Source organism: Salmo salar, chromosome 20 (assembly GCF_965601325.2).
Source record: "Salmo salar chromosome 20, fSalSal1, whole genome shotgun sequence".
NCBI lineage: Eukaryota > Metazoa > Chordata > Actinopteri > Salmoniformes > Salmonidae > Salmo > Salmo salar.
In genome coordinates, this window is record NC_138310.1 from 57805640 (window position 1) to 57877728 (window position 72089).

General features: G+C 41.1%; 2 protein-coding genes, 2 long non-coding RNA genes and 1 pseudogene across 6 annotated transcripts; 2 read left to right on the plus strand and 3 right to left on the minus strand.

Annotated features, from left to right (window-relative positions):
* The first annotated feature begins 4860 nt into the window (after positions 1–4860).
* LOC106580954 (POU domain class 2-associating factor 2) lies at positions 4861–24971 on the plus strand. The gene is made up of 5 exons (XM_014162544.3): positions 4861–5004; positions 8346–8446; positions 19889–19928; positions 22583–22878; positions 23682–24971. The coding sequence occupies exons 1-5, from the start codon at positions 4995–4997 to the stop codon at positions 24075–24077; spliced, it is 843 nt and encodes a 280-aa protein (XP_014018019.1). The 5' UTR covers positions 4861–4994; the 3' UTR covers positions 24078–24971.
* On the minus strand, positions 24965–29029 carry LOC123729273 (uncharacterized). Its single transcript, XR_006760983.2, has 2 exons — positions 28174–29029; positions 24965–27007 (listed from the first exon to the last, which is right to left on the minus strand). It is a non-coding gene; the product is annotated as an uncharacterized LOC123729273 (long non-coding RNA).
* LOC106580933 (POU class 2 homeobox associating factor 3) lies at positions 26729–32753 on the plus strand. 3 transcript variants are annotated; one of them, XM_045703675.2, is made up of 5 exons: positions 26729–26955; positions 28946–29046; positions 30193–30244; positions 30908–31137; positions 31317–32753. In XM_045703675.2, exons 1-5 carry the CDS (start codon positions 26949–26951, stop codon positions 31602–31604), a joined length of 678 nt encoding a protein of 225 aa, XP_045559631.1. In that variant the 5' UTR covers positions 26729–26948; the 3' UTR covers positions 31605–32753. The 3 variants fall into 3 exon arrangements, 2 of the variants coding, with proteins under 2 accessions (XP_045559631.1, XP_045559632.1); XM_045703676.2 differs by having other exon boundaries at positions 28946–29037; XR_001322995.3 differs by lacking the exons at positions 26729–26955; positions 28946–29046 and adding an exon at positions 29664–30071.
* LOC106580934 (uncharacterized) lies at positions 32401–33324 on the minus strand. Its single transcript, XR_001322996.2, has 2 exons — positions 33066–33324; positions 32401–32683 (listed from the first exon to the last, which is right to left on the minus strand). It is a non-coding gene; the product is annotated as an uncharacterized LOC106580934 (long non-coding RNA).
* Positions 33325–45126: 11802 nt separating this feature from the next.
* LOC106580949 (POU domain class 2-associating factor 1-like) lies at positions 45127–57826 on the minus strand (annotated as a pseudogene).
* Positions 57827–72089: the final 14263 nt, after the last annotated feature.

Genomic DNA, 72089 nt, shown 5'->3' on the forward strand with positions numbered 1-72089 from the left:
TGAGAGGGTGAGGTCGAAAGAGGAGAGGAGTGGAAAGAAGGAGGCAGAGAGGAATGAGTCGAAGGTAGACGTGGGGAGGTTAAAGTCACCCAGAACTGTGAGAGGTGAGCCATCCTCAGGAAAGGAACTTATCAAGGCGTCAAGCTCATTGATGAACTCTCCAAGGGAACCTGGAGGGCGATAAATGATAAGGATGTTAAGCTTGAAAGGGCTGGTAACTGTGACAGCATGGAATTCAAATGAGGAGATAGACAGATGGGTCAGGGGAGAAAGAGAGAATGTCCACTTGGGAGAGATGAGGATTCCAGTGCCACCACCCCGCTGGCTCGATGCTCTAGGGGTATGCGAGAGGCTGACCCAAAACAACGCGGTCGCCGGAGGAGAGGAAGACGGAGCGGCCTACTGGTAAGACTCAAAAGGCCAGCACACCTTCCACCACTTGCGAGCATATTACTTGCCAATGTCCAATCTCTAGACAACAAGGTGGATGAAGTTAGGGCACGAGTTGCCTTCCAGAGAGACATCAGAGATTGTAACATTCTCTGTTTCACGGAAACATGGCTCCATTGGAATATGTTGTCAGAGTCGGTACAGCCACCCGGTTTCTTCACGCATTGCGCCGACAGAAACAAACATCTCTCTGGTAAGAAGAAAGGTGAGGGTGTATACCTTATGATTAACGACTCATGGTGTAATCATAACAACATACAGGAACCCAAGTCCTTTTGTTCACTTGACCTAGAATTCCTTACAATCAAATGCCGACCGCATTATCTACCAAGAGAATTCTCTTTGATTATAGTCACAGCTGTGTATATCCCCCCCCCCCCCCCCCCCCCAGATACCTTGACGGCCCTGAAAGACCCTCACTGGACTCTATGCAAACTGGAAACCATATATCCTGAGGCTACATTTATTGTAGAAGGGGATTTTAACAAAGCTAATCTGAGAACAAGGCTTCCTAAATTCTATCTTCATATTGAATGCGCGACATGAGCTGGTAGCATTCTGGACCATTGCTACTCTAACTGACTATTAAAACCTTCCATAACCAGAAACCGTGGATTGATGGCAGCATTTGTGCAAAACTGAAAGCGCAAACCACCGCTTTTAATCATGGCAAGTGTAACAAGTGTGCTGAGAGTCGGGAAGCAAGTTCACGGAGTGAGTGTTTTAATAAATAAAAGAAACAATGAACCGACATGAAAACAAAGTCAATAACACCTGAGGAAAGAACCAAGGGGAGTGACAGATATAGGGAAGATAATCAAGGAGGTGATTTAGTCCAGGTGAGTGTCATGAGGTGCAGGTGCGCAAGACGATGGTGACAGGTGTGCAGGATAATCAGCAGCCTGATGACCTAGAGGCCAGAGAGGGAGTATACGTGACAGCAAGGCGACTGGAAACATGACCGAATACAAACAGCGTAGCTATTCCCTCCGCAAGGCAATCAAACAAGCAAAGCGTCAGGATAGGGACAAAGTAGAGTCGCAATTCCACGACTCAAACATGAGACGTATATGACAGGGTCTACAGTCAATTACAGATTATAAAAAGAAAACCAGCCCCGTCACGGACATCGACGTCTTGCTCCCAGACAAATTAAACAACTTCTTTGCTCGCTTTGACGACAATACAGTGCCACTGACACGGCCCGCTACCAAAGCCTGTGGGCTCTCCTTCATCATGGCCAAAGTGAGTAAAGCATTTCAACATGTTAACCCTCGGAAGGCTGCCGGCCCAGACAGCATCTCTAGCCGTGTCCTCAGAGCATGCGCAGACCAGCTGGCCGGTGTGTTTACAGACATATTCAATCAATCCCTATCCCAGTCTGCTGTACCCACATGCTTCAAGATGGCCACCATTGTTCCTGTTCCTAAGAAAGCTAATGTAACTAAACTAAGTGACTTTCCCCCCTGTAGCACTCACTTCTGTCATCATGAAGTACTTTGAGAGACTAGTCAAGGATCTTATCACCTCCACCCTACCTGATACACTAGACCCCCTCCAATTTGCTTACCACCCCAATAGGTCCACAGACGACGCAATCGCCATCACACTGCACACTGCCCTATCCCATCTGGACAAGAGGAATAGCTATGTAAGAATGCTGTTCATTGACTACAGCTCAGCATTCAACACCACAGTACCCTCCAAACTCGTCATTAAGCTCGAGACCCTGGGTCTCGGCCCGCCATGTGTAACTGGGTCCTGGACTTTCTGACGGGCCGCCCCAGGTGGTGAGGGTAGGAAACAACATTTCCACCCCGCTGATCCTCAACACTGGGGCCCCACAAGTGTGCCTTCTCAGCTCTCTCCTGTACTCTTTGTTCACCCATGACTGTGTGGCCATGCACGCCTCCAACTCAATCATCAAGTTTGCAGACAACACTACAGTGGTAGGCTTGATTACCAACAATGACGAAACAGCCTACAAGGAGGAGGTGAGGACCCTCGGAGTGTGGTGTCAGGAAAAAAACCTCTCACTCAACGTCAACAAAACAAAGGAGATGATCGTGGACTTCAGAAAACTGCAGAGGGTGCATCCCCCCATCCACATCATTGGGACAGTAGTGGAGAAGGAGGAAAGTTTTAAGTTCCTCGGCATACACATCACAGACAAACTGAAATGGTCCACCCACACAGACAGCATGGTGAAGAAGGCACAACAGCACCTCTTCAACCTCAGGAGGCTGAAGAAATTTGGCATGTCACCTAAACACTCACAAACATTTACAGATGCACAATCGAGAGCATCCTGTCGGGCTGTATCACCGTTTGGTAAAGCAACTGCTCCACCCACAACCGCAAGGCTCTGCAGAGGGTAGTGCGGTCTGCACATCGCAACACCGGGGGCAAACTACCTGCCCTCCAGGACACCTACAGCACCCGATGTCGCAGGAAGGCCAAAAAGATCATCACGGACAACAACCACCCGAGCCACTGCCTGTTCACCCTGCTATCATCCAGAAGGCGAGGTCAGTACAGGTGCATCAAAGCTGGGACCGAGAGACTGAAAAACAGCTTCTATCTCAAGACCATCAGACTGTTAAACAGCAATCACTAACATAGAGTGACTGCTGCCAACATACAGACTCAAATCTCTGGCCAATTTAATACATTTTATAAATGGATTTAATAAAGGTATCACTAGTCACTAAATAACGGCACTTCAATAATGTCTACATATCCTACATTACTCATCTCATATGTATATACTGTATTCTATACCATCTACTGCATCTTGCCTATGCCGCATGGCCATCACTCATCCATATATTTATATGTACATATTCTAATTCATCCCTTTACATTTGTGTGTATAAGGTAGTCGTTGTGAATTTGTTAGATTACTTGTTAGATTTCTTGAAAGCAAGAAATAGACCTCTGAACCTTTCACCTATTACTACCAGTCAGGGCAAGGAGATTGAGTTTGTAACCTCATATAAATATCTTGGAATTTTGATTGATGATGGCCTCTCTTTTAAAATGCATATTCAACAACTTACAAAAAAATTGAAGCTGAAATGAGGATTTTATTTTAGGAATAAGGCTTGTTTTTCATTTTGAAGCCAGAAGGAGGCTAGTATCAGCTACATTTATGCCTTTACTAGACTATGGGGATATTTTATATATGAATGCTTCCGCTCAGTGTTTGAGATCAATTAACACCCTTTACCATGGCACTTTGAGATTTATTTTAAATTGCAAAACCCTTACGCACCACTGCACTTTGTATACCAGGGTTGGCTGGCCTTCTCTAGTCACTCGTAGGCTCAGTCACTGGTATACTTTTATTTACAAAGCCATTTTGGGTTTACTACCTTTTTATTTGGGCATTTTTATTGTTCAGAAATGTGGTGGGTACTCTCTTCGTTCGCTGGACTTTATCCTGCTATCTGTTCCAAATGTCCGAACTGAATTTGGTAAAAGGGCTTTTATGTACTCTGCACCATCGGCTTGGAACGCCTTACAAAATACTTTTAAACTGGAAGAACTTGTCCCGATTGGTATTTTTAAATCACTGATGAATGATCTTGAGACTGATTCCCTGACATGTCAATGTTTTTAATTTGCTGTTTTTGATTTTGTTATATTCTTTGTTAATTCTATGGTTTTTACTAGATTAATTGTAGTTTTTCATGTTGTTTGTCTGTAATTTTTGTAATGACTTGGCGCTGCCTATCTTGGCCAGGACGCTCTTGAAAAATAGATTTTAAATCTCCATGAGCCCTTCCTGGTTAAATAAAGGTTAAAAAAAAGAAAGAAAAAAGATATTACTGCACTGTCGGAACTAGAAGCACAAGCATTTTGCTACACTCGCATTAATTAATATCTGCTAACCATGTGTATGTGACCAATAAAATTTGATTTGATTAGACATTGTTTCTCCTCTGACTTTCTAGGTGATACTATCCTGCAAGTACAGACAAACCTGTAACACTTGACTTAAAGCTGACAGATATAATGTATTATTACATAACGTATTATTATGACACTTCATAAAGGCTCAAACATGCTCATAACAAAATAGGCTACTAAAGCATTACACCTGTTGCCTTTACTTAGTGTGACTGAAACTTTTTCGATATATAATTTCAAGCTTTTACGTTAATAGCTTGAGGGGAAATTTGACAGTGTAAAAAAATACTTGGAGCCCAAATGGGCCTAAAGAATTATGAAAATATGTTTCAATGTAACAAAATAGAATGCCTTCCGATGAGTCTCTTAGATGCTTGTGCTCTCCTCTAATCTAGACTGTAGATGCAAATAGTCTATAAACGTCCTACCAATCATTTGCATGGAAAAAGGGCATTTGAAAAGCTCGGTACACTCTCCATCAGTGGAGTGTGTGAAGGATTCCATAAAAGTTTCCAGAGGTGGAAAAGGCTTGTCTTTAGTATGATTTTGATCATAGGTACATATACACTTTCATTGGAATAGAGGACTGGCATCCTCAATCTTTGTAGTACCAGACCTGAAACTGCTGCATCATGGAACCCGGTAAGGCAAAATGCAACCATAACACTGATTCATAATAATTTATGAGATACTTCCATAGTATATAGTTTTGACAAAACTATCATCATCCATAAAAAGCGAATGCCATTTCCTTAAGGGGGTGATAATGACATACTTAACTAGCATAACAATCTGATTTATGCCATTGTCATTTTTGGAAATTACTAGTATCCTTCAATATTAAAAAGTTTATGAATTAAATTACCTGTAAAGCTAACATTGTGCTTTGTAAGGTATTGGATTGGTGTATTGGATTATATGTTTCATACTAAAACTGAAAGTATAGTACTGTAGAGTATTGCATTGGGAAATATGGTAACAGTTTGTCATTTGAACATACATATGATTGTTCATTAATTATATCTAAAGATGGCAATAGTTAGTTGCGACTAGTGCAAAGCATAAAGGACATGATGATGCTGAATAGAATGCAGATATTGTTTTGGTCTTGGGTGTCCGGTACCCAACCCTCTTTTCAATTAATAAATAATTCATTTGGATATCAAATATAGCAACACCTAGAAAACGATGTCATAGTCATCCGATTCCAACATCAATTTCTGAATTTCAAAACTGTTTTGCCATATGATGATCAACATGGCTATAGTAAAATAGGATCCTATCTTACGACTCCATTCATAATGCTTAGATCTTTTACATACTGTACTGTTTTTTTTGCATGTGATTTCCTTTTGCATGTTAAAGTGCAAATATAGTCTATAGTATGCTCACTAGGAATATGTTTGGGGGGGGGGGGGGGGGGGGGTTTGGAGACATATTTGCTGTTGAGATTTATGACGTATATAAGAATAAATATTGACACTTTTGATACTTCTATCACTTGGCCTATTTCAACTACTTAAAATGTGTGGGGGGCTATCCAGTCTATGAAAATGCCATCACTGTTAGACAATGATGCATGTTTGTACAAAATTACTTTTTTGAACAGGAAATTTGCAATGACAAAACCCAAAGACAATTTCCATTCCATTTACACATGTATCCCAAAAGGAAATTCAGCTATGCATAAAACTGTGAAAATTCAAATGAATACATGTTTGAAGGAATGAATGAGGACAGGCACTAAGCAGGAGCAGCAGATTATCTGTAAAATACATAACCAGCAATATATTGTACTTGTGTTATATTTGTATTTTACTTTGAGTAGGTACAATTTGAAAATACTTACTTCAAGCTAATTTCTAAAATACTTAAAATATAAGAGAGCAAAAACAGAATACAATAAGCGCATATTATGTTTAATGTAGGCCTCCTGAAAATAATAGTTTTTCATATACAGTTGAAGTTTACATACACATAGGTTGGAGTCATTAAAACTTGTTTTTCAACCACTCCACAAATGTCTTGTTAATAACTATAGTTTTGGCAAGTCAGTTAGGACATCTACTTTGTGCATGACACAAGTCATTTTTCCAACAATTGTTTACAGACAGATTATTTAACTTATAATTCACTGTATCACAATTCCAGTGCCTTTAAACAGCTTGGAAAATTCCAGAAAATGATATCACGGCTTTAGAAGCTTCTGATAGGCTAATTAACATAATTTGAGTCAATTGGAGGTGTACCTGTGGATGTATTTCAAGGTCTACCTTCAAACTCAATGCCTCCATGCTTGACATCATGGGAAAATCAAAAGAAATCAGCCAAGACCTCAGAAAAAAAATTGTAGACCTCCACAAGTCTGGTTCATCCTTGGGAGCAATTTCCAGATGCCTGAAGGTACCACGTTCATCTGTACAAACAATAGTACGCAAGTATAAACACCATGGGACCATGCAGCCATCATACCGCTCAGGAAGAAGACGCGCTCTGTCTCATAGAGATGAATGTACTTTGGTGTGAAAAGTGCAAATCAATCCCAGAACAACAGCAAAGGACCTTGTGAAGATGCTGGAGGAAACAGGTACAAAAGATCTATATCCACAGTAAAACGAGTCCTATATCGACATAACCTGAAAGGCCGCTCAGCAAGGAAGAAGCCACTGCTCCAAAACCGCCATAAAAAAGACAGATTACGGTTTGCAACTGCACATGGGGACAAAGATCGTACTTTTTGGAGAAATGTCCTCTGGTCTGATGAAACAAAAATAGAACTGTTTGGCCATAATGACCATCGTTATGTTTGGAGGAAAAAGGGGGAGTCTTGCAAGCCGAAGAACACCATCCCAACCGTGAAGCGCGGGGTTGGCAGCATCATGTTGTGGGGGTGCTTGCTGCAGGAGGGACCGGTGCACTTCACAAAATAGATGGCATCATCAGGAGGATGGAAAATTATGTGGATATATTGAAGCAACATCTCAAGACATCAGTCAGGAAGTTAAAGCTTGGTCGCAAATGGGTCTTCCAAATGGACAATGACCCCAAGCTTACTTCCAAAGTTGTGGCAAAGTAGCTTAAGGACAATAAAGTCAAGGTATTGGAGTGGCCATCACAAAGCCATGACCTCAATTTTATAAAAAATCTGTGGGCAGAACTGAAAAAGTGTGTGTGAGCAAGGAGGCCTACAAACCTGACTGTTACACCAGCTCTGTCAGGAGGAATGGACCAAAATTCATCCAACTTATTGTGGGACGCTTGTGGAAGGCTACCCGAAATGTTTGACCGAAGTGAACAATTTAAAGGCAATGCTACCAAATACTAATTTAGTGTATGTAAGCTTCTGACCCACTGGGAATGTGATGAAAGAAATAGAAGCTGAAATAAATAATTCTCTCTAGTATTATTCTGACATTTCACATTCTTAAAATAACGGGGTTATCCTAACTGACCTAAGACAGGGAATTGTTACTAGGATTAAATGTCAGGAATTGTGAAAAACTGAGTTTAAATGTATTTGGCTAAGGTGTATGTAAACTTCCAACTTCAACTGTACTTCAAGAGGTTCATAGAATTTGTTCTAGCAATGCACTTGAAGCATACAAAATGTTAAACCTTGTATCAAAATAACTACAATTTGAGGCTATCCTTGTGTTAGGTGTGTATGGAGATAATTTTCAATAACCACCGCAGAGTAATGAGTGTAGAATAATGTATTAACTTGTATTACTTCACACTCGAAATAAAGAGTAAATTATATCTCTGTGTGTGTGTGTGTGTATGTGTGCAAAATATTTATCTAGAAAATGATTTATCTTGAATAATGTGTAAATTCTATCTGTGTGTGTGCGTGTGTGTGTGTGGTGTGTGTGTGTGTGTGTGTGTGTGTGTGTGTGTGTGTGTGTGTGTGTGTGTGTGTGTGTGTGTGTGTGTGTGTGTGTGTGTGTATGTGTGCAAAATATTTCTCTCTTTTTCTCCTCCAGATTATTCTAAAAGGGCCTATCAAGGGGTTAGGGTCAAGCACACAGTGAAAGATTTACTGGCAGAGAAACGACAAAGACAAACAAATGGACCAAGATATAGTGTGAGTACTCAAAGTAAATCTTGTATGACTCGCTTTTGCATTATTATTATTTTTTTAAATGAATGATTTATTTCTTTTCATGACCATAATGCCTACCTATAAGTCCCTCGGCAGTGTGCCTTTATTTCTCCACTTCTCAGCCATGAGTGAAAGATAAGCCTATGGGTAAATAACAGAACACAGGGTTTAAGAGAGAAAAACAAAGCCAAGCAGACGCATGAAAACCCTACCATGAGCAGGACAACAATAAGAGACAATGGCTAATGGTCATGACCTCTAGAAGTTGTGAGGAGGATAGCTAACACAAACCCTTTTTGGTCTGCCAGGTTGGTCTATGCAAAGTCAGATTCTCGCACACCTGCCGACTGATAATGTTCTCCATGCAGGCCACAGACAAGCCCGTCATTGTTTCCTCAGACATAGCGAAATCGGCCTACGAGACATCTGCCTGAGCAAACAGGAAAAGCTTTTCATCTCCCAAGCTGCCTGTCAATGCCCTTTACAGGACTCCATTTGTTTTCTGTTACCATTGGCATGTCCACTCGCTAGACACTAACTACACTCTACATGGAGAGATCCTGATGAGGGATGAACAAACTATGAGGTAGATGCCATTAGTTTCAACATCGTAAACCATAAGACATGCTTTCACACTCTGTGACCAACCTCTTATGCCTGGACTGTATGGTACTTTTGAAACATCAATATCTATGCAGAAATATCAAACAGTTAAATTCATGTTGAATCTCCACAGACTAAAATTTGTTTTGAATATAAAGAAACAACCTTTGTGGCAGAACAAAACTAAATGTGATGTTGAATCGGAAGATTGGGTTATAAGTGATATTTCATTTGTGGCCAAAAAACACTTGAATGATAAATTCATAATAATGTTATGCAAAAATGTCAGAGGTTTGCCAAATTACTTCTCTCAGAGGTCAATGGGTCCAAAGCAAACAGCAGCAAAGATCACAACACCAGGAAGTACTGCTCTTATTGCTTAATACTGATTTGAGTCACTATTTTCCTAAACAAAACTAGATTGATGTTGTCAACGCCACCACCGAAACCTCTGCTTGAAAGCGAACATGTAATATACTTGGGCTCTGTCAGTATTTATATTAAGGGAATACTATTAACTCAGAGTTACAGATATCATATTGTGGATGGATTGGTAAGACCCCAGTTTTACCAAGCCATCAACAGTTTTTAACTTAACGCTAAATTAGATTGGATTATACTCAATATCCAATGATACTGTGTGTTTATGTTTTATTCTAGTTGTCACGGCTGTTCAAAGGATCGGACCAAAGTGCAGCGTGGTTGTAGTTCCACATTTTATTAAATCCGTGAAACTTTTGCAATACACAAAATAACTGAATTTACAAAAACAACAAACCGTGACGCAGAGAGAAACAAACACTACACAAAAGATAATCACCCACAAAAACAGGTGGGACAAACATCAGCTTAAATATAACCTCCAATTAGAGACAACGACAACCAGCTGCCTCTAATTGGAGATCATACCAAACAAAACCAACATAGAAATACAAAACTAGAAACTGAACATAGAAATACAAAACATAGACATTTACATTTACGTCATTTAGCAGACGCTCTTATCCAGAGCGACTTACAGTAGTGAATGCATACATTTCATACACTTTTCTCCGTACTGGTCCCCCGTGGGAATCGAACCCACAACCCTGGCATTGCAAACACCATGCTCTACCAACTGCGCCACACGGGACCGTGTGGCTCGTAGACCCCCCCCGTCACGCCCTGACCTACTCTACCATAGAAAAAAACAACTTACTATGGTCAGGACGTGACACTAGTAGATTCACTGTCTTCCTTTGTAAACATGAGAGGTGTGTTCCCAGGTTCATGGGGTGAACAATACAGACTAAAGACACATACAGATAACAGGGTAATGGGCCACACTATCTAAAGGTTGCCTAGACTTTCTCTGATGCTCTCTCTCTCTCATTCTAGTTTGCAGTCTTTTATCCTAGAAAGAAAGGCTATTGATAGACGTTGGCAAACTTTAGCCACAAAGTGATTTAATTCAAGTTGCAACATGGACCCATAGAAATCAAAGGGAAATGTATTTGACAACAGTCATGCTGCCTCAATGATAGGACATAGACCGTCTTACATAATCTCAAGTAATAACAAACTTCAAGTTTTATAAAGAAGAATATTAAAGAGATATAACCATAGATACTCTGCTCTATTCATTTGTGCATTATAAGACTCGTGACACAAGTAAGACCTCTGACTTTCAGCATCAAGGAATGCTGAGAGAGAAATGGCATTAGCCAGCTCTTCCTTACTCAATTACAGTAGCCTATACTATATGCAGAACTGACTGAGGTTTGGACATTATTAGGGCCAGCTGGCCATTCAGTGTATCTTCACTGTTGTGTTATTGTGGAGGAAAGAGTACTTTTCAAGGGTCTGTTTTTGTTTATTTGTAAACACTTGGGTATCCACACATACTTCAAATAATGAATCAGAGTAAATAGTCATGTAGAACTAAAATATGTGCACACTAGTATGCTCCCAAATGCTCGGTCATATATGGACAACATTTTGACTGGTAACTGGTTTTCCATTAGGACAGCCTTTTCACCAAATACGCCTGCATATAAAAACTTAAAGACAGCCAACATTATTTTCAGCATCCTTGTAGAGACCATCAACTTTTCTTTAACAACTGTCATACAACACATTGCAGCCCAACATTCTTCACAGATCAGCTCCTTATGAAGACCTGTGGCTGGTGATGTTGGCTGGTAGTTGCAGTACCGTTTCAAGGCATTAGCGACACCCCAATTGTATTTTTTTGCTAGTGCATCAGCAGTTTTCCTCTTATGTGGTGTCTAGCATAGAGCCCCCAAAATGCTAGAAACAGCCCTGGGTAGTTGTTAGCCTCCCCATGCAGCTTTATTGTGTCTCTCCATCAGGTGCTTTGCTGTGAACTGGGAGACCATGATGCTTTAACAACATGATTTCCATAGGCAGCCTTCAGAGAAGCACTGAGGCATAGACCTGGTCCACATAGGGAAGTCTTGGTATGGGCAAATTGCATTCAAATCCAACCCTCAAAATTTGCTTGCCTTCCAGCCAACACAGCTTATATGCAAACAAAAGAGAGCTTGTCCTCCTTTTTAACCCTCGCTGTGTGTGTATGTGTGTCTCTCTCTTTTTTTTTATCCCTGTAAGTGTACAGTATATCTCCCTTTCTAACCCACATACAAACATTTTCACTATACATTATAATAAGCTTGCTATAAATGTAATGCAAAAAGTGTCTTCAATAACCATAGACAGAATGGAGACTTGTCATTTCTATATTTTACTTCAGACTCCACGGCACCCAAGAGGATAATAAAGCCATTAAGAAGTGTATTAAACCCCATAATTAATCGTTTAACTGACTTCTGCATTATAAGCTCTTCGTAATGCTATCATAAATGTGACACCATGCCTGCTATAAAAGTTCATGGCGGTTAATGTTTTTCAGTCTATAATGATAATGATCATGACCTGATCTGTTTTTTTATTTCACAGAATGTCACTGTATGCTTTGTTACTGTCCATGTTATGTTCACATCAAACATGAAAAAAGGCCAGCACTCACTTGGGTCATACTTTTTTTGGATAGTCCATCTGTAGCTGCTCTATGCATTGCAATACTATCAACACACTATCTACTGATAAGCAACTGTGTGCTAAGGTTGCAGTTAGGTTTAGGTGTAAGGTTTAGAATAAGGCTAAGGGTTAAGGTTAGGGTTAAGGTTAGGGTTAAGGTAAGGTTTAAAATTATGGTAAGGGTTAGGGTTAGGTTAAGGGTAAGATTTAAAATAAGGGTAAGGGTTGAGGTTAGGGTAGGGGTTAAGGTTAGGGTTAGGGTTAGGGTAAGGTATAGAATAAGGGTAAGGGTTAAGGTTAGGGTTAGAGTAAGGTTTTGAATATGGGTAAGAGTTAAGATTAGGGTTAGGGGTTAGGGTAAGGGTAAGGGTTAAGGTTAAAGTTAGGCTTAGGTTTAGGGTTAGGGTAAGGTTTAGAATAAGGGTAGAGTTTAGAATAAGGTTAAGAGTTAAGGTTACCGTTAGGGTAAGGTTTAGAATAAGGGTAAGGGTTAAGGTTAGGGTTTAGGTTAGGGTAAAGTTTAGAATAAGGCTGGGGGTTAAGGTTAGGGTTAAGGTTAGGTTTAGGGTAAGGTTTAAAATAAGTGTTAAGGTTAGGGTTAGGGTAAGGGTGAGGGTTAAGGTTAGGGTTAGGTTAAGGGTAAAGGTTTAAAATAAGGGTAAGGGTTAAGGTTAGGGTTAGGGTAGGGTAAGGCTTAAGGTTAGGGTTAGGGTAAGGTATAGAATAAGGGTAAGGGTTAAGGTTAGGGTTAGGGTAAGGTTTAGAATAAGGGTAAGGGTTAAGGTTAGGGTTGGGGTTAGGATAAGGTTTCGAATAAGGGTAAGAGTTAAGATTAGGGTTAGGGTTAGGATAACGGTTAAGGTTAGGGTTAGGGTAAGGTTTAGAATAAGGGTTAGGGTTATGGTAAGGTTAAGGTTAGGGTTAGAGTTAGGGTAAGGTTAGAATAAGGGTATGGGTTAAAGTTAGGGTTAGGGTAAGGTTTAGAATCAGTGTAAGGGTTAAGGTTAGGGTTAGGGTAAGGTTTAGAATAAGGGTAAGGGTTAAGGTTAGGGTCGGGGTAAGGTTTAGAATAAGGGTAAGGGTTAAGGTTAGGGTCAGGGTAAGGTTTAGAATAAGGGTAAGGGTTAAGGTTAGGGTCAGGGTAAGGTTTAGAATACGGGTAAGGCTTAAGGTTAGGGTTAGGGTAAGGTTTAGAATACGAGTAAGGGTTAAGGTTAGGGTTAGGGTAAGGTTTAGAATAAGGGTAAGGGTTAAGGTTAGGGTTAGGGTTAGGGTTAAGGTAAGGCTTAGAATAAGGGTAAGAGTTAAGGTTAGGGTTAGGTTTAGGGTTAGGGTTAGGATAAGGGTTAGGGTTAGTAGATAGTTTATTGGTCACATACACATGGTTAGCAGATGTTAATGCAAGTGTTGCAAAAATGCTTGTGCTCCTAGTTCCGACCATGCAGTAATATCTAACAAGTAATCTAACAATTTCACAATAACTACCTTATACACTCAAGTGTAAAGGAATGAATAAGAATATGTACATAAAAATATATGGATGAGCGATGGCCGAACGGCATAGGCAAGATGCAGTAGATGATATAGAGTACAGTATATACATATGGGATGAGTAATGTAGGGTATGTAAACATTATATAAAGTGACATTGTTTAAAGTGACTAGTGATACATTTATTACATCCAATTTTTAATTATTAAAGTGGCTAGAGATGAGTCAGTATGTTGGCAGCAGCCACTCAATGTTAGTGATGGCTGTTTAACAGTCTGATGGCCTTGCGATAGAAATTGTTTTTCAGTCTCTCGGTCCCAGCTTTGATGCACCTGTACTGACCTCATATTCCTCTTGTCCAGATGGGTTAGGGCAGTGTGCAGTGTGATTGCGATTGCGTCGTCTGTGGACCTATTGGGGCGGTAAGCAAAGTGGGTCTAGGGTGTCAGGTAGGGTGGAGGTGATATGGTCCTTGACTAGTCTCTCAAAGCACTTCATGATGACGGAAGCGAGAGCTACTGGGCGATAGTCATTTAACTCCGTTACCTTAGCTTTCTTGGGAACAGGAACAATGGTGGCCCTCTTGAAGCATGTGGGAACAGCAGACTGGGATAAGGATTGATTGAATATGTTCGTCAACGCACCAGCCAGCTGGTCTGCGCATGCTCTGAGGACGCGGCTAGGGATGCTGTTTTGCGCTGTTTTCTTCGTTGCAAGCTGGTTTTTGGGGGCTAGCTTTTTGATATGGCCAGTTGTCCTCTGGAGTTGGTAATCCGCTGTCAGCAATGGCATTGCTGGGCAAGGGTGAGCTGTTGCTAGCATAAGAACTGGGCAGGTCTGTGTCTTAGCTCATGCTAGGCAGGGCTGGAATGGTGCTGGGGCCTGGCAGGTATTGATTGCGGAATTTGACACAGGGGAATATAAAATATGGAGGCATACTATTTCCTGTGGCTGAGACAGGACAAGCCAGCGTGACAAGGGTTCTCCTTTCAGCGGAGGTCAGTGACCCTACTTGTTTGAATCCATGTCTGCACACCACTTTGTCAGGTTTATGTACAGTGGTCAGCCCAGTTCCATCGACATTCCATGTGTCTCCTGGTCTAAATTGATATCTCTGTAGCACTTCTGCTACATTGTCAAAGAAATAATGAACATTTTCTCTGTTGAAGCTACTTGCCCTGGCAAGGCTAGTTGCCTCTGGCTTCCTCAGCGACAGCGTTGGGTACCGCTTTAAGAAGCCTGTAAACCACTCCGAGCTGGCCTTTTCTTTTTCTGCCCATATTGGCGCGAACTTCAGCTGGTGTGCCACAGCAAACTGGTAGGCAAGTCTTCTGACCTCATTTGGCGACATACCAAAACAAATGTCAGCTGACCTAGTAATATACTGAACAAGCTGCATCTCCAAATCAGGAGAAAAAACCTCCCGTGGCTTTGTATAGCCAACCACTGTTGTTGGTATGGCTGTCTGAATTTCAACTTCTTCTCTGGAAACCTTTTGACAATACCGAGTCAGAGTACGGTAATTTATGTCAAAATCCTTTGCTGTACTCATGATTGATTTGTTCTGCAACTTCACCTGCCTCACTGCCTTCAACATTATGGCAGGTGGTGTGCTGCCATTCTCTGTCTTTCTTTTATCATTTCTAACCATCTTTCTTTCTTTCTTCCTTCCTTCCTTTCTTCTTTCTTTCAAAAACAAATTTCCTCATTGCAATTACATATCCATTACAGGCTTATTATGCCCACCTCCCTGTCTACAATCCTAAATGCATGACACTGTATGAAGTAGTGTGTGTGTATGGATATACTGTCTCATACAGTAGACATGTAGTGTGTTAGTAGACACACACACACACATACAAGCCAGAGCCTGTCTTGTGTAGTCCAGGGATATGTCTGCTGCTTTAAACTATACATATATAATAATCCATTTACAGTAACATTTAATACTATTATCAGAGCTGATTACACAGTATCACAATGTTTTTTGAGCATGTTTCATGTGTCTATGTATACTGGGGAAAGTTGTCACATGTGAGACAACTTGCCCCAAACTGACATGTGTGCTAATGTTGGCTAAATCTCAAGGTTAGCTCAACATAGGACTGTAGCTAAAGTATCAAAAGACACATTATTGTCTCCTCTACTCAGTGCAAAATTATAATTTTGAACATTCATACCTAACAAAGTTTTATTGCATAAAATGTAAGGTGCCAATACATTTTTTTTGAAGTGGAAAAATAAGAAACTTGTGCTCACCTCAGATTAGAATGGCCTTGACCACATCTGAACAGGAAGTGGACCATAGAACATGTAGTCACACAAAGTAGCTATTTGATTTTTGAGATAGCGCCTCTAGTGTTGGAGGTATGAACAGTTTGACATCTTACCCGTGTGACAACTTACCTCGCTCTCCCCTAATCATTGCATGCATATAATTGCATTTGCGTAGTGGCATAGAGCAGTAGACTAGATGCACTAACAGAAGTTGCACACATGGAGAACATTTTTAGTGGCCTAAGGTCCGGGAAAAATGTGGCCTTTTATAAACGGATTTCACGCAATTCTACATCATTTTACATGACTGAAGACTTTGAAATATTTGTTTTAAATGCATGGGAGCACGGAACTGGGAAATCTCAGACTTCCGACTTCAGTGCGTTCAAAAAAGTCTGGGAAGTCGGGAAAAAACGAGTTCCGACTGGAAAAATTAGTTTTGAAAGGTCATCAAACTCGGAATTCCAAGTCGGGAACTCAGGCCTCTTTATAGAGCTCTGAAATTCTGACCTGAAGATCACTTACGTGATGATTCAACCTTGTTTTTTTCGAGTTCCCAGTTGTCATGAAAGCACTACTTTGACACTGACAAACTGAGAATTTGAGATCAATATAAACGAACTTGTCTTGAATCCATCAATAGCCTAGGCCTAGGTGTGGAGACACATATTGTAGACTACAATATGAGGAAATTATGAGGAGATTACAGTGTCACCCAATGATGCTGCAGCTCACTTGCTGGTGATGGCCAATGCGCTCGTGCCAAAAGCCTCTCTCTCTTGTTTTACTTTGTAAAACAATAGGCCTATTAGGAAGTTGAACAAATATACTGCTCAAAAAAATAAAGGGAACACTTAAACAACACATCCTAGATCTGAATGAAAGAAATAATCTTCTTAAATACTTTTTTCTTTACATAGTTGAATGTGCTGACAACAAAAATCACACAAAAATATTCAATAGAAATCCAATTTATCAACCCATCGAGGTCTGGATTTGGAGTCACACTCAAAATTGAAGTGGAAAACCACACTACAGGCTGATCCAACTTTGATGTAATGTCCTTAAAACAAGTCAAAATGAGGCTCAGTAGTGTGTGTGGCCTCCACGTGCCTGTATGACCTCCCAACAACGCCTGGGCATGCTCCTGATGAGGTGGCGGATGGTCTCCTGAGGGATCTCCTCCCAGACCTGGACTAAAGCATCCGCCAACTCCTGTGGTGCAACGTGGCGTTGGTGGATGGAGCGAGACATGATGTCCCAGATGTGCTCAATTGGATTCAGGTCTGGGGAACGGGCGAGCCAGTCCATAGCATCAATGCCTTCCTCTTGCAGGAACTGCTGACACACTCCAGCCACATGAGGTCTAGCATTGTCTTGCATTAGGAGGAACCCAGGGCCAACCGCACCAGCATATGTTCTCACAAGGGGCCCTCATACCACCCTCATGGAGTCTGTTTCTGAACGTTTGAGCAGACACATGAACATTTGTGGCCTGCTGGAGGTCATTTTGCAGGGCTCTGGCAGTGCTTCTCCTGCTCCTCCTTGCACAAAGGCAGAGGTAGCGATCCTGCTGCTGGGTTGTTGCCCTCCTACTGCCTCCTCCACGTCTCCTGATGTACTGGCCTGTCTCCTGGTAGCGCCTCCATGCTCTGGACACTACGCTGACAGACACAGCAAACCTTCTTGCCACAGCTCGCATTGATGTGCCATCCTGGATGAGCTGCACTACCTGAGCCACTTGTGTGGGTTGTAGACTCCGTCTCATGCTACCACTAGAGTGAAAGCACCGCCAGCATTCAAAAGTGACCAAAACATCAGCCAGGAAGCATAGGAACTGAGAAGTGGTCTGTGGTCCCCACCTGCAGAAGCACTCCTTTATTGGGGGTGTCTTGCTAATTGCCTATAATTTCCACCTGTTGTCTATTCCATTTGCACAACAGCATGTGAAATTTATTGTCAATCAGTGTTGCTTCCTAAGTGGACAGTTTGATTTCACAGAAGTGTGATTGACTTGGAGTTACACTGTGTTGTTTAAGTGTTCCCTTTATTTTTTGGAGCAGTGTATTTTGGTAGCAAACAGCAGACAGATTAGAGAATTCTCTTTTCAGCAGAAGACATTTGCTTTCCAACCTGTGTTTTCCAGCAATTGTATTTTAAGTATTGCGAAAGCCCTGTTTTGTCTGCACGCTGTTTGTTCAATGACAGATTTGCAGCACGTTCCTGACTGTAGGCTTGGCCTTGTTATTGGGCTACACTCCACAGCTAGGAAACATTTTTTTTAAAGAAGCTGTTGATCCTCTGTGGCTAAATTATATTCTTTCTCATGGTGTAGCTGGCTATTCTGAAGTATTTCACTTATATCTGAACAGACAGCAGTAACTTTAGCAAATGTATTTCAACATATCTGGGGTACTGTAGATCCTCCAGAACCCTTTGCACGGCTATGATTCTTTAAGGAAATAAATGATGAAGTGCAACGCTGGAGAGATGAGAGTAGCAGGCTCATTCATGTCTGTCAGAGCAGAGAGAGGGAGAGAGATCATAGAAAGTAAATCTCGTTCCAGTTCTGTGAGAGACACAGGCATGCTTCTCATAAAGCCACAGTCACGCGTTGGTCTCAAACATAGGTTGCAATGTTGCGTAAACCATAAACCCGGGCCGGTCCAACCTGAAACAGCTCCTAAAATATCAGGCCTGGGCTGGGGGAAGGGGAAGGGGGGGGGGGGGGGGTAGGATAACTAAAAAAGAATCAACTCGAGGTAGCTTTTATTCCGATTTTTACATTGCAAAAAGTAAAAATGATTTTGAATGCTATGAGAGGTGTCGGATCTGGCCAAATAGGTCCCAGAACGAAACAGTCTACAAATGAGAGGTGCCGGATCCTGTTCCGGCAGGATCCAGCATAAATTAAGCACTGATTTGACTGAGTTACAGTTCATATAAGGAAATCAGTAAATTGAAATAAATAAATTAGGCCCTAATCTATGGATTTCACATGACTGGGAATACAGATATCAATCTGTTGGTCACAGATACCCTTAAGAAAAAGGTAGGGGCATGGATAAAAAAACAGTCACTGTCTGGTGTGACCACCATTTGCCTCATGCAGAGTGATACATTTACTTTGCATAGAGTTGATCAGGCTGTTGACTGTGGCCTGTGGATTGTTGTCCCACTCCCCTTCAATGGCTGTGTGAAGTTTCTGGATATTGGCGGGAACACGCTTTCGTACATGTCGATCCAGAGCATCCCAAACGTGCTCAATGGCAAACATGTCTTGTGAGTATGCAGGACATGGAAGAACTGGGACATTTTCATCTTCCAGAAATTGTGTACAGATCCTTGCGACATGGGGCTGTGCATTATCATTCTGAAACATGAGGGGATGGTGGCGGATGAATGGCACGACAATGATCTCGTCATGGTATCTCTGTGTATTCTAATTGCCATCGATACAATTCAATTGTATTCGTTGTCCATAGCTTATGCCTGCCAATACCATAACCCCATTGGGTACTCTGTTCACAACGTTGACATCAGCAAACAGTTCTCCCACAAGATGTCATACATGTGGTCTGTGGTTGTGAGGACGGTTGGACATACTTCCAAATTCTCTAAAATTACGTTGGAGGCGGCTTATGGTAGAGAAATTAACATAATATTTTCTGGAAACAGCTCTGGTGGACATTCCTGTAGTCAGCATACCCATTCATAGGGTTCCCCTACGTCTACGAGGACAAACCAAAGAACCCTATATAGTTCTACTTAGCACCTTTTTTCCTAAGTGTAGGTAGTCTGTAATGGATCTACAGATGAACTATCCAAATAAAGTGTTACCCTCACTTGGATGTGAGTAGCATTTCTTGAAGCTTTGTTTGAATTTTCTTTATATATTAGCTTGTGCCTTCCTCAGCACATGTGTGGTGGCATGTTATGTGTTACCAGAATCAGACCTGTTTTTATAATGCCATGGATCCAGGCTTTAATGTTTGTCTGTTTTTTTATTTCTAGGGAGGAACATCCAGTCAATCGTCATTTGTCCAAATGCCAGGTGAGAAAAATCTCTGGGTAATTTAAGTAATTATTGATGAGTCCCACTGACCTATCAACTCTGCTAATAGTGTTTGAGGTAAGGGAAGAACAGTATTATAGACAAAAACTTTCAAATGTCACATTCACTAGCAAAGTTCTGAAAAAGTAGAATAAAACTCAAGGCACAAGATTTTCAAGTAACCACCAGAGCTTTGAACGTGCACTCCACACTTATACTATATGCTTTGTTCTGATAGCTACTGCCCACTTGAAATGTTTTCCTGCAGGTATAAGGCTGTATTACTTATTAGTTCTAAGCATTTATGAGCCTTCATGAGATTTCTAATATGTTATGTCTCTCTATGTAGGACATGTTTTACTGACTCAAAATTGTTGTTATTTAGTCAGGATTTTATGAGATTATAAAATCACAATATAAGGGCGTCATATATATTTAGGATAAATCTTACAATGATTAAAAACACCATAATGCATTGTACCTGGGCGGCGGGTCGCCTAGATGGGACGACGGGTAGCATAGATGGGGCGGCAGGTCACCTAGATGGGGCGACGGGTCGCATAGATGGGGCGGCGGGTCGCCTAGATGGGGCGACGGGTCACCTAGATGGGGCGGCGGGTCGCCTAGACGGGACCTGCTAGATGGGACAGCAGGTCGCCTAGCGGTTAAAGCGTTGGGACAATAACTGAAAGGTTGCTTGTTCTAATTCCCGACCTGGCAAGGTGAAAAAATCTGATGTTCTGCCCTTGAGCAAGGCAGTTAACCCCCACAACTGTTCCCCTGGGGCTGAACATTTTAATTAAGGCAGCCCCCAGCACCTCTCTGATACTGAGGTGTTGGGCTAAATGCAGAACACACATTTCCATTGAATGCATTCAGTTGAGCAACTGAGTAGGTATCGATCTACCTGCAGGCTGTAAGTAAAGCGTACAAACCATTCATATACACTACAGGTCAAAAGTTTTAGAACACCTACACATTCAAGGGTTTTTCTTTATTTTCACTATAATAGTGAAGAAATCAAAACTATGAAATAACACATATGGAATCATGTAGTTACCAAAAAAGTGTTAAACAAATGAAAATATATTTTATATTTGAGATTCTTCAAATAGCCACCCTTTGCATTGATGACAGCTTTGCACACTCTTGGCATTCTCTCAACCAGCTTCATGAGGTAGTCACCTGGAATGCATTTCAATTAACAGGTGTGCCATGTTAAAAGTTAATTTGTGGAATGTATTTCCTTCTTAATGCGTTTGAGGCAATCAGTTGTGTTGTGACAAGGTAGGGGGGTATACAGAAGATAGCCCTATTTGGTAAAAGACCAAGTCCATATTATGGCAAGGACAGCTCAAATAAGCAAAGAGAAACAACAGTCCATCATTACTTTAAGAGATGAAGGTCAGTCAATATGGAAAATTTGAAGAACTTTGAAAGTTTCTTCAAGTGCAGTCGCAAAAACAATCAAGTGCTATGATGAAACTGGCTCTCATGAGGACCGCCAGAGGAATGGAAGACCCAGAGTTACCTCTGCTGCAGAGGATAAGTTCATTAGAGTTACCAACCTCAGAAAATGCAGCCCAAATAAATGCTTCACAGAGTTCAAGTAACAGACACATCTCAACATCAACTGTTCAGTGGAGACTGTGTGAATCAGGCCTTCATGGTCGAATTGCTGCAAAGAAACCATTACCAAAGGACACCAATAAGAAGAAGAGACTTGCTTGGGCCAAGAAACACAAGCAATGGGCATTAGACCAGTGGAAATTTGTCCTTTGGTCTGAAGTTCAAATTTGAGATTTTTGGTTCCAGCTGCCGTGTCTTTGTGAGACGCGGTGTGGGTGAATGGATGATCTCCGCATGTGTATTTCCCACCGTAAAGCATGGAGGAGGAGGTGTTATGGTGTGGGGGTGCTTTGCTGGTGACACTGTCTGTGATTTATTTAGAATTCAAGGCACACTTAACCAGCATGGCTACTGCAGCATTCTGCAGCGATACGCCATCCCATCTGGTTTGCGCTTAGTGGGACTATCATCTGTTTTTCAACAGGACAATGACCCAACACACCTCCAGGCTGTGTAAGGGCTATTTTACCAAGAAGGAGAGTGATGGAGTGCTGCATCAGATGACCTTGCCTCCACAATCCCCCGACCTCAAACAAATTGAGATGGTTTGGGATGAGTCGAACCGCAGAATGAAGGAAAAGCAGCCAACAGGTGCTCAGCATATGTGGAAACTCCTTCAAGACTGTTGGAAAAGCATTACAGTTGAAGCTGGTTGAGAGAATGCCAAAAGTGTGCAAAGTTGTCATCAAGGGAAAGGGTGGCTATTTGAAGAATGTGTGTTATATGTGTTATTTCATAGTTTTGATGTCTTCACTATTATTTTACAATGTAAAAAATAGTAAAAATAAAGAAAAACCCTTGAATGAGTAGGTGTTCTAAAAAATGTCACCGGTAGTGTATATATATTTCCCATTTAGCAGACACTTTTATCCAAAGCAACTTACAGTAGTGTGTGCATACATTTTGGGTGGCCCCAGCCAAAATCGCACCCCATGATCCCGACGTTGCAAGCTCCATGCTCTACCAACCGAGCCACACAAGACCACTTGTTACGAATGTTTTCTACCTGGTTCCCTTTACAACAGGGTCTCACATGATCCCTGGCTACTACAGCATGAGGCGACCCTTCATCTCTGACTCGGACTTCTCCCCCAAGCAGTTTTCAGCCGATGTCTACTCCTCATCCCTTGGGGTCAAGCCTCTGGGTTGTGACTCATCGGCCATGTCGGGATACTCCTCCTTCATAGACAGCTACTACCAGGAAACGTTCGGAGACTACCGCAGTGCAGCCTTCACCACCGGAGGGAGCTCCATCTTCCCCAGCTCCGCCCTGTCCAGTCTGCTACCACCTTTCTCCGGAGAGTCCCCCCACTTCCTCCTGGTAAGGCACTCTGTCAGTGATTACTGCTGGTAGTAGAATGGGACTGTTGAGATACGGCTTTACATTATGGGCCCGTTTCTTAAATATGGTTTCAATTCTAGTCCTGGACTAAGAAGTGAGTTCAAGGCTAGGCTAAATGCAGGAAACAGGCCGTATGTGTATTTGTGTTTTATGTGATGTGAAAAGGTGCAAAGCATGTAAATAGCGCTGGAGGCTGGAGCGGGTATGGTACATCCAAATGAGCACATATTTCACACAAGCATGAAGGAAAAAATAAATCAAATTCCACAAGTGAAAGTGTTTTCCTATGTTACTGATTGCGGTTCGAACCCAGATCTGTGAGCTACACAAGGCTTTGTTAGCCCACTGAGATAAAGCCTAGACATTAGCTCAGGGAGCCAACACCTCTTCAGCAAGGTTAATTGTATTTTATATTTAACCTTTATTTATCTAGGCAAGTCAGTTAACAACAAATTCTTATTTACAATGATGGCCTACACCGGCCAAACCCAGACGACGCTGGGCCAATTGTGTGTCGCGAATGGGACTCCCAATCACAGCTGGTTGTGATACAGCCTGGATTCAAACCAGGGTGTCTGTAGTAATGCCTCTAGCACTGAGATGCACTGCCTTAGACCACTGCGCCACTCGGGAGCCAATCATCACACGAGCGTGGTTCCAACCCAACTCCATTACACATACATCTTAGGGCATTCCGCAATCCGCAAAGCCAACAAAAAAGACACATTTTTCCATCATCTCTAACACATCTCTATCCTTTCCTCTGTCTGTTTCTCCTGCAGAGAGATTCATGGGAGCAGTCAGTGGCAGACCCAGTGACCCAGGGAGAGGGCTTGTGTGCAGACAGCCTGAACTCTGTTCCAGTCTCCCTGCCCAGCCCCGACCCTCCTGGGAGCCCCTCACAGTACCGCTGCTCCACCCGCAGCTCCTCCATGGCCTCAGCACAGCCCTATGCCCTTCACCCTCTGGAAGAAATACACTATCACACCTCTTACCCTGCTGCCTCCACTTTCACATGTCCTTCCTATATGACTGTCTCCAACGACCTAGCCTCCAAGGCCCCTCTAGCTAATGAGGACTCTGACAGTACCCTCACCACACATAGTGACACTCACTCGTGGGTGAAAGAAGATGTCGGAAGCTCTTGGTCACCATATGAGATTCGGAGGACTTATTAAGTCAATTTGGAAACGACCTGTCCTTCACAGAAAACCGAAACAATGCTGATGCAAGCGATTCAGCTCCTTTTGATCCAAATATTTGACTTTGTAGACTTTGCTTATCACTTTATAGAAGTACAAAGTAGAACTTTTACTTATTTGACCCTCCTAAGTCCCCTGGTGACATACAGTAAGAGCTGGGCGCACACTGGTTGCATCAACTTTGTTTACACGGCATTTCAATGAAATTACCTTGAGCCAACATGGAATAGACATTGAATTGACATTTATGATTCAGTGGTTAGACCTAGAATGACTTTGCCTGTGTTCAAGTGTTTGAAATAGATGTGTTTCTATACCGTCATTATATTAGTAAAACATCATTTTTATTTATATACTGCCATGGCGACAATTACGATGAACATGTGACAACGATCTTTATTTTTGCTAAAGGTTGTTTTACTTTAGCGTTCTTCTTTACTTAATGTCATCTTGTTGTCTGCTTTAATAGCCAAATCAGAGTTTGTCAAACTGTATCTGCTTTATGTTAGCCTTTACTCGATGACGCTGTGGTAATGAATATGTAGTTTTTTTTATTTTTTTATCTTTCGTATCTTTTAGGATTTTGTTGCAAAACATTCATTAGTAGTAATAGGCAGAGGTGACATCTCAATGAAAAGTCTTGAATATAATGAAAGACAATCAGAGATGACCATCCACAGAATACTTCAAGAAGTGAATGGGAATCTACACCTGAATATTTTACTTTCAAAGACAATGCAGGGATCTGAATTGGTCAATGGGTGCATGTGATTTACCATACTCCCAGTTTCCCTGATTAATCAATGCTTCCTGTGTTTGGCGTTTCATTTATACATTTCAAGAAATAAAAAACATAGATAATGTATAGGGCAGTAGAATTCTTTATTATAAATCCATTATAATAAAAGACACTGCAATAAATGCATGAAAATGAAACATATTTTTTGCTAAAATGACACATGAAAAAAACATGACTTTTCCGTTTGTTGAGTTATATTTTGTTCTGTCACCACTACATCGAATTAAGACTGAGGGAGAACCTACTAACGTATATCCTACACTAGATGGCGCGGTTGTTTCATGTTACCTCTTCTCTTATGATATCAGCGTAATTCATGGGGGGAATTGCAACGGCAGCAATAAATCAATAAAAAAAGCCAAACGTTAGATATTCTATGAGAGCACTAGCATAATATTCTTGGTAGTTAGGATAATGGACCCAGGTCCTACTTTATGGAAGTTTGTCAATACAACTACCCAGTGGAGATGATGGGATTTAGGCCTACATAATAGGGATCATTGTATAGGCCCCTACCAGTACAAATCAGGAAAGGCCATAGATTGTGTTGGGCAGATAGTGTACGTGCATTTTCTCAATATATGAGTGAGGATAATGATAGATCGATACCCCAAAACTGAAATCTAAGCTATTTTAATTAAAACTATTGCCCTTCCCTCCCTTATCTCACCTCATTTGCTCACATTGTATATAGACTTATTTTTCTACTGTATTATTGACTGTATGTTTGTTTTATTCCATGTGTAACTCTGTATGTGTCGAACTGCTTTGCTTTATCTTGGCCAGGTCGCAGTTGTAAATGAGAACTTGTTCTCAACTTGTCTACCTGGTTAAATAAAGGTAAAATAAACCAATTATATAAAAATAAGTTCGAGTTCATTGTTTGATATGTTTGTAAATTGTTATTCAAATGTAATGTAGGCTCACAATGGCAATGGAAGAACATTTATAGGAAATGGTTTTCTCTAAAGCAATGTGCTGTTTTCTCACATCATATGTATTAAGTTGTGAACTCTTATACATTTAAACAGGTATGGACAGTAACCCTATTCCAATAATCAATTGAAATGACTTTGCCCACATCTAAGTAGGCCAAGGCTACACAAGTAGACTAATCCGAGAGTCTTGTCATTGAATTGAAAATATATCAGACGTTTGTAAACCGATTTTTTTGCATTGCAATTCATTTGTAAATAGTTTTCTCGATTCGTATATAATAGCCTAGCCCTGGGATGTCAAATCAGGTTTGACATGTGAATGGCTAAAACGTTCAGTCTTTATATTATATAATTAATGTAACTAAACTAAATAATGCTAAAACAACTATAATAAGACGTGGGTGATGTGAGTTCCAGTGATGGGGAGCATGGAATTGCTGAGGGAGCAACGGAGTCAGTGATGGCAGAAATGGCTGCTACCATATGCCACGCCCACAACCTAGACATTTAATAGTTTATTGTTTAAAATAAGACTAAAAATATATGGTAATAACGTGTTAATGTGCTCATCCATCCTGATATACATATGATCTGCGATGTTTAATTGTTGGTCATGTTTAGATAGAACATCTAACCGTTACTTTCCTGTAGTGCCTCATTATGAAGAGGGCCTGATGGCAGATTGGCAAAACATGGATAAAATGTTTAAAATGTCCATTTCTTTTTGGTTTGGGTATAAAATATTATTAAAATCTATTAAATTAAATGTTATTTTAAGTGCATATGTATTGATTTATACTGAAAAATCTGTATTTTTGAGTAGCCTTTGAATATTCAAATTGAAAGTAACGCGCAATCAAATCATTGTCAAATCATTGAGTTCTAGGGGTTTTAAAAAGTAGGCATGGAGAGAAAATTTCACAAACTAATATATCCCTAGCTATATTAGGATATTATTGTATGCTCTGAGACAGTTTTAAGACTTGTGTGTTGAGAATTTGTGTGACTTTTATGAATATTTCGTTATAGCCCATATAACTGAGCCAGAAAAGGACATTGTGGAATCTCATAACTGCTCTTCTTCCAGCACTCCTTCTTAATTTGTACAACATGTCTGGTAAGTTTATCATTATTTTTTCTTCGGATCATGGTTCTTTTTTACGTTCCTCCTGAAAGAAAGAAAGAAAGAAAGAAAGAAATAGAAATGTTAGAACAAAACGATTGGAAATAATTGACATTGCACAACATAATGTTTCACTTCTATGGGAACTGCGAGGTTATGATGAAAACCTTAGAGATAAAGTATGTAACTCGTGTTTTAACTAAAGAGTAATGTAAACTAATCTTCAACAATGGCCTCATGTGGATTAATGCCTATTACCTGCATGATGTATGCTATTTTCTATTGCAATAATTTGCAATTTAATTGAACAACGTTTTTAAAATAGTATTTTGCTTATTTCTTAAACATCACTACTTTTGGCCACTTCGTCCACGTTAGGGCGTAAGGATAACTTAACTCCAATGCGGTTTTATTTGCATTATTCTTGTCGATTCAACTGTAATTGTAGTCATTCTAATCACACTTTAATATGTAAATTTACAAATGGTCATTTTAAGCAGTAATCAGTGGGATGTGTCTTTTGGGTAGCTTTAATATTTGCCACATTTAAGACAAATCATGATCTGACATTTCAGTATATGAATATTTAAAAGGATGGGTTTGACAGCCAAGCACACCTCTTTAGATTCTGCCGGCAGCTGCTATTATCGAATCACCTTTACCGCCAACTTTCCACTCCTGAGACAGTCTCTGACTGCCTTAATGAGTTCTACCATTGTGTGGCGTCGTTTCTGTAATGACTTTAGTCATTGGAGAGAACGTTATACCCCCGTATCGTTAGAAGTGAAGCCATGACTTTCAATCGAAGGCATACATATATGAGTACCGTTAATTTTACCATAAAAATCAAAAAGCTAGGCTACTGCACTAAAACAATGAACATGTGTTTAGAGTGGGTATAGGCAACGACTCTAACCTATCTGCCTATTACAGTTCAATTACCCGATCATTGACAGTAGGCTTTGTTTTGATAGCGTAAATTAGTATTCAATTTCATTTCAAATGCAGTCCTGCTTCAATGGATGAATTTGACAGAAAACGAAATGGTTTTATTGCGTAATTGTCAGGTATGGGGGTTCTATAGGCTAACGGGAATGATCATCAAAACCAAAACAACTTTTATTTTATCGTCGGGTAGGCTAAAGCTCATATTGTTCTCCCATTGTCTACCAATGATATGTTGGCTAAGTACGGAGCGTAAAAGTAACTTACTTTTATAATCGGACAATTTCTCAAGCGAAGTCTTCCATTTTCACCTTATTTTTTGCCGGATTTGTAGAGTCCTTTCGGTCTTTGTTATTGACTCTTACTAGGCTATTGTTTGCCCGCTTTATCTGTAGCCTAACTTTACTTCCCTACTTTCACGGAATATGCCGCTATCAGCCCCCTTTCATGGATCGCAACGCTTAACCTGTGTTTTAGGCCTATGTATAGAATAAAAATAAACATATTACCTACATTAAATCGAAAAGTTACATTTACAATATCATTTTTGCACAGCTTTCCTTTGTGCTTGAAATGAGTGTGAAGGCAAGCCCACTGTATTGACTGTGAAATTCGAAACCCAGTCTCTGTCGTGCGAGGTTCTCGCAGAGGCAGGCTACAGAGGATATAGACCTATGTAGGACAATATTAGGACACTTCTGGCTTTCGCATGGGCAACTTTGATACAATAAATTTGGCATCATTTCAGCGATGCATAAGGACAGCCGTTTGTTCATACTATATTGCATAATTCATTTGAAATTCACAAATAAATCTAGATGTAATACATTGCCTTAAACACCCTGATCAAAATAATCTTATAGTAATATTGAAATGTGTTTTTAATAATATTCCAATGTTTTAAATTATTAAGTAGGCCTAATTCAATTGTTGCGTGAAGGTATGCAGCAGGCAGTGAAAGTGCTCGAGAGTGGCAGGGTTAGGACCATTCAAGTTTGTTTACAGTAAATATCGACACCATGTTTTTCTCTTTTGACAGATAAGCCAAAGGTGTACCAGGGCGTGCGGGTGAAGACAACGGTTAAACAGTTGCTGCAACAGAAAAGAGCTCTCCAGACATCAACTAAAACGGTTAGAATGGTAATTACCCCCCCCCCCCCCCCCCCTCCACACACACACACACACACACACACACACACACACGCACGCACGCACGCACGCACACACACACACACACACACACACACACACACACACACACACACACACACACACACACACACACACACACACACACACACACACACACACACACACACACACACACACACAATATAATTGGAAGTGTTGCACTCTCCATGAAATCCCCATTGCAATAACTTCCTCAATTGCCGCAACAGCTACCAACCTTACCCCAAACACGAAGTTGCATGTCTCATTAATGATTGACCACCAGGTCTACTCTCTAGTAGCCTAGCAATGATCGTTTAACAGTAACAGTGGGACATTTTTTCATGTAGGGACTGTTCCAGCTGTTTTATGTGATATTTTACAGCAAATTCAGATTCAGAAAAGATGTTCTTATGTCCATTGGCAATATTACAATCAGAACAATAATGCTGAACATATGGCAAAGATGACGCTGATTATTGGAGCCACTCCCTTAATTGATCACACTTACTGTAGGCTAGTAGTTATCTATTTCTCTCTCTCTCTCTCTCTCTCTCTCTCTCTCTCTCTCTCTCTCTCTCTCTCTCTGTCTCTCTCTCTGTCTCTCTCGCTCTCCCCTCTCTCTCTCTCTTTCTGTCTCACTATCTTGTTCTCTCTCGCTCTAAATGTTCAATTCCAGGGCTTTATTGGCATGGGAAACACATGTTTACATTGCCAAAGCAAGTGAAATAGATCTCTCTCTCTCTCTCTCTCTCTCTCTCTCTCTCTCTCTCTCTCTCTCTCTCTCTCACACACACACACACACACACACACACACACACACACACACACACACACACACACACACACACACACACACACACACACACACACACACACACACACACACACACACACACACACAACCCTCCAAAATGAAGAAGAAGAAAAAAAACTAAAAAACAAATGCCATTATTGTGCTATACAGTGGGTGGTAGACTACTTGTTATTTGAAGGTAACAAGTAGCTTTCAAGGGGATGAAAAATAACCAGCCAAAAAATCGAACTGTTGCAAATGAATGGGGACTTATATTTTCTCTCTGTCTCTCTTTCTTATTTATTTTCCTAAATGAATAGAAATCCCAAAGCTTGGTGAGTCAGGATGTCTGCGTCTCCTCCTCCTTGTCAGGTAAGTTCAAATATGTCCAAATAAATCAGAATTTCGCTACAGCGTTCCATTGTCTGACATTCTCTTGATCCCAAAATCGTTGTACGACAAAGCATCACCATGGAAGGTCCAGAATCAATGTTCTATCGTAAAAAATGTTTTTTATCTTGACTGTATCCAAACCTGCTAACGAAAATACATGTAGCCTACAGTAAAGTGCAGTAAATGCAATTTTAAATGTCCAGTGGGGGCGTTGTAGTAAACCATCATCAAATAAACAAGCTTTGATGCAAAAGACAGAAGGTAATGCATTATGCATCATACATGCAAATAGTAAAATAGCTGTAAAATCCATCACATAAGCCTATTATAAAATATATTCGGAGAGTCTGAATTGCACATCAGATTCGGTCAGGTAAAATATCTAGATTGACACTTACATGGAGAATCAACGACCACAGCAGAATAGTTGGAACATATATCTTTGTATACAATTGACACTGACCCACATTCCTAAAGTGCAGTGTACTGGGACCTTTTTATAAACTTGCATTCAAATGTGTTTTTTAGCTGTTGGCTGGTGGTGCTGTGACATCACTTCTGGAGTCTTCACTTATTTACATGTCTCCCTGCATGTGTTTATGTATGCACCCTCTGACTGATCCTTCTCGTTCATTCCTAAAGGCCATTACTTTGATTATTTCCCTGAAGAGATGAATTCCAACTGCATCTTTCAGCCGCGGTCCATTCCAGAGAGCAACGTCCAGAAGGACAGCTTCGATAATCAACACTTGATAAGCATGATGATCCCCAACGAGACCTACAGCAGTGGTATTCTGCATCCCGCTACCTCAACAACACTTTGGCGCCAGGAAAATCACTCCCCGAATATGGGCTATTACGGCCATGGCATGGTATGCTTTATTCAAATTCAGTTGTGCAATCTCCTGTCTTTGCAATTACGCACGGTCATATGAAATATTTGTCAAAGCTCAGGCTGTTTGTTCATTCAGAGATTTGGCTTGGAATAGGAAATGGTTTCGTTATACTGTACTACAATAGTAATGCACATCTCATCTGGCTTGTTTTTCAGGCTCCCAGCTCACCATCAGGTTCCCTGAATATGTCAAGTCCGGTCGATTACAATAGTTATTCGCCACAGGAGTCTTACTCTTCGTCGTGTTACAACTCTCCGACGAGGCTGGACTTGAGTTATGGGTTTGTTCCAGAGCACTACCACTACCAGAACTGCAACCTCCAGGAGAGCGTCTCCACTCCAGAATACGCACCTTATGGCACATCAGACTATGTATACGCCTTGCCTGCGGAGGACAGCTACTTCAGGCGTGATTTGTCAAATTCAGAGATGTGCTACCTTTGAATATTTATTCGGTCTTTGTTGTCTGTGTAAATACAGTATAGTGTACAGTCAAAACAATGTCTGTAACTCGATGTCAAACGTTGACACTTGTGGCACTTGTTTTGAGATGTAGGCCTGCTTTGCATTTCAGAGTGTTTGCGGTCGAAGTTTCCTCCGAGTGTCTGTTTTTGATATGATTGGAATAATGGTTTTAGAATTCCCGAGATTGGATAAATGTTGGATATGTGTGGGCTTAGTGCTATCTTCTTAGTTATTGACTTTGATATTTAAGCAATAAGGCACGAGGGGGTGTGGTTTATGGTCAAAATACCACGGCCAAGGGCTGTTCTAATCTCGATGCAACGCGGAGTGCCTGGATATTGGCCATATACCACAAATGCCCTAGGTGCCTTCATGCTATTATGAACTGGTTACCAACATAATTAGAGCAGTAAAAATAAATGTTTTGTCATACCAATGGTATAGGGTCTGATATACCACGGCTGTCAGCCAAGCAGCATTCAGGGCTTGAACCAAGTTTATAAATATATATATACAATTCTAATGATGTCATCCTGCTTTTTTACAAGACAGTATATTTTTTCAGCATATTTTTTCTTATGGATGCATTCATTTTGTAAATGAATTGAAAAGCCTACCCAAAGGAAATTAGCAGCATCATCCCCTTCAACTCACTATTTAGTTTCCCTGTGCAGATGCACACCGATGCTTAGTTAGAAACATTAACTTAAATAGATCAATCATTCAAATAAAAGTGTCTAATAAACCAAGATAAATTACAATAGACAAACGGTAATGATCTAGAATTTTTTATAGTGCTTGTCATTGCAAAAATAATCTCAAAACCCACTGACAAAAGAAGAAAAACAAAACAATAAGGTTAACATTGACCGCTCTTGATGTGGAAAAATGATCTTCCATGGAGGCAGACGCAAGTGCACGTCGCATCAGGTCACATCCAACTCAAGAGACGCCTGTCTCCACTCTACCCTCCTTGCACACCATCCTCTGCCTCGGGATCCAAGTCTCCTCCGAGGCCGAGATAAAGCGGGGTTGAGCAGGGATAGAAGTAGGCCTGCCTGTCCAAAATGATCATATTGTTACATATTACCAAAAACACGCACCAATAAAAGATAACTACTTGGATAAGGATTTCATGTTTTTATGACACACAACAGGTCAAAGGGGGTTTGATAATCGCGCACGAGTTTTGTGTAATGGAAAGCATAATCCAGTGCCTGCCAAATGCGCGCGCAAATCAGAATGTGTTCATGTACATTTGTTACAGCTGCTTATAACTATGACTATTTTTACCCCAGTAGTTTACTGTCACTCTCCTGTCTTCTATTATGAACATTATGTTGGAGCAGCAGTAGCAGCCATGATTATTGTAGCATAACCCCACATCCAAAATGATAACCTTCTCATGTATGCAGGCTGCAAGCATAATGCAGCACATACCTGCTGTGATCCTTGACCTCAACTCATTAACCAACCAGTTTTCTGGGATAGTGATCCTGTGAAGGGTCCTGGGGTAAGATGTTTCTTTTTGGATTTCTAAATCCTCAGTAGAGCACCTTTTTCTCTTTTTATACAATCTGAGCTGAAGCATGTCTGGGTGTGCTCTCATTCATCAGGATGGAATTAATAATGAGGATTCTGGAAGAGAGGAAGCCAAGGGCTGCAGGTAATGCTAGTGTTTGTCGTGTCATCAGAAGATCCTCAGAAGAACCTATGAGGTACTAGACTGAAGGCAAAGAATGGGAGGAGGAGGGATGCAATTGCATACACTGCACACAAGGAGAGTACAATAGTTGAAAGAGGAGCCTTCAAGTATGTTCCTTTCTCCTGACCTCTAGTTGATGTTGAACATATGAAATGAAAGAAATCTATAGGGCCTACATTATGAGCTACTATTAAATGTTGGGCCCAGATTTCATCGCTGATATTTAAAACTCTTACTGGCAGTTCATAGGTTCCTGGGTTTCTATTCCAGCCAATTGGAAAAGTTAGCTGTGGTGCTCAAAGGCCTACATTAGTTGTCTTATAACTTGATTGACAAATGTGACAAGGCGGTTTGGTACTGTTTTGGCTTCTACCATTGGTGGGAGTGGAGGCAAGGCAGGGTTTTGGGTAAAAACAAAGGATATCAATTGTATGAAAAAATATCTCAACAAGAACACTGTGTAGCATTTCAAAAACAAAGCAGGCATTGTCCCTAATATAGAACCCCAGCCTCATCGACTATCACATTCAGCTCATTTAATTGTCTCAAGCCCTAAAGTGAGTGTTCCCCCTTCATAACCCTTTATAAGGCCCATGAATGCTTCACAAATCATTCATAAGCAACTGAAAGTGGTCCCACTAACATAAAAGGGATAGTTCAGTCAAATTACAAATTTACTTATTGAATTCCTTACCTTAATCATACTTAGAAATTAGTCTGTCTGGTCTCTCAGTCTTTTCTATTTAGTTAGGTCTCTATGGGCTGGAGGAACTCCATGCATTAGAATGATATTGGGGATATTGAGCTCTTAGGGATAAGGAACCACCCTCCATTTTATATAATGAGTTATGCTGTGTTATGCACCTGATTAACATTTATTTTTTATTATATTGCAACCTTGCCTCCTTACAGCTCCCTTTTTACAGGTCTTTCATTCTGAGCATAATATTTTCCTTCTTCTTTTGTCTAGACAGTCTGGATTTGCAAGAGTGTGCAACATAAAGACACAATGAAAAGGATAAGGAAACAATTACCAAGTACCACACCATTTGTTCCATACAACTTTTCAACTTAAATGTAAAAAAAATATATAAAAAAAATAAAGGGTTTTATGCTGTCCAGATGAACTGACAGTCAGCACTCACTCAGTGCTGAAAAGCAATGTGTCAAAATCAAATAAATACTAGGGTGTGTTCAGGGTTCCAAAGTCCCCCTACTCTCATGCCAAGAGCCTGATTAACAATCCTCTGTGGAAATCCCCTGTTACACCTTGTCTAATCAAATCAAATCAAATGGTATTGTTCACATGCACAATATTTAGCAGATGTTATTGCGGGTGTAGTGAAAATCTTGTCCACCCTAGATCAATCTGCACTTTCACCTGCTAAGACTCATGAGCCACCCGCAAAATGACAGAACACTGCTATTGAGCCTTTATTTTTAGTATAATTTATCTATTAACCATGCCAAATGTGTAGTATGGTTAGGCATTTTTTAACACTTTGGCATTTATGGGAAGCTAAGAGATTGTTTACTCTGTGGAAGTGTTGTTTGTATATAGAGCCTGTGTCATCATAGCCAAAACTTCATTCAAAATGTATGTGTTACAAATCATCCTAAACTACATTTATTGAGCTACACATACACCTTCGGAAGAGTTGAGCATGACATTTAAAACATAACTTAACTGTAACGTTATACCCTGGAGCTGGTCATTTGACAGTAATTGCCCTTGCAGTACCGGTAATTTCAAACAGCTGCAATAATTGATTACTAAATGTGGGAAAATAAGTTGCTAACCATTGTGTCTTAACAAAGTGATCGGTAAGTGGGATGTGATTGTGATGAATGAGTAATATTCCTCCTGGGGCACCATTGAAGGATTGAAAAGAAAAATAACTGTTTGCTACATTCGATCTTTATTAGTGAATCTCATTCCAACATGAGTGCATGGAATATGAATCCCTGAAGTACCACTTATCAAACAGCTATATTACTTCATAGAAAATAACTTGTGGTATTTGAGGATCAAACATACTCCAGTATGTGTACATATGTGTATATTTGAAAGTCACAGGCACTGATTCATACTCATTCACAGCATTTTCTTATTTGTCTTCGGGTTGGAATGTTTGCTGACTTGGCACAATGTCACTTCAAAGGATTGTGTTGATGTTTCCTATCAAGTCCTTACTTGTGTGTAAGGAAGGCGGGCCCGATAAAAGCATTTCACAAGGTTTGATATCGGTACAAGCTGTAAAATACGCTCCTTCTGTTTGAACCATAAGGCCTTTTATTACTGACCAACTAGAGGAACACATTCATTTATTGCTGTGATAACACCTTCACACCCATGCCTGGGGTAGGTGGCAGGTAGCTTTGCGGTTAAGAGTCCTGGAGCCGACTAGGTGAAAAATCTGTTGATGTACACATGAGCAAGGCACTTAACCCTAATTGCTCTGGATAAGAGTGTCTTCTGCTAAGTGATTAAAGTGTACAATGGGTAAGGAGAGATCCATTCCTGACAAAAAGAGAGACAGTATGTCTACAGATTTTATTTTAATATGTAGATTTCCTTTCTATAATTACATGTACCACATTTATAGACAGTTTTTTTTATTTCCAGTGTTTGCCAAAGCAATATTATTATGAATTTTATATTAGCAGTTCTGTTTTTGAAAACAGAAAAAAATTGTTAGCTACCTCTAAAAATTGAGGGTCAGTCTATCCTCACATAATACAATATGTGATTCAATACACATGGTGTGTTGTTTCTCAGCTCTTGGGTCTTTTTCCACATTTATCTGCAGGCCCAGTTGATCAGCAAACTGGCTCAATCTAGTTGTGACCATCTGCATGCAGGATTGTTAGGAAAAGAGCATGCAGAGCAATGTCCTCTGCAAATTCAAGATCCTCAAACACTGAGAAGGGAGTCCACTGGATGTGGCCCTCTAGGTCGGTCTTTTACGGTGTTCCTGATGAATCAGTCAGTAGCAACCATGAAAAGAATGGGTGAGAGAATGCATCCTTGGGGTACGCCACAGATGATCGAGAACCAGTCTTTTAGAGTTGTTAACAAGGATGGCAAATTCAATTTCCCTCTAGAGGCAGCTAACAAGTAATACGTTTGTGGGGGATGCCATGAGAGGACTTTCCAAATGCTGTTTCTGAGCACACTGTCGAAAGCATTTCTGAATTAGATCAAGTTGAGGTATAAAGCGGCTTTCCATTCCAGGCATTGTTGTATGATGTCACGTATAGTGAATGTGTGGTCCATGCAGCCACTCCCTTTTTTGTGAAAAAAAACAAGCCAGAGAGGAGTGTGACAATTCCTAAATGAACTCCCATATGTTTTCAAACAGGTCTATCAGTGCATTTCGATGCAATTTCAGGGGTCGTTCTTGACCATCTCAGCATGGATAGTGTCAATGCCTTGCCTTTTGACCAGTCCTTAGGGATTGACAAGTCATCATTGTAATTAAGAATGTACAAATATATATATAAAAAAGGGATGATTGTCCCTAGATGAATTCCTAGATGTTTTCAAACAGGGTCTGTTCCGAACAGTGTTTGTTCCTTTTGGGAAATGTGTGGGTTAGCAGGGCCATACATGTTTGTCCCAACAAATTGGCCTGACTAGCACGCCTGTGCTCTACCTTTCAGAAAGTGTGCCCTCTAGCACCAGGAAGCCAGAGCAGGGAGAGAAGAGAGGTGCTGCACCATACACGCCACAATGACACCTGCAATTCTAATTCTGTTTTGAGAGCTCCCCTACACTTTGGGGCTGCAAACTTCAAACTCTCTTACTATTGTTATTGCATTGTGTAAAAAAATCTCTATTTTCCTACACTGTTGTTTTTGTTCCAGAGCTACTACCCAGTTCTATTTAGTCCTTATAGACCTTTTAAGCTTCAGGCCAATAACGTGCTTGGTCTTGGGAAGAGAGTACCTGACCTCCAGAAAAAAAGGTGTCATAGTGCCACAAATCTTCACTACTTTGTCCAATGATTTTAATTTGACTTGTCCCTTCTCCTTCTCCTAAATCCCTGCTGATTTATTGTTGAGACATTTTTATTTTGGCCTGGTCCAAATTTCCAAATGTAATGTGTAATTTACTCCTGAGTTTTAGGGAATGCGGTGTGGAACTTTTTTGGTCCTGTTTTTTGGTCTTGGGTTTTTCTCATCTTAAGTCTGATCTTTGCAATGATGAGATGTTTTGTCGCTGTATGTGTTCCCTTGTATGTTCATGGGTTCAGTAGAGGTCTTTTCCATTTGCCATTAGACCTAATTACCCTCAGTTCATATAAGTCCCAGTTGAAATGTGTTTTTGCTCTTTGAAGACAAGGGATGTTTGAGGGCAACTTTTACATTCCCAGTGTTGCAAGAGGGCAAGTCTGAGCATGAACTCTGCTCATAGCTATTGTATTACCAATATACTGTGTTGATGTAGCATTTTTTTCACACAGACTTTCTCCCAGTAGATGAAAACTCAGATTGGTCTGAACCTGTCTGAATGCATCTCAAAGCAAAGGTTGATTGCTTGTGCATTTGTACCTCATGAATATAGAGTCAGGTCCATAATTATTGGCACCCTTGATAAAGCTGAGCAAAAAATACTGTATAAAATATATAATACACGTTCTTAGCTATATTGTATGCAAAAAAAATAGGGAAATGTTATTATTTTATACTAATACAATTGCTGAGAGAAAGAGATTTTGTTTAAAAAGTAATAAAAAAAACTAAAAAAGATACAGGTCAAAATGATTGGCTCCCGTGTTTTCAATACTCTAGCACCCTCCCCTTATGAGGATAAGGACACTAAACCTTTTTCTAAAATGTTTAATGAGATAGTAAAACTCAGAGTCTAAGGAGGGATCTTAGACTATTCCTCCAAACCAAATCTTTCCAGATCCTTCATATCCTTCATCTGCTCTTATGGACTGCCCTTTTCAATCCACAAGTTTTCCATGGGGTTCAAGTCCGGAGACTGAGATGGCCATTGGGAAAATGTTGATTTTGTGGTCAATTAACCATTTCATTGTGGATTTTGATTAGTGCTTGGGGTTATTGTCTTGCTGGAAGATCCACTTGTGGCCAAGTGTCAGCCTCCAAGCAAAGGGAACCAGGTTTTTGGCAAAGATTACCTGGTACTTTGTAAAGTTCATAATGCCGTTGACCTTAAAGGGGCAATGCGCAGTTGCATCATCCATTTTTGGACTTCTGAATTAATGAAATATTCGTATTGATTCTTGAAGAATATAACTTATACATGCCTTCTGAGCTTAGTTAAACCATCATACTATATCAGAACCCCAAATATAAGCTTGTTTCAATCCAGTGTTGATAAACAAAGTAAATGTGAACAAATAGCCTCAAAATATGGTTAAAACTATCATTTTTATGTAATGGATGGTCAGTCCTTACATCCATAGCTCTGTCTATGAATTTGAGAGTGGTTACATTTCTCCAGCCCTATTCCTAAGCTTTTTACCAAAACTGGGGTGAGGAGGTCGCTTTGTTATTGTCTCAACTGCTGATTGTCGCTTTAACAAAGGCCCCAGGACCAGTGGAAGCAAAATAGCTCCGTAACATCAAAGATCCACCAGCATATTTTACCATAGGTATGAGGTACTTTCTGCATATGCTTCTGTTTTTCAACTCCAAACCCACCACTGGTGTGCGTGACAAAAGGCTATATTTTCATGGCATCTGACCATTGCACTGGTTCAAGTTTGATAAACAGAATTGGCACTTGGATTGGAACCGGTGCTATGATCAGATGCCATAAAAAAGAGCTTTGTCCACGCACACCAATGGTGGGTTTGGCGTTGAAAAACAGAAGCATGTGAAGAAAACTACCCAAGGGGGAGGGTGCTAGAGTATTGAAAACAGGGGTGCCAATAATTTTCACGATTTTTTTGTATTATTTGTTCAACCATTCTCGTTCTCTGAGCAATTGTATTAATATAAAATAATAACAAAAATATACATAAATATGACCTCTTCAATCCAGGTCAAAGAAGTTGTAAATCAACAGACTTGTTGATGCAATTCACTTTTTTTTAGGCCCAAATAAGTTGCAGAATGCATCAATTACTTAAATTATGCACAACGCACCCTGCAAAATGTATGCTTTTACACCTGTATAAAATTGTAATTTATTACTCCACAACTATAAACTCATTTATTTCAAGCATATGAAATCCAATGCATAGAATTACATTGCTACACTGGAGACTTTGCATTATATAATTATTACTTCCAAGATCACTTGGGGGGAAAGAATTACTCCTGAAAAAGAGTGGTGAATGTAAGATAGCTTTCCTGCAGTCAATGACCAAAAGCTCCCTCTGGCCTCATGGGTGGAATGTTATTAATATGTGTTATAATTTTAATGAATAAAGATTATTTCCAAATATCCGGTGTTTCTATGTCAAACATTTCAAAATATATATATTTCAGTCTTCTGTGCTGTATATAAAGTGTAATATTGGAATGCAAACTCAAAATGTAATATATTTCAACTCTATATCTGACATGGTACAGTTGTCTTCTTTAAAAAAAATTAAGCCCATATGTATGGTTCTGTATTTATTTTCTTAGTCAACCTTGTGTTCTGTTTCTTTGTGTTCTTGAACGTAGCCCTGTCTTTCATTTTTGTTCATTGATTTCACCTGTGTTAGTTACTCACCTGGTCTCATCAGCTCCTTATTTAGTTCAGTTCATTCTGTTCGTGCCTTTGTGAGGTATTGTTCGTTTTGACTCTCCTTTTCCTAGCTCATTTGTGAGAACCAGTAATAGCCTTCAGTCCTAGTTTTGATTCACCTGTCTGTTTGCCTACCTGTGTATGACCATTGCCTGCCTGTGACCACGATTCCTGCCTTCTGTGAAGGTGAAATAAACACCTGCCACGATCTACGTGTGAATCTAGACCTTTTTCTCCCTGAGTATTCATTACACCATAAGCATGTGTGTGAGGTGTATACTTTTGTTTCAAAGTAGAGTTGTTTAAGACTACCAAGAATCACTCTGTGTGACCTTGATTTAGCCCACTGCAGTAAAAGTTTATTAAACAAAGTTTTACAGCAAGTTGAATGTTACAGTAAAACCACAAAATGTGACTCTGTAGGCTATGTACGATGGCCCTAAGGGGCAAACTAGCCTATAGAAGCATCTGGCATGTGCTGGAATACAAACGCTAACTGAAGGAGATGATGGATTTACCTGATATCAGGCCAATAGTAATCTCACCCATGGCACCTTTCATGGCAGAGATTGGATTTGGGTTTTCCCCCCCATCTCTCAAAGCTATGAGATAAGAAAAATACCTGTTTATGCATACAGTACCATTTACCAGAACCACAATTATATGGTCTAGCTTCTGAGTTCATAAAATTTACAGAAACGTTATTTTTATTTTTTTAACAGTGAATCACCATTGAGACCAAGATATATTTTACAAGGGAACCCTGCATATACACAAGTTATAAAATAAAATATAATGTAAAATAAAATACAATATAATATAAATATTCAAGAAAAACAATCACATTCCTCAGCAAGGAGGTACCGAAACAACATTTTGAACTGCCCGAGAGGCACCAGAACCTGCAGTTGTAGGGAACTCTGGTTGTTCAATATATGGGGTGAAAATAAACTAAAAGCAGATTTACCTAACTCTGAGGAGACCGAAGGGGTTTCCAGAATTTACCATCCCTGAGACCGGGTATGGTAACTCATACTCGCAAGGTTATTCATTATGTTCAGATTTTTTAAAGAGAGCATTATGTTCAGATTTTTTAAAGAGAGCTATATAGATTAAAAGAGAGCAATGGATCAACCTATGTGATTTCAAACGGGGCCAGCCTACTTTCTGGTAAAGAATTCAGTGGTGTGTACTGAACCTTTCACATGCAATAAAATGTAGTGCGCTTTGGTTAACTGCATCTAATGGTGCTAAAAAAAAGAGCATCTGAAATCACAACCATTAAAACATGGAGAGATCATCTGTCACATCAGCTAGAGACAAGCAAATGTACACTCTTAGAAAAATGTTGTTAACTGAAGCCATAAAGGGTTCTTTGATTTGTCCCAGTAGCAGAACCGTTTTTGGTTCCAGTTAGAACCTTTTCATTGAATGATTTTTCATCTGCAACTTACAGTAGTGAATGCATACATTTCATAATATTTCTATTTTTTCTATATTTTTTTTCTCATACTGGCCCCCACTGGGAATCAAACCCACAACCCTGGCGTTGCAAACACCATGCATTGCAAACACCATGCTCTACCAACTGAGCTACAGGGATACCTGTCATCGAAGAACCCCTTTGATTTAAAGTGCTACTCAAAACCAATATCACAGGAATTAAATGTGAAGGATTTCACACAATGCCTAACTAATCCTTGTCTCCTGAAACCTGTTAGATCATGGAGAGTGCCCACCCGAGCGCTGCCTTTCCGTGATGCTTCTTGGCAGCCATAGCACATGTCCCGCCCTCAGTCACAGGGCAGCTGTGCAGGCATGTTGGAGCATCTCCTTAGCCAGAATGAAGGTGCTGTATTCTTAAAAGGATACAGGAGATACACTGGCTGCGTTAGTTGAGAGCCATGATAAGAATCACATATTTCAGAGCTAATGACATACAGTGCATTTGGAAAGTACTCAGGTCCTTTGCCTTTTTCCACATTTCGTTAAGTTACAGCCTTATTATAAAATTGCTTAAATAAAAAAAAAATCCTCATCAATCTACATACAATACCCCATAACGACGAAGTGAAAACCGTTTTTTTGAATTTCTTTGCAGATTTATTAACAGTAAAAAACCGAAATACCTTATTTACATACAGTTGAAGTTGGAAATTTGCATACACTTAGGTTAGAAAAATTAAAACTTGTTTTTCAACCACTCCACAAATTTCTTGTTGACAAACTATAGTTTTGGCAAATCGGTTAGCACATCTACTTTGTGCATGACAAAAGTAATTTTTCCAACAATTATTTACAGACAGATTATTTAACTTATAATTCACTGTATCACAATTCCAGTGGGTCAGAAGTTTACATACACTAAATTGACTGTGCCTTTAAACAGCTTGGAAAATTTCAGAAAATGATGGCATGGCTTCTGATAGGCTAATAGGCTGATAGGCTAAGCTTCTGATAGGCTAATTGACATAATTTGAGTCAATTGGAGGTGTACCTGTGGATGTATTTCAAGGCCTACCTTCAAACTCAGTGCCTCTTTGCTTGACATCATGGGAAAATTCAAAAGAAATCATGCAAGACCTCAGAAAAAAATGTGTTGACCTCCACAAGTCTGGTTCATCCTTGGGAGCAATTTCCAAACGCCTGAAGGTACCACGTTCATCTATACAAACAATAGTATGCAAGTGTAAACACCATGGGACCACGCAGCCATCATACCGCTCAGGAAGGAGACGCATTCTGTCTCCTAGAGATGAATGTACTTTGGTGTGAAAAGTGCAAATCAATCCCAGAACAACAGCAAAGGACCTTGTGAAGATGCTGGAGGAAACAGGCACAAAAGTATATATATCCACAGTAAAACGAGTCCTATATCGACAAAACCTGAAAGGCCGCTCAGCAAGGAAGAAGCCACTGCTCCAAAACCGCCATAAAAAGCCAGATTATGGTTTACAACTGCACATGGGGACAAAGATCGTACTTTTTGGAGAAATGTCCTCTGGTCTGATGAAACAAAAATAGAACTGTTTGGCCATAATGACCATCATTATGTTTGGAGGAAAAAGAGGGATGCTTGCAAGCTGAAGAACACCATCCCAACCGTGAAGCACGGGGGTGGCAGCATCGTGTTGTGGGGGTGCTTTGCTGCAGGAGGGACTGGTGCACTTCACAAAATAGATGGCGTCATGAGGCAGGAAAATTATGTTTTTCAGTTTTTCACAATTTCTGACACTTAATCCGAGTAACAATGTTAGGTCTTAGGTCAATTAGGATCACCACTTTATTTTAAGAATGTGAAATGTCAGAATAATAGTAGAGAGAATGATTTATTTCAGCTTTTATTTTTTTCATCATATTCCCAGTGGGTCAGACGTTTACATACACTCAATTAGTATTTGGTAGCATTGCCTTTAAATTGTTTAACTTGGGTCAAACATTTTGGGTAGACTTCCACAAGCTTCCCACAATAAGTTGGGAGAATTTTGGCCCATTCCTCCTGACAGAGCTGGTGTAACTGTGTCAGGTTTGTAGGCCTCTTTGCTCGCACACACTTTTTCAGTTCTGCCTACACATTTTCTATAGGATTGAGGTCAGGGCTTTGTGATGCCCCCTCCAATACCTTGACTTTGTTGTCCTTAAGCTACTTTGCCACAACTTTGGAAGTAAGCTTGGGCTCATTGTCCATTTGGAAGACCCATGTGATTGTGGTCAGATGAGACCAAAATGGAGCTCTTTGGCATCAACTCAACTCGCCATGTTAGGAGGAGGAGGAATGCTGCCTATGACCCCAAGAACACCATCCCCACCGTCAAACATGGAGGTGGAAACATCATGCTTTGGGGGTGTTTTTCTGCTAAGGGGACAGGACAACTTCACCGCATCAAAGGGATGCAGTGAAGGGATGCACTCCCCATCCAACCTGACAGAGCTTGAGAGGATCTGCAGAGAAGAATGAGAGAAACTCCCCAAATACAGGTGTTTCAAGGTTGTAGCATCATATCCAAGAAGATTCGAGGCTGTAATCCCTGTCAAAGGTGCTTCAAAAAAGTATTGAGTAAAGGTTCTGAACACTTATGTATAAATGTGAATTATTTTTTGCAAAACGTTCAAAAAATCTGTGTTATTGTGTGTAGATTGATGAGGGAAAAAAACAATTTAATCAATTTTAGAATAAGACTGTAACGTAACTAAATGTGGAAAATATCAAGAGGTCTGAATACTTTCCGAATGCACTGTATCATCTCAACATAGCTGTCATCTTTCTTCTTAAGTACTATCAAGCAATGCAAACACAAACAGAAAGAGGCTACAAGGTAGGTCAGGACCTTCATCCTAAGGGCGTTAATACATGTTATAACAGGAATAAAAGGTTGAGGGCCTGTTGGAGGACGTTGTCATTGGTGATAGATTTTCAAGATGTGCAAAATAATTGGTTTCTTTGAGAGATAAGACTGATTGTGGTTCCCTTGATGATTTATTTGGAGTTTAAAACACTTTTATTATGCCACACTGTTAGCTGTGTTTCATTTCATACTTAATTTTGATAAGATAAAGATAGCATTTTCTGTTTTATCCTCAACTGAAAATCATTTTCTGTAATAGTTGTGTTTAGCACATATCGTATGAGGACTTAGAACTGTCTGTTCTGTCCACTCTGAGACTTATTATAATCCTATTAAAGTCTTAAATTGAGTAATGGCATTAAAATGAATTTATAAGTTAACTTTCATTAAAAACATACAGAAAGAGTAGAGGTTTGACAATTATTTACATAATATGTTTGACATAATACATTTTGAAGCCTCACACAGTCTTCAGGATCTCTAAATACTGTAATGTAACATACTGTAACGTAACATTTCTTCAAGCGCAAACCAATAAACTGAAAGAACACAAGAGCACAGTCTTGCTGGACTTCAGACCTGTAGTAGTTGGTTTTCTTCAGGTGGGTGTGGCAGGTGTGCTTCAGAACCCCTTCTCTGATGGTTTCCCCCAGGGTGGGGGGGGGGGGGGGTCGACATAAAAACCCTACAGGGGAGCCACAGATGGGACAGCCAGATAAACAGCGAACCATGGCCTTTCCCACTCCTGGACCATAGTTAACTGACAGCCATAACTTCCCACTTCTGATTTCAAAAGATAACAACAAGAGAATGCAAGGCTACAGGAAGCAAGATGAGGTTTTCATGTTCTATATCAAATACTCTTCAAAGCAGACCCTGGATAAATATCAATATGGGTTAATTTAACAATTGAATGACGTCTCAGAGTAATTACTTTTAAAACAACTGTATTCGATTATGGCTGTCAGAAAGGAGGTATTTCTTTCATAACAAATAAACATCTTACAAGTAATTTAAATAAAAATACATTTAAACTTCTAGCATGATTCGGGACAAATCATTCAAGGCCTGTCTTTCAGTTACAGCATCTATAATACATGACAGCAGTTACCTTTCAGCAAAACACTTGTTTAGTAAATAACAGAACTAGTCAAACTACAAAACTGTTACTTTTACGTCATAAAAAAAGCAATTCACAGTACTTCAATGTACATTACAACATAAAGGAAAGAATAACTACAAACACTATGTATATTAACCTGAATTCTGAGCAATAGAAATACAGGGGTTACCGACATAATATATTCATTTATAACCCATAGATAAAACATTCATAAGCATTCTGTAAACATTTCAATAATGCTTATGACTGGCTGCAACACCGATATATCTTAGACACTGGGGATGAAGATTGCGGAACTGTTCACGTATGTGTATTTGTCATCCTGATCCTGGTCCTCCAGAAGCTTCTCCAGAGGGTTGGGTTCTTCAGCCCCAGCAGGGCTCTGCTCCAGGGGCTGGGGGTCCTGCTGGGGCATGGTGGGGGTCACTGTCATGGACATGGGAAGCAGCTAAGACCCAGCCAGAGTGGCAGGGTGAGAGGCAAACTGCACGCCCGATGTAAGGATGGTGGTTAGCGGTTGGGTCCACGGGATATAAGTCAGCACTGAGTCCTGGAGGTCCACTTGTGGTAGGACTGTGGACGTAGATGCTAGGGTCTGCACTGACAACAGTGGATGTGTTTGTAGTCAAAACCCAGCTGTGTTACAACTATTTTCTACAGGTGAAGGTGTATATTATTATGCTCTGTGGATGTGATGAAATGTTTACAGAGTTTACGCTTTAAACCTCTTAAAGATCGTACCCTTTTTTTAAAAATTTCACCTGAAATGACATACCCAAATCGAACTGCCTGTAGCTCAGGACCTGAAGCAAGGATATGCATATTCTTGATACCATTTGAAAGGAAACACTTTGAAGATTGTGTAAACAGATTCCAGCAGTGTGTGTGCAACGTTTCAGACTGATCAAGTGAAGAATTACATTACTGCACAATATTTTGTATCAAGTCTGCCAAGAGGTTGCCCAAATGTGCCTAATTGGTCAATTTATACATTTTCATTTAACATGTAAGTGTAACGCCCTGGCCATAGAGAGGGGTTTTTGTTCTTTATTTTGGTTAGACCAGGGTGTTACATTGGGTGGGCGTTCTATGTTCATTTTTCTATGTTTTTGTATTTCTTTGTTTTGGGCCATGTGTGGCTCCCAATCAGGCACAGCTGTAGTTCGTTGTTGCTGATTGGGAGTCACACATAAGGAGCCTGTTTTGCCTTTGGGTTTTGTGGGGGATTGTTTCTGTTACGTATTGCACCTGACAGGACTGTTTTGGCTGTCGGTTTTCTTGTATCGTGTTCTTACGTTAATTAAATAACTATGATGAACACTAACTCCGCTGCGCCTTGGTCTACTCTCGCTCCCGACAGTCGTTACAGTAAGTTTACACACTCTCAGGAATGTCATACATGATGGATCATTAGCTTCTACACTAACTTCCACACATCTAAACTCAGCAAAAAAAGAAACGTCCCTTTTTCAGGACCCTGTCTTTCAAAGATAATTCGTAAAATCCAAGTAACTTCACAGATCTTCATTGTAAAGGGTTTAAACACTGTTTCCCATGCTTGTTCAATGAACCATAAACAATTAATGAACATGTCTCTGATCCACCTCTACGCAGACGACACCATTCTGTATACTTCTGGCCCTTCTTTGGACACTGTGTTAACAACCCTCCAGACGAGCTTCAATGCCATACAACTCTCCTTCCGTGGCCTCCAACTGCTCCTAAATACAAGTAAAACTAAATGCATGCTCTTCAACCGATCGCTGCCTGCACCTGCCCGCCTGTCCTGCATCACTACTCTGGACGGTTCTGACTTAGAATATGTGGACAACTACAAATACCTAGGTGTCTGGATAGACTGTAAACTCTCCTTCCAGACTCACATCAAACATCTCCAATCCAAAGTTAAATCAAGAATTGGCTTCCTATTTTGCAACAAAGCATCCTTCACTCATGCTGCCAAACATACCCTCGTAAAACTGACCATCCTACCGATCCTCGACTTTGGCGATGTCATTTACAAAATAGCCTCCAATACCCTACTCAACAAACTGGATGCAGTCTATCACAGTGCCATCCGTTTTGTCACCAAAGCCCCATATACTACCCACCACTGCGACCTGTACGCTCTCGTTGGCTGGCCTTCGCTTCATAATCGTCGCCAAACCCACTGGCTCCAGGTCATCTACAAGACCCTGCTAGGTAAAGTCCCCCCTTATCTCCGCTCACTGGTCACCATAGCAGCACCCACCTGTAGCACGCGCTCCAGCAGGTATATCTCTCTGGTTACCCCCAAAGCCAATTCCTCCTTTGGCCGTCTCTCTTTCCAGTTCTCTACTGCCAATGACTGGAACGAATTACAAAAATCTCTGAAACTGGAAACACTTATCTCCCTCACTAGCTTTAAGCACCAGCTGTCAGATCAGCTCACAGATCACTGCACCTGTACATAGCCCATCTATAATTTAGCCCAAACAACTACCGCTTCCCCTACTGTATTTATTTATTTTATTTTGCTCCTTTGCACCCCATTAACTCTTTTTCTACTTTGCACTTTCTTCTACAAATCTACCATTCCAGTGTTTTACTTGCTATATTGTATTTACTTTGCCACCATGGACTTTTTTTTGCCTTTACCTCCCTTATCTCACCTCATTTGCTCACATTGTATATAGACTTATTTTTCTACTGTATTATTGACTGTATATTTGTTTTACTCCATGTGAAACTCTGTGGTTGTCGAACTGCTTTGCTTTATCTTGGCCAGGTCGCAATTGTAAATGAGAACTTGTTCTCAACTTGCCTACCTGGTTAAATAAATGAAAAATGCACCTGTGGAACGGTCGTTAAGACACTAATTCAGTTGGCATCAATATTTGTTGCTCTTTCACTGACCCCAAAGTTGGTAAAATGTAGGTGAGCATGAAGGATGGGCCCACCATGTACATGTCAGTGGTGAGGGGCAGGGTGGTGGTGGTGGGGTCATGTTGTTGGAGGTACTCTGGTTTGGACCAATGGTTCATGGGCTAGAGAGCAGTAGCTGCAGTCTGGGCTATCCAACCTGCACAGAGGCCGACGTCATTGACTGTGGAGGAGTCATCGGATAGGCTACTAGCCACTTCAAACCTGGAAGTCTCTATGGATATACCATACTGGGTTAGCACTAGTTACAATAGTAACGTAAAGTTTTAACTTATCCAAATAAATGATGGGAATATATACTCCAATTCACTTACCAAGATGTGCATATGAAGGCAAGTTGTTGTTTGTGATCCCAACCTGTGAAAAATATGTACTGAGAAATCTACCTGAAGGGAATCTAAATTCACTCAAAGTATTTATTATTTAAGCTGAGTTACAATGGTATTTGAGCTTTAAAGCTCAGGAGTTTACATTCAAATGCTGTATGTGCATTATCAATGGTGAACCCCACGTGGTGAGTGATTTTAATCCTTTTAAATGCCAACATAATTTCAACAGTAGCTACAAATCCACTGGTTTATATAGGCATGTTCCCTGTGTGTAGAACAATGTATTACAGTTTTTTCCAACTGCTTACACACGTTTTCAAAACTGTCTCCTTTTTTCAAAACTCTACACACAATTCCCAAAACTGCACACACAAAATGCAAAATGCCTCACATCTCCTTCAAAATGTAACACTGCATTCAAAATGCCATAAACACATGTCAGAATGAAGCATTTGCATCAAATGGCAAACACTGCTTTCATAATAGTACATTTTTGGATATACCATGTAAACACTTGTTCTAAAGCAATTTGGTCTTTCATAGGCTTATATCTACATTTCAATACAATGTTCTACAGTGAAAGTAATCTGCTGAGAGGGGTAACAAGTACACTGTGAACACCAATGCAATGTAGGAACATCAAATATTTATTAGGCCAAACATTACTGTTGTATACAGTAGCATACAACAAAACCATAAACATATTTAAACCAAAAGTATATTCTTTAGAATACAGTAAAGAACACAATTGTGTGTGTGGGGTCCCAGGGGGGGGGGGGGAGTCACCAGTGCTAAGCTACGCTTCATCTCTTCTCCGGGCTGGGTCTGGCCACAATACTTCGTCCACATCACAAGATACATTTTCTCTAGCATGGCGTATCCAACCTTGGACAGAGGCAGCCTCTATGTCCCCACATGTGTCCTCCATTGCCTGGAGAAGCGGCATGCGGGCATAGTGTTGGCGATCATACACTTTCCAGCGCCGGGCTGAGAAGAATTCCTCTATGGGATTTAGAAAAGGTGAATATGGGGGTAGGTACAAAACTACAAATTGTGGATGGGTGGCAAACCAGTTTTGGACCAGAACAGCCTGGTGAAAACTAACATTGTCCCAGAAAAGTGAGCATATGGCCGGTGTTGTACGGACCCAGTGTGGCATTGTGATGGAGGACCCCGTTTTGAGTGATGGCAGCACACATAGTTATATTACCCCCACGCTGTCCAGGGACATTGGTAATTGCCCTCTGTCCTATTACATTTCTTCCGCAGTGCCTGGTTTGGGTGAGGTTGACTCTCAGTCCAGCCTCTCTCATGGTCAAACCGTGGTTGATCATATGATCAACAAGTGTTGCCCTAATCTCATCAGAGATGGCTCTCCTTCCTTCTCTTCTTTGCCCTCGTCCTCTTCTTCCTCTTCCTCCTACTCTTCCTCTTCCAACTATTCGTCTTTGAATTTGTCCTCGTTGTTGTCCCCTGCCTCTCCCTCCTATTCCTCTTGCTCTCTGTCCATTGTTGGCATCCATTGTTCAAAACAGGTAATCTGACCTTTGACCTATTTATAGGCCTATACTACAGTAAAGCAGTGATTGGTTAGTGATCAGTTAAGCAATTAGTGTTTGCACATGTGAGGAGTATGTGTGTGACCTGGTGAATAAGTGTAGCATTTTGATTGGTTGTGTTTGGAAAAGGAAAGCAAGTCACTTCCTGTTAGATTTTTGAGTTTTAGGTAGAGAATTGTGTGTAGTGTTTTGAAAAAAGTGTTTTATGCAATTGACAACTGAGTCAAAGGCTGAGAAATAGCTTATGGTTTTGGATATTTGGTGTGAGGTTTTGCACTTTGAGTGAGAGGTTTCAAAAATCGTGTGACATGAAAAGATTTTGTGTGTAAGCAGTTGGAAAAAACTGTAATAGGTTGAGAGGTTGGTAAGAGGGCTCGTTGGCATGGCTGAGCTGAGCTGATTTGCATAGGCCCTGTGCCCAGCCTTGCAGCCAGGTAGTAACTGTCATGGAAAAACACCTGCATTATATAAGGAGAAAATCCCCCTTTTCTACCTTGCTGTAGGAATCTGATCTGATCTTCTCCAGGCTCCTTTCAGTTGACGTTCTGCATGTCCAGCCAAACGAAAGGCCATCTCTCCCATTTTTTAGGGCATGTTGTAAAGATAAGAAGAAATTCTGAAGATTCTGTTTTGACGCTTCAGGTTGACAGGTTGACACTTATCTAAAATGTTTCCAATTGCATTCCTGTGGCTCGGCCTCTGTTCTCTTTTGTCTCCTGCTCTGTCTTGTTCAATCCTCTATTATAGAATGACAGGCTCAAAAGCGTTGTAATTTTGAAATCCGTAAAGTGAGTGTGGAAAACGTGAAACAATTATTACTATCTATCAACAATGACAAGCCACCGGGGTCTGACAACTTGGATGGAAAATGACTTAGGTTAATAGCGGATTATATTGCCACTCCTATTTGCCATATCTTCAATTTAAGCCTACTAGAAAGTGTGTGCCCTCAGGCATGGAGGGAAGCAAAAATCATTCCGCTACCTAAGAATAGTAAAAAAAAAAAAACTTTACTACCTCAAATAGCCGACCAATCATCCTGTTACAAACCCTTAGTAAACTTTTGGAAAAAACGATGTTTGGCTAGATACAACGCTACTTTACAGTAAACAAATTGACAACAGACTTTCAGCACGCTTATAGGGAAGGAAATTTAACAAGCACAGCACTTACACAAATGACCGATGATTCGCTGAGAGTAACTGATGAAAAAAAGATTGTGGGGTCTGTCTTGTTAGACTTCAGTGCGGTTTTTGACATAATCGATCATAGTCTGCTGCTGGAAGAACGTATGTGTTATGGCTTTACACACCCAGCTATATTGTGGATAAAGAGTTACCTGTCCAACAGAACACAGAGGGTGTTCTTTAATGGAAGCCTCTCCAACGTATTCCAGGTAGAATCAGGAATTCCCCAGGGAAGCTGTCTAGGACCCTTACTTTTTTAAACTTTACTAACGACATGCCACTCAGTAAAGCCAGTGTGTCTTTGTATGCGGATGACTCAACAGTATACACATCAGCTACTACAGCTAGTGAAATGACAGCAACACTTAACAAAGAGCTGCAGTTAGTTTCAAAACGGGTGGCAAGGAATAAATTAGTCCTAAATATAAAAAAAACTTAAAGCATTGTATTGGGGACAAATCCTTCACTAAACCCTAAACCTCAACTAAATCTTGTGATGAATAATGTGGAAATTGAGCAAGTTGAGGTGACTAAACAGCTTGGAATAAACCTAGATTGTAAATTGTCATGGTCATAACATTGATACAACAGTAGCTAAGACGGGGAGAAGTCTGTCCATAATAAAGCGTTGCTCTGCCTTCTTAACAGCACTATCAACAAGGCAGGTCCTGCAGGCCCTAGTTTGGTCGTACCTGGACAAGATGGCACCGATAGAGATGGCAGCTTCACTTCTAGTCCTTAGGAAACTGTGCAGTATTTAGTTTTTTTATGTATTATTTATTACATTGTTAGCCCAGAACACCTTAAGTGTTATTACATACAACCGGGAAGAAGTATTGGATATCAGAGAGACGTCAACTTACCAGCACAACCAGCGCTACGACCAGGAATACGACATTCCCAAAGCGGATCCTTTGCCTGCACCTCCCAGTGCATTTGAACTGATTTTGCTTTCCAAAGAGACATCCGGGATTGTAACATACTCTGTTTCATGGAAACATGGCTAGCTGGGGATATGCTGTCAGAGTCCATGTTATGTTATGTTTCCCCCTCCACTCTAGGGGGCACTGTCTTGGCATTGTGGAGATAAAGTCCTTGTTTCCTCGTCAGCAACTCTTTGACTGGGTCTCAGACTCACACCCCTTGGTATGGCTTTTTCATCAGGCAGCCCTGAGGACGGAGCTATAGAGCCGATTACAGAAAGGAGAAACTGGCAGTTAGCTTATATTGGTGTGTCATCAGGGCAGCAAAGGGTTGAGTCTGCAACTACAGACCTGTAGTTAGCTGCCCTGGTACTACGGGTGCAAATTAGCTTTTAGCTAACACCGGCACATTTACATGGATGGTGCGTTACTGTAATATTGATGTTGATTAATGTGCATTGTCCCCTATAAATAAAACATAAAATATTATTAATTGATTGCTCTTTAAAAATGCAATATTAAGGTTCAATATTTTATTGCTTGCTTCATGGGTGTGGTGGGGAGGTGTGCCCCTTTCTGTCCTGAGGTAATTTCAAGACAGTATTTTTGTCCATTTAGGAGACAGCTTTTGACTCAAGAGCACCCCTAGAAACAAACATTATGTAAAAACTCTTTAATAAGAGGTGTCATAGATGTGATTTGCTCCACTGATAGTGGTTCTGATTGGGTAAGTGAACAGGAAGGAACATAATAGAAACAAAAGTTGAAACTCAAGCTCAAGTGTGCTACACCCAGAAAACCGTATGTCTGTTGGCACTAAGACAGACCGAAACGCATGCTACCTCAGACATTCTACATGTATTAGCTTGAAATTAGTGTGGTGGCCTCTTTAAGTAGGCCAAGTTGGAATTTGAAACGCACTTCTATTATGAAACAAATATTTTCAACAACATGAGAACAGCACATACTCACTTGCTATATAAACTGTAATCTTTTTACAAACAATTTACTTGTCAATTAGATAGACTAGAATAGGCTATAGAGAATTTAATGTTGAGACATTGTAAATAGAGGGAGGCATTTTCCCATAGGCATGTCATTAATGACAACCTATTCAGAATTTGATTGATGGACTAAGCGTGAATGAAAAATACTTATGAGTCATAAATTGTGAGCAGGTCTGTTGTCATTGTTGAAAAGGATATTTTGGAAGTTTAAATGTTACCAGTTCACATCTATTCCCTTCATCAACTCCCACTTAATGAATTTGTTTTTAATGAATACTCTTCTCTTAATGATATGAACCAGTAGATATTTAATTCACATTTATGATAACTTTGACTCACTATCAGACACACTCCCTGATCTTTCTCAGTGACATAATTAATCAAAGGTTCAAAAGTTAGACATCACTCAACTAAGGCAAGGCATCTGCAGATGAAAAATCATGGTCTTTAGGCTCAGGAAATTGGTCCATAAAAATGTAACTTATTTAATACAAATTTGGTTGACACCGGAAAGGAATATCATACCTTGCCTTTGACTTATACATTTCCCCAGGTTTGAATATATTTTTTACACTGTGCCTTTAAAAATCACCGTCACATACAATAAGACACTGTTTGTCTGTGCACGTGTGTGACCAAGGTGTGTGAAACCGTGGGAACCCTTTTCCTGTTTTCAAGTGTCTAGAGACTGATGATGATCTATAATGCAGAGAGGAAGGCCCTATGGTTTCAGATCTGGCTGTATACTGTAAGCACTTGGCCTGTGTTGTTAGCTGGATCGAGTCCTGCCACTTTCCTCTCCAAATCTAAATCAAAACATTATTGATTTACCCCCCAGCACAGTAAATTACACTGACTCCAGGAGCAGTCAGCTGATTTAACTTTTTAACCAAATAACAATTTTAAATTACATTCACATTATCATTCAACTCTATAAGGCCCAATTACTAGCAGACAATACTGTAATACCAATTACCACCCCCCCCCCACCCCCCCCCTACCCCTGCCGCATTCCTACATATCACTCAATGAGCCCATCAACCCTGCACTAAATGTCCTCCTATATCTACCAAGGGGCGGCAGGTAGCAGTGTGGTTAGAGCGTTGGCCCAGTAATCAAAAGGTTGCTGGATCTAATTCCTGAGCTGACAAGGGAAAAATCTGTCAGGCATTTAAACCACTGTTCCCCGGGAGGCTGTCATTGTAAATAAGAATTTGTTCTTAACTGACTTGCCTAGTTAAATTATATATTTTTTACACTTAACTTACTGTGGTGCAAAAGACTCTAACACATCCCATTGTAGTAGATAATTCTGAATGTGTTGTTTCACCTGGAGTAGGATCAATGAGTAACTTCATATTACTGAATTGTTGATTATTTTCCACATTAATTACAGTATGGAGTTATTGTTTCATCCAAACAGTGAAACTATACTAAATAACCAGCTAATTAACTTACAGTAAAACCTTAGGCAAGTCAAATGATAAGCATAAACTTAAAAAGTGAACTATCACTTCAATTACACTAAGTGTGTCTGTACTGTAGTCAAACAGCCCTCATGCAGCCCCCGAGAAAGCTGTGGGCTCTGACAAGCAGTAACCACATGTATAGCATGCTTGTCAGTGGGAAAGGAAGCTACGGCATGCAGCATTACTCAGTGGTCAAACCGTTAGAACCAACCAACAGAAGGTTAAGCATTAAAGCTGTGAAACAGAATACAGTGCATTCGTAAAATTATTCTAAAATTGATACAATTATGTTTTTCACTCATCAATCTACACACAATAGCCCATAATGACAATGCGAAAACAGGTTTTTAGAAGTTTTTGCAGTGTATTAAAAAAAAGAAAACAGAAATACCTTCTTTTCATAAGTATTCAGACCCTTTGCTATGAGACTAAATTGAGCTCAGGTGCATCCTGTTTCCATTGATCATCCTTGAATTGTTTCTACATCTTGATTGGAGTCCACCTGTGGTAAATTCAATTGATTGGACATGATTTGGAAAGGTACACACCTGTCTATATAAGGTCCCACAGTTGACATTGCACGTCAGATCAAAAACCAAGCCATGAGGTCGAAGGAATTGTCCGTAGAACTCAGAGACAGGATTGTGTGATCTAGGGAAGGGTACAAAAAAAAAATCTGAATCATTGAAGGTCCCCGAGAACACAGTGGCCTCCATCATTATTAAATAGAAGAAGTTTGGAACCACCTAGAGCTGGCCGCCTGGCCAAACTGAGCAATCAGGGGAGAAGGGTCGGGGAGGTGACCAAGAACCCGAGTTCCTCTGTGGAGATGGGAAAACCTTCCAGAAGGACAACCATCTCTGCAGCACTCCACCAATCAGGCCTTTACTGTAGCAACTCTGCAGTAAAAGGCACATGACAGCCCGTTTGGAGTTAGCCAAAAGGGACCTAAAGGACTCTCAGTCCATGAGAAACAAGATTCTCTGGTCTGATGAAACAAGATTGAACTCTTTGGCCTGAATGCCAAGTGCCATGTCTGGAGGAAACCTAGCACCATCTCTATGGTGAAGCATGGTGGTGGCAGGGACTAGGAGACTAGTCAGGATCGGGGGAAAGATGAATGGAGCAAAGTACAGAGAGACCCTTGATGAAAACCTGCTCCAGAGGAGTGGCTTCGGGACAAGTCTTTGAATGTCCTTGAGTGGCCCAGCCAGAGCCCAGACTTGTACCTGATTGAAAATCTCTGGGGAGAAACTGAAAATAGCTGTGCAGGAACGCTCCCCATCAAACCTGACAGAGCTTGAGAGAATCTGCAGAGAAGAATGGGAGAAACTCCCCAAATACAGGTGTGCCAAACTTGTAGTGTCATACCCATGAAGACTCGAGAATGTAATCCCTGCCAATAGTTTTTTTTAATATACATTTGTAAAAACGTCTAAAAAACTGTTTTTGCTTTGACAGTATTGGTGGACTGTGTGTAGATTAATGAGGGAAAAAACGATTTAATCCGTTTTAGAATAAGGCTGTAACGAAACAAAATGTTGAAAAAGTCAAGGGGTCTGAATACTTTCCGAATGCACTGTAAAATGCTGCGTTTGATACGTTTGGAGGACCTTCATTCTTTTTTTCAATAATGCATTATAATATTGCACTACCTATTGGTGAATATAAATTCTCAATGTAACTGGAGCAACCAGAAACTGTACAAATGGAAATTAGATTGTGTGAGTGTGTGAGGGGGTGTCCACATTTAATATGAAAAAGAGCAGTTGTAATTATATATTTAATTGATATGAAATACAGCGATCTAAGAGAACATAAAAAACTTCATGAATGCAGTCCTATTCCTCATAAACACAAACACTCAAACGCATGCACGCACGCCAAACGCACTCAGACACGCATGCACACACACAATTCTGAGCTGTACAAAAGAGGAAGCAACGCAGCTGGGATGTGTTTTACAGTGGTGTGGCACTTGTGCCGTTTGGATATCAAGATTGTAGGCAACATGAAGACCAACCTCCAAATGATTGCCTTCCTGTTTCCAAAGGGGCTTCAACATAACACTTTCTCCAGTGATTCTGACAACATTGATTTTAGCACTTTTACCACACGTCAATATGCTGAAGTAGACAGTTACTCTAGTTAAAATTGTGGATCTCAAATTAGGATTTAAGTTTGAAGTGCTACTTAAACACCATCCCTGTCTCTCATTAAATAATGTAAAAATCCTTCTGTTCCTTTTATACTGGCCGAAGTATTACATCTCCTAACGTATTGCTGCTTTATAAAGACTTTCTTAGTCGAAAACCACTGTAAATCATCTTAACCATGACACTAGAGTGCAAAACGGTGAGGAAGCTTGGAGAAAACTATCCATCAAGACTGACCTGAAACATGTCGCCACACGACCTGAACAGTTGACTCAGCAACTAAGCAGAAAATCCTTTTTTCTGTAGGGCATGTTGTATCAATTATGACCCTCAACCTCTGACCCCAACTTTTGACCCTCAATGACAATGTGCAAAATGCTCATTCTCATGCCATAGTTCTCAGTGCTGTTATCTTGTAGTAATCATATGGACTTGTTCAACACTGTGCACATTTCCACAGCGCCCACATTCAGTACGTACTGTATGATGGCTGGTCAGTTGGAGGAGGTAGGCTAATTGACACTGAGTCACTTGCTATTACTTTCCATGCAATAGTATGTTAGCATGCTGTAGTAAAAAAAAATGAAATTATTCTGTTAGGCAACATTTGATAAATTGATAAAAAGTACAATATCATGTTTTGGAATATAGCACAACGTTTGGTCAGATAAATTCATTCATTCATGAGTTGATGTGTCAACATTTCTAATTTCAATTTCGATTCGATTTTTGAAAGGATCATGTACTTACATTTCTCCCAGGGCATGCTCTACGCCTGTCAGATATCTCAAGCTCTGAGTCATTTGCTGAATTACTTGACTTTTCTTAATAGGATCTGAGTTTGAAACAGGACCATAGTGAGTGATGGACTTCAGTGACTTGCTTTATAACAGCCGCAACAAAACCTCAAGTGATGTCACATCTCTTCCATCCACAGGTTTCCCTGAGTGGTCCCAGTGTCACCAACGCTCCACTGACATTGACTGAGAGCTTGATTACTACACTCTTTTACACTCTAAACATGTCAGTGTTCACCAAGATCCATTAGATGAGATGTATTTTACTTGAATGGTACCTACATAAGGACTATGAGAATTTGCGATAAATGTTTTATTATCCACACAATTCAAATAGTAACTATTAATAGTTACTATTTTTTTTACATTCTTTATATTCAAACAAGATTACAACAGAGTAAGTATTGCTGCACAATATTGAACATGAAACAGTTCTTCCCCTCGTAAAGCCTGTAGAAATGTTAATGCATGGGGCAAAGATAAAAATGTGCAGTTTTACTGCTAATCTCATGCTATTGTACACATTTTGCCATGAGGCTGAGAGAAACTGTTGCTGTTCTAAAGCTAATTTCCTGCAATTCTACACATTTTGACATACTCGTGGCTTATTAGAGTGTGGCATTCAGTTAGTTATTTTTGGCAACCCATCCCATGAGAGTGAATGTCATTCAAGTTAATCTGTTCTATTTCATATTTCATAAAATCTGACTAACCCAGTGCACTGCTTGTTATGAATTCTATCTGATGGTGTTTGCAGGTTTAGGTAAAAAGCCAAATAATTTCCCGTTTGGAACACTGACAAGTAAAGATTTCTTCTTTGCAGCCGTCACACCAAAATAGCATAAAGCAAATCTGAACAAATCTGATTCCTAAATTAGGCCTTTCAAAACCAACCCTGAAACTGAACTAAGCAAGTCTACTAGATATATCAGGAAATGCATAGGAAACACCTGCATATACTTAGAGGTTGACTGACCACTAATGCAGTACGAGACCTCATGTTCCTTTTCTTAGCACTTTGTTCTCTTAAAAATGTGATGATCAATCGTATAATGTCTGCATCCATCAGCATTACCTTAATTTGGGAGTTCTTATTTTTTCTATTTAAATACAATTAAATTCCATCGCTAGCTAGACTGATGAAAACAACAGAGTAAACACATTTTCAATTATCTGTAATTTGTAGTAGAAAGTTATGACTAACACTTTGCCTTTCTGCCTGCAAAGGCAGACAGATCAATAGGCTACACATGCAATAGTGTCTAAAAGACACATATAATCAACATTTCCAGGCTTTGAGATATCCATTGTAATCTTCCTGATATGTTACCTATAGCTATTATTGTTTACCAGAACTAGAACATAATGAATACGTTTTAACTTACATTGTCATGGTGGGATAATTATGTAGTTCCAGCTACTACTACGCTCTTGTCTAAAAGTTATCACTGTTCATTTTCTTTTCTTCCCATGGCTTTTGAATGAGTGCACTGACTGATGCAAAGTATGGCTTCATTTAGATAGCTGATGCAAAGACGCTGTTGTAGAGGGGATTTCAAATGATCACAGAGGTGTTCTGTGGCTTTAAGCAAAATGAGGCGCTTTGATTACAATGAACATTTATATTCACCATTATGTATTTTGAGTATAACTGTATTGTAACACTGAGGTTGTGTCTCTCAGAAGTAGCTTTCTGTTTTCACTAAGGAAGATGCTCATTGGCCTCTTAGACTGACACATGGACATACATACCCAGACACGCACACACAGATGCACACACATACACACACACACAAACACACGCATGCACACACACATTTTCAAAATGTTTACAAATTAATAAAAATAAAAAGTTGAAATGTCTTGAGTCAGTAAGTATGCAACCCCTTTGTTATGGCAAGCCTAAATAAGTTCAGGAGTAAAAATGTGCTTATCAAATCACATAAGTTGCATGGACTCATTCTGTGTGCAATAATAGTGTTTAACATAACATTTTTTAATGACTACCTTATCTCTGTTCCACACACATAAGGTAAAAACTATGTACAGGCACACACACGTTTAAGAACACAGCTTTACGAATAAGGCCTAAGCAAGAATTATGTTTTAAAAAAGAAAAGCATTCAGCAGGTGATATTGGTGTGATACTGTTGTCCACAAAGAGTGTATGTGTGTGGAACAGAGTGTGTGGTAAGGTCCCTGCATCGAGCAGTGCATTTTAAACACAGATCCAACCACAAAGGGAAGTTTTCCAATACCTTGCAAAGAAGGGCTCCTATTGCTAGAAGGGTAAAAAAAATGTAAACAAATGGAATACCCCTTTGAGCATGGTGAAGAAATTAATTACACTTTGGGTGGTGTATCAATGAACCCAGTAACTATAAAGAAACTGACAGAGTGAAAAGAAGGACGCCTGTACAGAACAAATATATTTGAAAACATGCATCCTATTTGCAACAAGGCACTAAAATAATAAAAAACTAAATGTGGCAAGCAATTCACTTTTTGTCCTGAATACAACATTTTATGTTTGGGGCAAATCCAATACAACACATTACTGAGGACCACTCTCCATATTTTCAAGCATAGTGGTGGCTGCGTCATGTTATGGGTATGCTTGTAATAGTTAAGGACTGGGGAGTTTTTCAGGATAAAAAATAAATAGAATGGAACTAAGCACAGCAAATCCTAGAGGAAAACCTGGTTCAGTCTGCTTTCCATCTGACACTGGTAAATGAATTCACCTTTCAGCAGGACAATAACCGAAAACACAAGGCCAAATCTACACTGGACTTGCTTACCAAGAAGACAGTGAACGTTCCTGAGTGGCTGAATTCAAGTTTTGACTTAAATCCGCTTGAAAATCTATGGCAATGATCAACAACCAATTTAACAGAGCTTGATAAAAAAAAAGAATAATAATGGGCAAATATTGCACAATCCAGGAGTGGAAAGCTCTTAGAGTCTTACCCAGAAAGACTCACAGCTGTAATCGCTGTCAATGGTGCTTTTACAAAGAATTGACTCAGGCATGTGAATACTTATATGAATTAGATATTTATTGATTTAATTTTCAATAAATTTGCTAAAATGTATAAAAACATGTTTTCACTTTGTCATTATGGGGTATAGTGTGTAGATGGTTGAAAACAAAATCTATTTAATCCATTTTGAATTCAGGCTGTAACATGTAGAATAAGTTAAGGATGATTAATACTTTCTGAAGGCACTGCTCCTGTGTAGGGATACTGATGACTGGAAAAAACAAAGAATGTGATACTTATCTTCCTGTATCTCTACTAGTCAATGTCAAGTCCATTTAACATGACACCTCATTAGAATCACTCTGTAGGTCTAGGACAATGTGCTTTATTCCTCTCTCACATGTAAAATCTCCATTTAGAAATCCTTACACCCTCAACAAAGCAGAGGAGTTTACTGGAACGGATGGTTCAAGATATGAACAACAGATTAATATAATTTCTGAGAGAGAAATATAAATGAAATTTGGACAGCACAGATTTTTTTTGTGATGGTATCAGAAATGAGGATGACATGGGAAAAGTACGAACCGTGAGAAAAATGTAACTCTTAACATCGTAATTTACTATGTCAATTACACAGACATGAACTGGTGGGTGCGTGTGCACTCTCTCTCTCTCTCTCTCTCTCTCTCTCTCTCTCTCTCATCCACCATCTTAATCCCGCTTTCAGCCCCTGTCTCCATGTCACATGCACACACTTGCTGGAGAGGCGTTCTGTGACAACAATTTTGGGCCCCCTAAATGTGGAGTATGAAATAATTTTTATATAACTCATTTTTGCTATGGTTCTTTTTTTACATCCGTTATTAGACAGTGGCAACGCGGAACACTAATGATTATGAACATGGTCTTCTGCCTGCTGATGCCTGCAATGCAGTGAAGAAAACGATATGACAACAATAACGTCTTATGTAACTGTCCCCTCTAACAGTACAACTTGGCCCCCCCAGTTGAAATGGTCTAGAACCGCCACTGCCACAAGGTAAAGCTAATGTATCTGTTTCAGCCCAAAGGTTGTAGTCAATGCCATTAGTGGAAGTGTAAATTGTATAAGGGGCTTTAAACATACAATATCAGGTGGTTGAGCCAATCTAAATTTGGCAAGCAACATCAGTATGATCTATTTTCTCCGTACGACCACAAGGAGGCAACCAAAGCACCATGAGAAGCCAGCACACTTAGATCAAAAAGCTAATATCAAAATGGACAAGCAGTCGTTGAAACAAAAATGATTGACTGTCTCTACCTTATCATTCTGTATCTAAATACTGTATGAGGAAACATTCCCAAATTCAGTGGCATCAGAATTCAATGTGTACATCAGGATTCAGTCAAGTTTTCCTCAGACATTGATGAACATATCTGATCAAGATAGTACCTCTGTCTAGACAGGAGGTAATGAATGTGATAATATTAACATATGTTCTAGATGGGACGGAGTGTGTGTGTGTGTGTGTAAGTGTGAGTGAGTGTGTGTGTGCACATGTTTGTGAGGTGTGAGGGCAGTATCATGAGATTACCCGGAGCAGTGTGTGTGTGTGTGTGTGTGTGTGTGTGTGTGTGTGTGTGTGTGTGTGTGTGTGTGTGTGTGTGTGTGTGTGTGTGTGTGTGTGTGTGTGTGTGTGTGTGTGTGTGTGTGTGTGTGTGTGTGTGTGTGTGTGTGTGTGGTGTGTGTGTGTGTGTGTGCCAGGCCAAGTGAGGGCTGTGCTAGTTCCTACGGCCTGTGTGTACATGCCACCTTTCCAGAGAACAGCAGCAGGCCAGGACCTGCTAAAACAAACATGAGCTGCCTGCTCCAGTGGCTGTGCACTTCCCTTGCACTTCTACTCCCCACTCAATCCCACTGCCACGAGATCAACAAGTCTAGGGTCTAACACGGGTAAGGATATAAGACACTATATAGCCCCATCTCCAGAAGTAAAACTTGGGTTACTTTGGAGATTTTGAATGAATCACTTAGTAATGTTTGTAAAAAGGCTTGCACAGCTGTTAGTCTTCATATAATGGTCAGCAACAGGAGATTTGGGGTGGAATATGTTAATAGATCTGTAGAGTTTTGGTCTTCAACTGTCCTGGTTCTTCCCAGTGTGGGAAGGCTATACACTCGGTCTGAGTGAGTAAATACTTTGCAAATACCGAAAAAAGGGTTCAAAGGAACCGGTTCTGCAGGAAGTAAGCTGATATCAATCAATATACAGTACATATTCTGATAACCAAATTGTACTGATAATACAGAAACACAGCTGTAAAACTACTCCTACAAGTAGCTATACAAGACAGGTAACAGTGGACTTTAACCAAATGACATGAATTACATAAATTGCTCCACACTATGCCAAATACATTAACTGCAAAAAAAATTCTAGTTTCCCACTACGTTTTGATATTCACTGTAATGCACTACCTTTTTGCCTTGCTTACTTAAAAGTGAGAGCTGTTTTTAGACATAGAGTTTATGGTTTGTTTAATTGCTCGATAAACCAGTTTGAATCTCTGTGTGGCTGTCTGAGACCTGCATTCTTTTTGATCAACAGTTAATCAGTAGGTGTTCTGTAATGTGTTATATGGTCATGATGCCCAACGAGAGGACACTGAGGAGGATGTTCATATTGATAGTTTAGAAGGAACTAGAGCTGGGAAATCCCCTCTTCCTCCCCAAGAAAGATTAACTCCTTCACGGATGACAAATTACTTAAAAAACAAGTTATGGCAAATCAGTTACTGTATGAGTGACATGCTAATGTAGGCTAAAATAGAGTACTGCATGACACGGAGGATTTCATACATGTAGAGTAAGTGTGTGATGCCTGTGGGGATAATTTCCTTCACAGAGCAAACTATTATTTGTAATGCACCTGAGCAGTATCTGCCGTTGGACTCTGCCACTGAAGCAAATAATGGAAGACAATACCCAAAGCGAGCTAAAAAAACACTGAATTAAGCTAGCTTTCACCAAGAAGCGCTCCCCTGTTTCCAAGTACCATAATACCCATGGCAGAGTATACTATATACTCTCCCTGAGAATCCTGTCTGTCATCTTCTCACTCATAGACGTCAGCCATGGTTCTCAAACGCACATGGACAACACTTAGGCACGCGCTTTACCTCCTTGCCACAGATTTGTAAATCACTACATGATTCTAGCTATCTCTATATCAACTTTGTGAGGAGGACAATGTACCATTTATGATGGATATGTTTCTATGTTGTGAACAAGACAAGACATCACCTGCTAAGCTTGAGCTATTTTGGCATACTGTCAAATGGACAAACGTTGCATACACGCTCTGAATTAATTTTCCTAAATGAACTATTGCTCAAGTTGGATTGACACCCTTCAGTTCCTCACTTCCTCATTCAGTGGCTGAACAATGATAAATGGTGCCCTGTGAGGGACTTTCTCAGTATATCTTGGTTAAACAACAGCTTTCCACTGAAGAGCACATACTGTACGACCAAGCAGCCAGCCATGCAGCCAGGCGCGCAGTCAGTCAATGGACCACTCACAACTGTCTTTTTTCTCCCAATAAACATCTGAAGCAAAGTAGCCTATTTAGGGTGCCTTTGTCACAATAGGACAATGACATCAGAGAACTGCCTAAAAGGTACATTTTCTTGGCGACATGAGATCTGAAGACTTTCTCTCTCGTTACTACACTCTTAGGTAAAAGGGTTCTAAAAGGGTTCTTTGGCTGGCCCCATGGGATGACCCTTTTTGGTTCCAGGTAGAACCATTTTTGGTTTTAGGTACTGTAGAACCCTTTTGGGTTCCACGTAGAACCCTCTGTGGAAAGGTTTTTTCATGGAACCCAAAGGTGTTCTACCTGGAACCAAAAATGGTTCTTCAAAGGTTCCTCCTATGGGGATAGCTGAAGAACCATTTTAGGTTCTAGATAGCACCATTTTTTAAAAGATTGTATTATGTGTCCTACAGCTATTAAAGAAAAAACAATGAAAGTGGGGAGAAGAACAGCTCATAGGCCAACTAAAATGAACTACTGTAAGGCCACAATAAATCATTAACTTTAATAATGCAATGATACAACAACACTAATCCAACATTGGCTGGTTTCAACCAGCAACATTTTAATGTATTACAGAATCATGACACTGCCGATTTTCTGTAAACTTCTCACAGGCATGCCAGTGAAATGATAAATTATGAAATAGGTGGGAGGCAGGGGCAGGCATGGCTGGAGTCGGAATCAGCAGCAGGTCTTTGAGTTTAGTTTTTATGTTTTTTTTTAAGAGCAAAATACCATGGAAATGGGCATGCCGTTTTCAGTAGAAATTCATACTACCACATACAGATAGCATTGACAAAACTAGGCAACAATAAGCCCCAGCAGTACATCTTACATTGAATACAAATGAAAAATAAAATCAAACTTTATTTGTCACAAGTCCCAAATACAACAAGTGTAGACCTTACAGTTAAATGCTTACTTAAAAGCCTTTAACCAACGGCGCAGTTCAAGAAGAGTTAAGAAAATATTTACCAAATAACCTAAAGTAAAAAATTATAAGAAGTAACACAATAAAATAACAATAACGAGGCTATATACAGGGGGTACCAGTATCGAGTCAATGTGCAAGGGGTACAGGTTAGTCGAGGTAATTTGTACATGTAGGTAGGGGTGAAGTGACTATGCATAGATAATAAACAGCGAGTAGCAGCAGCGTACTAAAGAAATGGAAGGGGTGTGTCAATGTAAATAGTCCTGTGGCCATTTGATTAATTGTTCAGCAGTCTGTTAAGGAGCCTTTTGGTCCTAGACTTAGCGCTCCGGTACCGCTTGCCATGCAGTTGCAGAGAAAACAGTCTATGACTTGGGTGACTGGAGTCTGACAAGTTTTTGGGCTATTATTATATAAGTCCTGGATGGTAGCTTGGCCCCAGTGATGTACTGGGCCGTACACACTACCATCTATAGCGCCTTACGGTCAGATGCCGAGCAGTTGCCATGCATCCGGTCAGGATGCTCTCGATGGTGTTGGCTGTAGAACCTTTTGAGGATCTGGGGACCCATGCCAAATATTTTCAGTCTCCTGAGGGGGAAAAGGTGTTGTCGTGCCCTCTTCACGACTGTCTTGGTGTGTTTGGACCATGATAGTTTGTTAGTGATGTGGACACCAAAGAACTTGAAACTCTCAACCCGCTCCACTACAGCCCCGTTGATGTTGTCCACAATCAGCTCCTTTGTCTTGCTCACATTGAGGGAGAGGTTGTTGTCCTAGCACCACATTGCCAGGGCTCTGACCTCCTCCCTATAGGCTGTCTCATCGTTGTCGGTGATCAGGCCTACCACTGTTGTGTCATCAGCAAACTTAATGATGGTGCTGGAGTCGTGTTTGGCCACGCAGTCGTGTTTTTTTCCAGAAGGGTGAGGACTATGTTAGGATTTTTGTAAGATGTTCTCAAGACATTTATTTTACCAGTTGTCAGGACGTCACTTGATGTCCCTGATGGTCACAAACCATTATAATTAAAATAATGTTATGGTTGATTTAAAGTAAGTGGTACGCTGTTCAACTAAAATATTACCCATTCTGGCAATTGAAAACACAACCTCTCGATGTGAGGTGCGCTGATCTTTCTGTATCACCACAAAGTCTGTAGCATTCCCTTACCTATAATGCATTTTTTTACTCAGTAAAGGAGGGTTTTCTGTATAGTTGTCTAATGTTGGTGGGGTATATTATTCTGTTACAATCTTATTCCTGAATCACTATGATAGTTTTTCTTGAGTGTATTTTTTACAAAGCTGAGATTTACTGCAATTTACACAGATGTGCAGGCTTGGGTAGGTTACTTTCTAAATGTAATCTGTTACAGTTACTAGTTACCTGTCCAAATTTGGATTACCCAAACTCAGTAACGTAATCTGATTACATTCAGGTACTTTTAGATTACTTTCTCCTTACAAGGCATTAGAAGAAGACAAAAATGTATGTTACCAATTGAATGACATCTTTTGCAGGGTAAATCAATGTTAAAGTTTACATAGCTGGACATATATGGATGTTACATTTTGCTTTATAGGTTGGTTATGTAGGCTTCTTCCAAACCATCACTTTCTACTACATATAATAATACGATTAAATTATATCTTCGCATTAAAAACTTTTAAAAACCCTTGATCTTCAAGAATAGGACTTTTAAGTATAGATTAGCCAAATGGTTTTACCTGAGCATAACCCCAAAACTAAGGACTTATTAGCCAGCCCTACTCTGTTGTCATGGAGGACTGATTGGGCTCATTGATTCAAGTTTTTAAAATGTTTTTATTGTCACACCCTGATCTGTTTCACCTGTCTTTGTGATTGTCTCCACCCCCTCCAGGCATCACCCATCTTCCCCATTATCCACTGTGTATTTATACCTGTGTTCTCTGTCTGTTGCCAGTTTGTCTTGTTTGTTGAAGTCTACCAGCATTTGTGTCTCAGCTCCTGCTTTTTTGCGGGTTGTCTGGGGGGCAGCCTGCCACGGTGGTAGCCCCACCGCCCCTCAGCAACACGCGGTTAGCAGCACCGCCCCACCGGCCACTCCACCTTCCCGGGAGCCCCAGTTACCTCCTCTGGAATGCTTTAATGGAGAGCTGAGCAACTGTCGGGCGTTTCTAGCTCAGTGTGCCCTCATTTTTGAGCTTCAGCCCTCCTCCTTCCCCTCGGATCGCTCCAAAATAGCCTACCTCATCACGCTGATGTATAGAAGGGCTCTCATCTCGGCAACCTCCGTATGGGAACAGCAGCCGGCCATATGCGCAAGCCTGGAGGGGTTTTATTTATTTTATTTATTTCACCTTTATTTAACAAGGTAGGCAAGTTGAGAACAAGTTCTCATTTACAATTGCGACCTGGCCAAGATAAAGCAAAGCAGTTCGACAACATCAACAACACAGAGTTACACATGGAGTAAAACAAATATACAGTCAATAATACAGTAGAAAAATAAGTCTATGTACAATGTGAGCAAATGAGGTGAGATAAGGGAGGTAAAGGCAAAAAAAGTCCATGGTGGCAAAGTAAATACAATATAGCTAGTAAAACACTGGAATGGTAGATTTGTAGTAGAAGAAAGTGCAAAGTAGAAATAGAGATAATGGGGTGCAAAGGAGCAAAATAAAATAAATAAATAAATAAATAAATACAGTAGGGGAAGCGGTAGTTGTTTGGGCTACATTATAGATGGGCTATGTACAGGTGCAGTGATCTGTGAGCTGCTCTGACAGCTGGTGCTTAAAGCTAGTGAGGGAGATAAGTGTTTCCAGTTTCAGAGATTTTTGTAGTTCGATCCAGTCATTGGCAGTAGAGAACTGGAAAGAGAGACGGCCAAAGGAGGAATTGGCTTTGGGGGTGACCAGAGAGATATACCTGCTGGAGCGCGTGCTACAGGTGGGTGCTGCTATGGTGACCAGTGAGCGGAGATAAGGGGGGACGTTACCTAGCAGGGTCTTGTAGATGACCTGGAGCCAGTGGGTTTGGCGACGATTATGAAGCGAAGGCCAGCCAACGAGAGCGTACAGGTCGCAGTGGTGGGTAGTATATGGGGCTTTGGTGACAAAACGGATGGCACTGTGATAGACTGCATCCAGTTTGTTGAGTAGGGTATTGGAGGCTATTTTGTAAATGACATCGCCAAAGTCGAGGATCGGTAGGATGGTCAGTTTTATGAGGGTATGTTTGGCAGCATGAGTGAAGGATGCTTTGTTGCAAAATAGGAAGCCAATTCTTGATTTAACTTTGGATTGGAGATGTTTGATGTGAGTCTGGAAGGAGAGTTTACAGTCTTACCAGACACCTAGGTATTTGTAGTTGTCCACATATTCTAAGTCAGAACCATCCAGAGTAGTGATGCAGGACAGGCGGGCAGGTGCAGGCAGCGATCGGTTGAAGAGCATGCATTTAGTTTTACTTGTATTTAGGAGCAGTCGGAGGCCACGGAAGGAGAGTTGTATGGCATTGAAGCTCGTCTGGAGGGTTGTTAGGGGTTCGTGGGAGAGATGAGGAAGGTCTTTGATGCACCATTCTCCGGGAGAGAAGCTGCCCGGAAGCTAATCCAGCTCCATCAGGACGCCCGCACTGTGGCCGACTATGCGGTAGATTTCCGTACGTTGGCAGCGGAGAGTGCATGGAACCCGGAAGCACTGTTCGATGTGTTCCTGCATGGCATCTCGGAGGAGCTTAAGGACGAGCTTGCGGCTCGAGAGTTACCCACAGATTTTGACTCCCTCATTGCTTTGATCATCCGCATCGATGAGCAATTGCGAGAACGACAGATGGAGAGGAAATTCGATTCCACACGCACATCCAGGGATTCCACCTCGCCTCAGAGTCATCCCGGAAGTCCCCGACGGTCCTCGAGAGTCACCGAGGAGGGCCGAGGCACTGTTTCCTGAGCCCAAGCAACTAGGCAGGGCTGGGGTGTCACCAGTGGAACGGCAACACCAGATCAGCACAAGGAGCTGTCTGTATTGCGGGACTTTTGGTCATTTTGTGTCCTCGTGCCCGGTAAAAGACCAGGCTCACTGGTAGGAGTGAGTACTCTGGTGGGCCATATGTGGAACTTTTCTGCTTTCCTTACTCACACCCCGTTTCATGTCATTCTGCAGTGGGGAAATCAGTACAAATCTCTCCGGGTCCTCATTAACTCTGGGGCCGATGAGAGCTTTTCGGACGCCACACTGGCTTCCGAGCTGAACATCCCCACTCAACCCCTCTCCATTCCCGTGGATGTTAGAGCATTGGACAGGCGCTCTATAGGTCAGGTCACCCATAACACCACTCCCGTCAACCTACATGTGTCAGGGAATCACAGCGAGACCATTCAGTTCCTGCTGAATGGTCCCAGATCCCCGTGGTTTTGGGATTCTCCTTGCTCCAGCGACACAACCCATTCATCAACTGGTCTACGGGTGCCATCATGGGATGGAGTTTGTTCTGCCATGCCCATTGTCTGAAGTCGGCGCAACCTGCCCCGGGACGTCTTCCTGGACTCTCGGAGGTGATTCCAGATCTCTCCGCCATTCCCGCAGAGTACCAGGATCTCCGGGAGGTGTTCAGCAAGTCCCGGGCCACTTCCCTTCCGTCACACCACCCCTATGACTGCGGGATTGACCTTCTCCCTAGCACCATGCTGCCCCGGGGGGCGTCTGTACCCGCTGTCGAGACCTGAAACCAAGGCTATGGAGGACTACATTAGGGACTCCCTAGCTACTGGATTTACCCATCCCTCTTCTACTCCCGCTGGTGCAGGGTTCTTCTTCATGCATTGACACCGGGGACTCAATGACATCACTGTAAAGAACCGTTATCCACTACCACTCATTCCCTCGGCCTTTGAGCCGCTCCAAGGGGCCACTGTGTTCTCCAAGCTGGAGCTACGTAGCGCATACCACCTGGTGCGGATACGAGAGGGGGACAAGTGGAAGACCGCCTTCAACACGGCCAGAGGCCACTACAAATATTTGGTCATGCCCTTTGGCCTCACCAACGCCCCTGCCGTGTTCCAGGCCCAGGTGAATGATGTTCTCCACGACATGCTGAACCAGTTCGTCTTCGTATACATTGATGACATCCTCGTCATCTCCTGCCCCCCCCAAGAACATGTGCTCCATGTCCGGCAGGTTCTCCAGCGCCTTCTGGAGAACTAGTTGTTCGTTAAGGCGTAAAAGTGCAAGTTCCATCGCTTCACCATTCCCTTTCTGGGCTACATCATCTTTGCTGGGAGCGTCAAGATGGATCCCGAGAAGGTGAAAGCGGTGGTGGGTTGGCCTCAGCCTACGTCCAGGGTGCAGCTGCAAGCTTCCTGGGGTTTGCCAACTTTTATCGTCGCTTTATCTGGGGTTACAGCACCCTGGCCTCCCCCTTGTCTGCCCTCACCTCTACCAAGGTTCCATTCACGTGGTCCAAGGGCGTGGACTGGGCGTTCCGGGACCTTAAGCACCGCTTCACCATGGCTCCAATCCTGGTTCATCCGGACCCTTCCCGCTAGTTCGTGGTGGAGTGGGGGCTGATCTGTCTCACCGTTCTCTCCTGGACCTTAAGCTGCATCCCTGCGCCTTCTTCTCCCACCGCCTCACCGCCACGGAGAGGAATTACGATGTGGGGTATCGGGAGCTTCTCGCGGTGAAGATGGTATTGGAGGAATGGAGGCACTGGCTCGAAGGGGCGGAACATCCGTTCATCGTGTGGACCGACCACAAAAACCTGGAGTATCTCTGCACCGCCAAGCACCTCAACTCCAGGCAGGCGAGATGGGCCCTGATGTTTACCTGGTTCAACTTTTCCCTCTCCTACCGGCCCGGGGTCCAAGAACGTCAAGCCGGATGCCCTGTCTCACCACTATAACCCCATGGCTACCCCAATGGAGCCTGAGGCCATACTTCCCACCTTGTGCCTGGCGACGGCACTCAGCTGGGGTATCGGAAACAGGTTTGGAAGCGCAGGGCCCAGATAACTGGATGTTCATGCCTGACGCTGTCCGCTCCGCGGCCCTGAAGTGGGCCAATTCCTCCAGACTTGCCTGCCACTCGGGCTCCCGGCGGACCCTGGCCTTCGTGTGAGAGCGCTTTTGGTGGCCTACCATGGTTCTGGACGTCGCTGCCTTTGTCGCCGCCTGCAAGGTCTGTGCACGGAACAAGACCCCTCAACAAGCTCCGGCTGGCCCCCTGCAAACTCTGCCCGTCCCTCATCGCCCCTGGTCTCACATCTGCCTGCACTTTGTCACGGGTCTCCCCTCGTCTGATGGCAACACCGTCATCCTGACCGTGGTGGAACACTTTTCCAAGGCCGCCCACTTCATTCCTCTCCCCAAGTTACCCTCTGCCAAGGAGACGGCCCAGCTTATTGTGCAGTACGTCTTCCGGATCCATGGACTGCCTGTGGAAATGGTCTCCGACCGCGGTCCTCAGTTCTTTCCCCGTTTCTGGAAGGCGTTCTGCACCCTCATTGGGTCGTCGGCCAGCCTGTCGTCCTGGATCCACCCTCAGTCTAACGGCCAGTCAGAGTGAGCCAACCAGGACCTTGAGACCGCCCTGCGCTGCCTGGTCTCCGCCAACCCCACCACCTGGAGCCAGCAATGCCCTTCCCTGCTCTGCCATGGGCCTATCACCGTTTGAGTGTTCCCTGGGGTATCAGCCCCTGCTCTTCCCTGAGCAGGAAGAGGTCAGCATACCTTCTGCCCAGA

Bases quoted from the DNA above. Each gene is read 5' to 3' on its own strand.
- LOC106580954 (XM_014162544.3), top strand. The intron at 19,929-22,582 runs GTGAGAAAAATC...CCTTTACAACAG, and splicing joins GTCATTTGTCCAAATGCCAG to GGTCTCACATGATCCCTGGC. The intron at 22,879-23,681 runs GTAAGGCACTCT...TTTCTCCTGCAG, and splicing joins AGTCCCCCCACTTCCTCCTG to AGAGATTCATGGGAGCAGTC.
- LOC106580933 (XM_045703675.2), top strand. The intron at 30,245-30,907 runs GTAAGTTCAAAT...TCATTCCTAAAG, and splicing joins CGTCTCCTCCTCCTTGTCAG to GCCATTACTTTGATTATTTC. The intron at 31,138-31,316 runs GTATGCTTTATT...CTTGTTTTTCAG, and splicing joins GCTATTACGGCCATGGCATG to GCTCCCAGCTCACCATCAGG.